The sequence below is a fragment of the Symphalangus syndactylus genome, chromosome 1 (assembly GCF_028878055.3).
Source record: "Symphalangus syndactylus isolate Jambi chromosome 1, NHGRI_mSymSyn1-v2.1_pri, whole genome shotgun sequence".
Lineage (NCBI taxonomy): Eukaryota > Metazoa > Chordata > Mammalia > Primates > Hylobatidae > Symphalangus > Symphalangus syndactylus.
In genome coordinates this window covers 85,379,815-85,451,903 of record NC_072423.2, presented here as the reverse complement: position 1 = coordinate 85,451,903, position 72,089 = coordinate 85,379,815, and the positions used below count along the sequence as shown (strand labels likewise).

Genomic DNA, 72,089 nt, shown 5'->3' with positions numbered 1-72,089 from the left:
TATTGAATAGGAAGTTCTTTCCACATTGCTTATTTTTGTTGGCCTTGCCAAAGAACAGATGGTTGTAAGTGAGCAGCTTTATTTCTGAGTTTTCTGTTCTGTTCCATTTATCTATGTGTCTGTGATTGTGTCAAAACAGTACCATGCTGTTTAGATTATTGTAGCCTTATAATTTGAACTCAGATAGTGTAATACCTTTATCTTTGTTTTTTAAAGACTGAATACTATTCCTGTGTGTGTGTGTGTGTGTGTGTGTGTGTGTGTACTACCTTTTCTTCATTCATGCATTGATGGACATTTAGATTGTTTTAATATTGTGGCTATTGTGAATAATATTGCAAAAATATGGGCATGAAGATGTCTCCTGGAGATCCTGATTTAAATTCCTTTGGATAATAACCAGAAGTAGAATTGCTTGATGATATGGTAATTCTAATTCTAACTTTTTGAGGAACCTCTATACTGTTTCCCATAATGGCTGTACCAAATTACATTCCCACCAACAGTATACAAGGGTTTCCTTTACTCCACATCCCTATAACACTTATCTTTTGTGTTTCAAGCATGAAGAAATATCTCATTGTAGTTTGACTTGCATTTCCCTGATAAGTAGTAGTGTTGAGCATGGTCCCATCTTCAAATATATTAAGGGTTCCTGGTGAGACCTACTGAGAAGGAATCCCTGACCCTTCTAGTCTTCATCAATGGTCATGAGAGGGATAACCTTTTCTTCTTTCTTTCATTCAGGACATTCTCTCTTAAGATACCTTGGCTTTTCACAATTGTAACATCCAGTTAGTCTTAGGAGTTTTCCCTGAGTTTCCCTTCTTTCTCTGTGTCAAAACCTTATCTACTTTGAGGGAGATCTTGATCTAACCCTTTTCTGACTACCTCTTCCACAGTGGAAACTATGATTTTGGCTTTTTGTTTCTGCTTCTCTTCTCTTCTTACAAAGACCTTCTCAGCTTCACTCAGTAATTCCTCAATCGGTTTCTCATTCAATTTGTCAGTTTTTTAGTAACTATTTTTATAATGTCAGGCCAGCTCTTAGTTACAAAGTTAACCTTCAGAAGGCTTTGCCCTACTAGGTCCTCTGGATCTAATCTGGAGTATTTTCTCATTTGATCTCTGAGCCTCTGTGGGAATTCAGAGGGAGTTACCTCTTTTTTGTGTTGAATCTTGAATGCTTTTGGAGACATTTGGTGTGCTAGAAGTGGACTCTTTGATCCCTTTAATTATAGTTCCCTGAGGTCCTGCATTTGGGCCCGTTCCCTGGAATCATTATTATACCATTTGGGATCGACATTTGAAAATTTTTGTTCATCTGGCAAAACTTCTTGCCTGAGAGGGTATTGCCTCTATTAAATGGTCATGCTTGGTGTAAAAGCCAGGTCCTAGGAATTGGTCCAGTTGGTCTGCTAAACTGAGGGGATGTGTCAGGAGTGGTTTCATTTCCTTCTTGAAATTCTTAACTTCAGTACTTGTAAGAGGAGCATTTACAAAGCCAATCTCTCACTGTCCCATGAGAACTTCCCTAAGAGGAAACATGCTAGATGCCTGTTGTGTGAAAGGAATAGGGAATTTCTCAATATTCCTCTTATGCTGTTCTAATTATTTTCTTAAATTTGGGTAAGGATTGAAAGGAGGAGTTGGTTTGGCTCCCCCGTGGTCTCCAGGTCTTTCTTCCTCTAACCCACCTGCTGCCCCTTGATCTTCCTGTCCCCTATATTGTGAGACATATGGAGGGGGCAAGCATGATAGGGGGTCCCAGGGCTTTTCACTGGGCAAGGGCTTTTTACTAGTTTTTTTTTCTTCTTCTTTGAGGGGGAATCTGGGGACTAATTCCTTGATACAACTAAGAGCATAAACTATCTCCTCTTGTGAGGATGGGGTTTTATCATTCACATGGAGAATTAAAGCTTGGCACACCCAATCCTCATCTGAGCCAAATTTAGGCCAAAACATTGAAGGCTTATTAATGAGGACTTTGAGCCAGAAAAGACAGGAATACTTTATCATCTTTTGCTTTTCCTTGTCCCTGGTTTGAGGGTTGTCCTCCAAACCTGCAGCATTCTCCCCAAAGGAGTATCCAGGAAAATGTCAGAGGGATTCTCTTTGGCTCCCTCTTTCCTTTGTCCCCTAGGTCTAGAATTTCTGTTTCCCATTTTTGATCAGTCTCTGTGTCTGAACTTTTCCTTGTGTACTGAACCCCCACTACTGGGGATATTTTGCACACTCTGAGAATCTCTTCATCCATCTCTGGCCATTTCCCTTGTGGGAGAACAAAACTCTGCACTCACTTTGTATCTAGGATACATCTCAGTTACACACACTTGACCTCCAACCACTAAGACAGTATATATAGTCAAATTTTTCTACCTTGGCTCATGAATGAGGTTGCCTGGTTGCTGCGGTGCCTGCTTTTCTCCCTGTGTCATCTCTGCTGCCTTCTGAATAACAGATTTGTCTTTATGTAAGCTTCATTCTTCACTACATTTTCTCCCCTAAATACATGACCTTTACTCACAGCCATATCTCAGGAATGCAAACTAAGACAAGTGCCACCATAGCTACAATGGAAGCTTGGAAATAAGGTATTTATTTATGTGGCTGCATTATCTTCCACATAAAATAATTGTCCTTTCAGGAAGAAATAAAGGAGAATGAATAGTGGGTAGACAACCAACTATATTTTATTACAACAATGGAATACACATATGGAATAATAAATAAATTCTTTGTCTTTCAGCTTGTGTAGGTATTCTCTTCCCTATGTTATTTCTGTCCAAAAATGCTCACTGTATGATGCCATATTTCTTCCATCAGAGTCTAGACTAATATTTTTTAAAAATAAAGTTAGCCAAAACAGACTTTAAACCAACAAAGATGAAAAGAGACAAAGAAGGCCATTACATAATGGTAAAGGGATCGATAATTCAACAAGAAGAGCTAACTAGGTGGGCAGTTCCAAGATGGCTGAATAGGAGCAGCTCCAGTCTACAGCTCCCAGCGTGAGCGATGCAGAAGATGGGTGATTTCTGCATTTCCAACTGAGGTACTGGCTTCATCTCACCACGGCTTGTTGGACAGTGGGCGCAGGACAGTGGGTGCAGTGCACGGAGCATGAGCCGAAGCAAGGCGAGACATCGCCTCACCCGGGAATTGCAAGGAGTCAGGGAATTCCCTTTCATAGCCAAGAGAAGCTGTGTCAGATGGCACCTGGAAAATCGGGTCACTCCCACCCTAATACTGTGCTTTTCCAATGGTCTTAGCAAATGGCACACCAGGAGATTATATCCCGCGCCTGGCTCGGAGGGTCCCAAGCCCACAGAGCCTTGCTCTTTGCTAGCACAGCAGTCTGAGATTGAACTGCAAGGTGGCAGCAAGGCTGGGGGAGGGGCACCCACCATTGCTGAGACTTGAGTAGGTAAACAAAGCGTCCAGGAAGCTTGAACTGGGTGGAGCCCACCACAGTTCAAGGTGGCCTGCCTGCCTCTGTAGAGTCCACCTCTAGGGGCAGGGCATAGCCAAATGAAAGACAGAAGAAACCTCTGCAGACTTAAATGTCTCTGTCTGACAGCTTTGAAGAGAGTAGTGGTTCTCCCAGCACACAGCTGGAGATCTGAAAATGGACAGACTATCCCCTCCAGTGGGTCCCTGACCCCTGAGTAGCCTAACTGGGAGGCATCCCTTACTAGGGGTGGACTGACACCTCACACGGCCGGGTACCCTTCTGAGATGAAACCTCCAGAGGAATGATCAGGCAGCAACATTTGCTGTTCAGCAATATTTACTGTTCTGCAGCCTCTGCTGCTGATACCCAGGCAAACAGGGTCTGGAGTGGACCTCCAGCAAACTCCAACAGACCTGCAGCTGAGGGTCCTGACTGTTAGAAGGAAAACTAACAAACAGAAAGGACATCCACACCAAAACCCCATCTGTACGTCACCATCATCAAAGACCAAAGTTAGATAAAACCACAAAGATGGGGAAAAAACAGAACAGAAAAATTGGAAATTCTAAAAATCAGAGTTCGTCTCCCCCTCCAAAGGAACGCAGCTCCTCACAAGCAATGGAACAAAGCTGGATGGAGAATGACTTTGAAGAGCTGAGAGAAGAAGGCTTCAGATGATCAAACTACTCCAAGCTGAAGGAGGAAGTTCGAACCCATCGCAAAGAAGTTAAAAACCTTGAAAAAAGATTAGACAAATGGCTAACTAGAATAACCAATACAGAGAAGTCCTTAGAGGACCTGATGGAGCTGAAAACCATGGCATGAGAACCACGCGATGAATGCACAAGCTGCAGTAGCTGATTCGATCAACTGGAAGAAAGGGTATCAGTGATGGAAGATCAAATGAATGAAATGAAGTGAGAAGAGAAGTTTAGAGAAAAAATAAAAAGAAATGAACAAAGCCTCCAAGAAATATGAGACTATGTGAAAAGACCAAATCTACGTCTGATTGGTGTACCTGAAAGTGATGAGGAGAATGGAACAAAGTTGGAAAACACTCTGCAAGATATTACCCAGGAGAACTTCCCCAATCTAGCAAGGCAAGCCAACATTCAAATTCAAGAAACACAGAGAACGCCACAAAGATACTCCTCGAGAAGAGCAACTCCAAGACACAAAATTATCAGATTCACCAAGGTTGAAATGAAGCAAAAAATTTTAAGGGCAGTCAGACAGAAAAGTCGGGTCACCCACAAGGGGAAGCCCACCAGACTAACAGCTGACCTCTCGGCAGAAACTCTACAAGCCAGAAGAGAGTGGGGGCCGATATTCAACATTCTTAAAGAAAAGAATTTTCAAGCCAGAATTTCATATCCAGCCAAACTAAACTTCATAAGAGAATGAGAAATAAAATACTTTACAGACAAGCAAATGCTGAGAGATTTTGTCACCACCTGGCCTGCCCTAAAAGAGCTCCTGAAGGAAGCACTAAACATGGAAAGGAACAACTGGTACCAGCCACTGCAAAAACATGCCAAATTGTAAAGACCATCGATGCTAGGAAGAAACTTCATCAACAAATGAGCAAAAAAACCAGCTAACATCATAATGATAGGATCAAATTCACACACAACAATATTAACCTTAAATGTAAATGGGCTAAATGCTCCAATTCAAAGACACAGACTGGCAAATTGGATAAAGAGTCAAGACCTATCTGTGTGTTGTATTCAGGAAACCTATCTCACGTGCAGAGACACACATAGGCTCAAAATAAAGGGATGGAGGAAGATCTAACAAGCAAATGGAAAACAAAAAAAGGCAGGGGCTGCAATCCTAGTCTCTGACAAAACGGACTTTAAATCAACAAAGATCAAAAGAGACAAAGAAGGCCATTACATAATGGTAAATAGATCAATTCAACAAGAAGAGCTAACAATCCTAAATATATATGCACCCAACACAGGAGCACCCAGACTCATATAGGAAGTCCTTAGAGGCCTACAAAGAGACTTAGACTCCCACACAATGAAAATGAGAGACTTTAACACCTCACTGTCAACATTAGACAGATCAACAAGAAAGAAAGTTAACAAGGATATCCAGGAATTGAATTCGGTTCAGCACCAAGCAGACCTAATAGACATCTACAGAACTCTCCACCCCAAATCAACAGAATATACATTTATTTCAGCACCACACCACACCTATTCCGAAACTGACCACATAGTTGGAAGTAAAGCACTCCTCAGCCAATGTAAAAGAACAGAAATTATAACAAACTGTCTCTCAGACCACAGTGCAATCAAACTAGAACTCAGGATTAAGAAACTCACTCAAAACCGCTCAACTACATGGAAACTGAACAACCTGCTCCTGAATGACTATTGGATACATAACAAAATGAAGACAGAAATAAAGATATTCTTTGAAACCAATGAGAACAAAGACACAACATACCAGAATCTCTGGGACACATATAAAGGAGTGTATAGAGGGAAATTTATAGCACTAAATGCCCACAATAGAAAGCAGGAAACATCTAAAATTGACACCCTAATATCACAATTAAAAGAACTAGAGAAGCAAGAGCAAACACATTCAAAAGCTAGCAGAAGGCAAGAAATAACTAAGATCAGAGCAGAACTGAAGGAAATAGAGACACAAAACACCCTTCAAAAAATCAATGAATCCAGGAGCTGGTTTTTTGAAAAGATCAACAAAATTGATAGACCACTAGCAAGACTAATAAAGAAGAAAAGAGAGAAGAATCAAATAGACACAATAAAAAATGATAAAGGGGCTATCACCACCGATCGCACAGAAATACAAACTACCATCAGAGAATACTACAAACACCTCTACGCAAATAAACTAGAAAATCAAATGGATAAATTCCTCAACACATACACCCTCCCAAGACTAAACCAGAAAGAAGCTGAATCTCTGAATAGACCAATAACAGGCTCTGAAATTGAGGAAATAATCAATAGCTTACCAATCAAAAAAAGTCCAGGACCAGACGGATTCACAGCTGAATTTTACCAGAGGTACAAGGAGGAGCTGGTACCATTCCTTCTGAAACTATTCCAATCAATAGAAAAAGAGGGAGTCCTCCCTAACTCATTTTATGAGGCCAGCATCTTCCTGATACCAAAGCCTGGCAGAAACACAACAAAAAAAGATAATTTTAGACCAATATCCGTGATGAACATTGATGCAAGAATCCTCAATAAAATACTGGAAAACTGAATCCAGCACTACATCAAAAAGCTTATCCACCATGATCAAGTAGGCTTCATGCCTGGGATGCAAGGCTGGTTCAAAATACGCAAAACAATAAATGTAATCCAGCATATAAACAGAACCAAAGACAAAAACCACATGATTATCTCAACAGATGCAGAAAAGGCCTTTGACAAAATTCAACAACCTTCATGCTAAAAATTCTCAATAAATTAGGTATTGATGGGACATATCTCAAAATAATAAGAGCTATTTATGACAAACCCACAGCCAATATAATACTGAATGGGCAAAAACTGGAAGCATTCCCTTTGAAAACTGGCACAAGACAGGGATGCCCTCTCTCACCACTCCTATTCAACATAGTGTTGGAAGTTCTGGCCAGAGTAATCAGGCAGGAGAAAGACATAGAGGAAAAGGGGAAGTCAAATTTTCCCTGTTTGCAGATGACATGATTGTATATTTAGAAAATCCCATCGTCTCAGCCCAAAATCTCCTTAAGCTGATAAGCAACTTCAGCAAAGTCTCAGGATACAAAATCAATGTGCAAAAATCACAAGCATTCTTATACACCAATAACAGACAAACAGAGAGCCAAATCGTGAGTGAACTCCCATTCACAATTGCTTCAAAGAGAATAAAATACCTAGGAATCCGACTTACAAGGAATGTGAAGAACCTCTTCAAGAAGAACTACAAACCACTCCTCAACAAAATAAAAGAGGACACAAACAAATGGAAGAACATTCCATGCTCATGGATAGGAAGAATCAATATCATGAAAATGGTCATACTGCCCAAGGTAATTTATAGATTCAATGCCATCCCCATCAAGCTACCAATGACTTTCTTACAGCATTGGAAAAAAACTACTTTAAAGTTCATATGGAACCATAAAAGAGCCCACATTGCCAAGGCAATCCTAAGCCAAAAGAACAAAGCTGGAGGCATCACGCTACCTGACTTCAAACTGTACTACAAGGCTGCAGTAACCAAAACAGCATGGTACTGGTACCAAAACAGAGATATAGACCAATGGAACAGAACAGAGCCCTCAGAAATAATGCCGCATATCTACAACCATCTGATCTTTGACAAACCTGACAAAAACAACGAATGGGGAAAGGATTCCCTATTTAATAAATGGTGCTGGGAAAACTGGCTAGCCATATGTAGAAAGCTGAAACTGGATCCCTTCCTTACACCTTATACAAAAATTAATTCAAGATGGATTAAAGACTTACATGTTAGACCTAAAACGATAAAAACCCTAGAAGAGGCTGGGCGCAGTGGCTCATGCTTGTAATCCCAGCACTTTGGGAGGCCGAGGCGGGCGGATGACGAGGTCAGGAGATCGAGACCATGGTGAAACCCCGTCTCTACTACAAATACAAAAAATTAGCCAGGCGTGGTGGCGGGCACCTGTAGTCCCAGCTACTCAGAGAGGCTGAGGCAGGAGAATGGTGTGAACCCGGGAGGCGGAGCTTGCAGTGAGCTGAGATTGTGCCACTGCACTCCAGCCTGGGCGACAGAGCGAGACTCCATCTCAAAAAAAAAAAAAAAAAAAACCCTAGAAGAAAACCTAGGCAATACCATTCAGAGCATAGGCGTGTGCAAAGACTTCATGTCTAAAACACCAAAAGCAATGGCAACAAAAGCCAAAATTGACAAATGGGATCTAATTAAACTAAAGAGCTTCTGCACAGCAAAAGAAACTACCATCAGAGTGAACAGGCAACCTATAGAATGGGAGATAATTTTTGCAATCTACTCATCTGACAAAGGGCTAATATCCAGAATCTACAAAGAACTCAAACAAATTTACAAGACAAAAACAACCCCATCAAAAAGTGGGCAAAGGATATGAACAGACACTTCTCAAAACAAGCCATTTATGCAGCCAACAGACACATGAAAAAATCCTCAGCTTCACTGGCCATCAGAGAAATGCAAATCAAAACTACAACAAGATACCATCTCACACCAGTTAGAATGGCCATCATTCAAAAGTCAGGAAACAACAGGTGCTGGAGAGGATGTGGAGAAATAGGAACACTTTTACACTGTTGATGGGACTGTAAACTAGTTCAACCATTATGGAAGTCGGAGTGGCGATTCCTCAGGGATCTAGAACTGGAGATACCATTTGACCCACCCATCTCATTACTGGTTATATACCCAAAGGATTATGAATCATGCTGCTATAGAGACACATGCACATGTATGTTTATTGTGACACTGTTCACAATGGCAAAGACTTGGAACCAACCCAAATGTCCAACAATGATAGACTGGATTGAGAAGGTGCGGCACATATGCACCATGGAATAGTATGCAGCCATAAAAAATGATGAGTTCATGTCCTTTGTGGGGACATGGATGAAACTGGAAACCATCATTCTCAGCAAACTATTGCAGGGACAGGAAGCCAAACACTGCATGTTCTCACTCGTAGGTGGGAATTGAACAATGGGAGCACATGGACACAGGAAGGGGAACATCACACACTGGGGACTGTTGTGGGGTGGGGGGAGGGGGGAGGGATAGCATTAGGAGATATACCTAATGCTAAATGATGAGTTAATGGGTGCATCAAACCGACATGGCACATGTATACATATGTAACAAACCTGCACGTTGTGCCCATGTACCCTAAAACTTAAAGTATAATTATAATAAAAAAATGATAAGGAGAATAGGTATCATATCTAATTGAACAGGGAAAGAAACTGAAGTTCCGAAGGGTAAGTGCCTCATATAAAGATGCACAACTTTTTAGAAAGAAGCAGCAAAAAAGAGACATGAACAGTTTTTATGCTAACACTGGCACTTTTTTGCTCTCTTTGATATCTTCAAAAAAGATCTTCTTTCTCTGTTGGTTACAGAGTCTGAATCCTCAGAACCTCAAAGTGACACAGGCTGACATCCAAGCCTGTTGTAGAGTTCTTTTTAATGATTTCCATTTTTTTACCATAAAGAGCAATGCTTTGATTTTGAGGGTGTTACTATAGAACTGTCCATAAACTTGATCTTTTGGTTGATTTATGACATTGCAGAGCTGAAGAATGGTCATTTACTAATTTAAAAGGAGTGAAGGAGCCTGAAGAAGAGAGATTCAAAGTGGGACAACTGTGATCCCAAAAATCAAGCCCTTGTCTGTGGGAGAAGGAAAGATGAGGGTGCTTCTTCAGTCTGTGATGAATGCTTTGATATTTTTTCTCCCGCTTCTTTTATTGAACTAAAACATGTTTGTCTCTTTTTCCTGCCCATTGACTGACTGTATTCCCATTTCCTTTAGGAACACTGAATTATTTAGTTCAGACTTCAGTGCCTGGCGATTGCACGTGCTCACTGAACATTGCTGAGGTTGAGTAATATGCTGACTCGGAGATAAATAAATGATATCAGTAGCTAACATTTACTTCTAGGACATCTAGGTATTATCTTAAGCACGATACATGAATTAACATATTTAATCTCTACAATGGAAAGTCTATTAGGCGTTAGTATTATTAGCTTCCTTTCTATTTTAGAAATGTGAAACTGAGGCACAGGAAGGTTAAGGAATTTGTCCCAGTTCACAGCACTAGAAGCAGCGATCCTGGATTTTGAATCCTGGAAATCTAGCTCTCTACAAGGAAACCACATGCTTAGGAATGGAGGGAGTTGGGCAGTGTGTTTTCTTTATTTGTTTTGTTTCATTTCAGCAGCTCCTCATACAGAGAAAAGAAAGTTTTGTTAATCTCACATCTCCAGATTATCTAGTGTAGCCATCAGAAAATAATAAGTTCTTGTGAAAACTTCAATAAATTACATGAAGAGAAGATGGCTCTTGGCAGCAGGAAAAACTTATATAATACCTCTGACCAGTTTCAGGCTGAGAAATAGGGGCACTGGGATTTTGAAGGTCAAACTCCTTTGGCCAAGGGATACTGCCTTGAGTATCTTAAGTAATTAAATACACATATTTGAGTCACAGTAATCCCTATTTTGCTGCCCTGTTGAGAGATGATGTGAAAATGGCCCAATTGTTTTAAATATGGTGAAAAGTCCTGGAGGCACAATGCTGACCCATGGAAGCCACTCCATATGGGTTTGGTGGATGGATTCATAAATGAATGAATGAATCATTCACCTTCAACCAACAAAAGATGCCTACTTTTCAAATAGCTCAGGGTGGGATTCACATCTCAGAATCTTATCCTTAAAAGAACTTTGGTTTAAACACTTTTTATAATCGTTGTAATCTTCAGCATTACATCTGAGGCAAGGAATTTACCAAATTTTCCACCAGAAAGCATTAAAATATTATGAGGGAGCCAGGGGAAGGGGGTGGGGAGTGGTTATGGAGAAGGGGTCGGTTCTCTGTGATGCTAGGACATTTGTTTTTGACTTTGGGAAAAAAATTGAACACAGCTAACATATCCCCATATTCTGACTGCATCCAATCTGAAAAGGAACATTTTAAAGTTGCCAAGCATACAGAGGGCTTTTGCTAGGAAAGCTCTCATTACCAATACTTTCTGAGTCTTCCAAACACTTTGCGCGCAAATACCTGAGACTAGGTAATTTACAATGAACAGAAATTTATTGGCTCACAGTTCTGGAGGCTGAAAAATCCAATATCAAAATGCCAGCATCTGGTGAGAGCCTTCTTACCATGTCATTACAGGGCAAAAGGCAATAGGATGACAGAGAGGGCTTGAGGGGACTGAACTTGCCTCTTTATAAAGACACCAATCCCACCCATGAGATGGAGCCCTCATAGCCTAATCACCTCTTAAAAGTCCCACCTCTAAATACTGTTACTATGGCAATTAAATTTCAACATGAATCTTGGAGGGGACAAACATTCAAACCGTATCATCATGATACAGCAAAATGACATTCTCTTAAATTTACTTGAAGTGCCAGGCAACTCCTCTGGACAAGCCCCTGACCTGCCCTCACCAAACTTCCAACCAGATTCTTGCCCTAAAACCTCACTTATACTGGAACTCTGGAGCTGCCTTGAATTTATGCCTAGGACCTACAAATACTCGGTGTGCATATGTTGGATTTATAAAATTCCCATTCAGAAATCATAGGCAGTACAGGGGATTTCTGTTAATACCACTGCACCTAAGTGAATTTAATGTAATGCTGAAATCTGTGCTCATTCTTCCCCTTTGCAGATGGGAAACTAAAGCCTAAATAAATAATTTGCCTGATCTTCCACAGCTAATAATGAGGAAGCCAAAATATGATCCAAACTTCAAAATCAGTTTCTTTCTTTGATTCCCTATTTTTATTAAAGAAACAGCCTTTTACATTATAAAAGTAACATACTAATTTGTAGAAAACTTAGAAAGCATCACAAAAAATAAAGAAAATAATATTGAACAATGTTTTAATGCAGAGAAATAATGCCAGTATTTTTGGCATCTTTCCTTCCAATTATATACCATCTAGTAAATACAATTTATGGACTAAATTTTTCTTTTTTATATGGCAAGCAGGAGTCCATGCCATTAAAAATTTCCTGTTTAGTATCTATATAATATTCAGTACATACATACTTTATACTTTATTTTAATATCTATGTAATATTGAGTATGTACACACTTTATTATATAGTAACAGTCTTTATTGCTAAATATTTAGATCATTTCTGATTTTAACAATTATAAATAATATTGAAATAAATCTCCTTCTCCATAAATCTTGAACTGAAAGACTGATAATTACCTTAGTACAGATTCCCAAATGTGAGAATATATCTTTTCTATTTTATGTAACCTCTTTCCTTAAAATTAAGACCCTTCCCCCCACCACTACCCTGAAATTATTTCTTCCACTTTGTTTATAAGCCACAGAGTTATTATTACATACGTCTACATCGAGGTATGGGAAGCAGAGTGAAAGAGCTGGAGATTCGGAATCAGAAAATCTAGATCAATGCACCAGTTCACTTCTCACTCACAAGGTGATTCTGGAATGTTACCTGAGAGATTTTCCGCACATGTTTTCTCAGCTGGAAAATGGGGCACTAATAGCACCTCCCTCAAAAGATTGAACTGAAGCTTAAATCAGATCAAACATGTGACAACGTCTTTGTAAACCATCATGTGGTCCTGCAAACATCAGTTGTGATGACCTTTACGTGTGCTAACAGATTTAAACAGCTTTCAAAGGGAAATCACAAGAGAGAAAACCAGTTTATGTTGATGTGCTTTTTTGGTAAAATGAAACCCAAACCTTTCTTTATTTTTTTTTTATTCGTAACGTTTTTGGGTACATAGTAGGTGTCTATATTTATGGGGTACATGAGATGTTTTCATACAGGCATGCAATACGAAATAAGCACATTATGGAGAATGGGGTATCCATCCTCGCAAGCATTTATCCTTTGAGTTACAAACAATCTAGCTATCCCCTTTAAGTTATTTTAAAATGTACAATTAAGTTATTATTGACTATAGTCACCCTGTTGTGCTATCAAATAGTAGGTCTTAATCATTGTTTCTATATTTTTGTACCTATTAACCATCCCACCTCACTCCCCCAAACCCCCACTACCCTTCCCACCCTCTGGTAACCAGCCTTCTACAATCTATGTCCGTAAGTTCAGTTGTTTTGGTTTTTAGATCCCACAAATAAGGGAGAACATGTGATGTTTTCCTTTCTGTTCCTGGCTTATTTAATTTATCGTGATCCAAACCTTTCTTTTAAAAAAGTTTAAAAGAATTGAAAGGCCCTCGGGATAAGTAACAGCTGTCCAAAGAACATTTCCCAAGTCCAAGTTGTGTCATCCTGGAGATTTTGAAAGCTTTTGCTCATATGTTGGATTAGCACATCTAAAAGTCTCTGATCACAGGCAAGTCCGAGAGCTAATGAACCCAGCACGCCTTGAGGTTGTGCAGGAGAATCACCAGGACCACAGCTTAGTCCCTCCTCTCTCAGGGAGGGCCACAACATGAGGCCAGAGTGTGATTGGCCTAGGGTCTTTACTAAGGAGCATTTAATGATGAAGGAGGATGCTTCCAAGAGCCTAGGCAGCAGAGAGAGGAGAGGTGAAGAGAGAAAGAAGGAAGGAAGGTGGCCTAGCCTTCATCAAGGCAGAAAAGATTCAGGACAGGCAAAGAAGTGAGAAGTTGGGAAGGTGCTCACTATCAGGTTTGTGAAAAGACAGTTAGGCTCAGAAGTTTTCGGTGTAGGTATCATACTGCAATGGAATGAAAAGGGAGAAAGGCAGTCATTTTATGGTTCAATCAGAGGTGAGGATTAGAAATCTCAAGCATTAACCCAGAAATCCTAGGGATTCAGCGACAATGAAATTTGAAGAAAAGTATGGGGACAATGGGAGCATTGTAGGAAGGAATCAGTCATACCCGGGTGAGAAGCATCAGCCAAAAGGAAAACCCATAGCAAATGGGGAAGCTGAGGTCGATGCAAAGCAGGAGGCAAATGGGAAATGCAGCGTGCCCAGGAAAAGCTTCAACATGTATACCTGGCAGGAGATCCAGAAGCATAATCAGAAGACCGACCAGTGGCTGATCAACAGTTGCAAGGTTTACAATGTCTCCAGCTGGGCCGACAGGCATCCAGGTGGGCGCCGGGTCCTCAACCACTGTGCTGGGGAAAATGCCACGGTAAGAAACTCCAAGCTTTCCCCACAACCCTCTCCGTCTTTCCCCCAGATGCTGGGTGGCTGAGATCTTGGCTCTCCTCCCAAAAGCATTCCACAATCACTCATCTCCTCCCAAACCAATTTTTCAGGACTCCTCTCTAGCAAAATTTTAGTAGTAAATTAAGCCTCAAAGTCTAGCTATGTGCTGCACCTGGTTTGGGATGAGTTCAGATGCTGCCAGTGAATACTATGTTGGCATATTCTGAGTTTTGTTTTATTCTTTGGTTTTGCTTCATTTTGAAGCTGAGTCACTGTCTTATAAGAAGAAAATGACAAATGTGAGAGTAAAATCTGGAAAAAAATAACATCTGAACCCAAATACAAATTTATAAGACTCTTACAAAGTTGACATTCAAAGATGTAAATAACATGTCACACAGCAAGCAAGTAATGGTGCCAAATTTTGAAATCAGGTCGGTTTGATCCTAAAGCACTAAATATCAGGATTGTAAAAAACAAAATAAAATTTCTACTTAATATTTGCTAAAAAGGTGTCTCAAAATCTTAAATGCCTTAAGGAATCTCTTTTAAAATATTCCCTCACCAGCAACGGAACAAAGCTGGATGGATGATGACTTTGACGAGTTGAGAGAAGAAGGCTTCAGACGATCAAACTACTCTGAGCTACGAGAGGAAATTCAAAACAATAGCAAAGAAGTTAAAAACTTTGAAAAAAAATTAGAAGAATGGATAACTAGAATAACCAATGGAGAGAAGGGCTTCAAGGAGCTGATGGAGCTGAAAGCCAAGTTTCGAGAACTACGCGAAGATTGCAGAAGCCTCAGTAGCAGATGCGATCAACTGGAAGAAAGGGTATCGCTGATGGAAGATGAAATGAATGAAATGAAGAGAGAAGGAAAGTTTAGAGAAAAAAGAATAAAAAGAAATGAACAAAGCCTCCAAGAAATTTGGGACTATGTGAAAAGACCAAACCTTCGTCTGATTGGTGTACCTGAAAATGATGGGGAGAATGGAACCAAGTTGGAAAACACTCTGCAAGATATTATCCAGGAGAACTTCCCCAATCTAGCAAGGCAGGCCAGCATTCAGATTCAGGAAATACAGAGAACGCCACAAAGATACACCTTGAGAAGGGCAACTCCAAGACACATAATTGTCAGATTCACCAAAGTTGAAATGAAGGAAAAAATGTTAAGGGCAGCCAGAGAGAAAGGTCGGGTTACCCACAAAGGGAAGCCCATCAGACTAACAGTTGATCTCTCAGCAGAAACTCTACAAGCCAGAAGAGAGTGGGGGCCGATATTCAACATTTTTAAGAAAAGAATTTTCAACCCAGAATTTCCTATCCCGCCAAACTAAGCTTCATAAGTGAAGGAGAAATAAAATACTTTACAGACAAGCAAACCCTGAGTGATTTTGTTACCACCAGGCCTGCCCTAAAAGAGCTCCTGAAGGAAGCACTAAACATGGAAAGGAACAACCGGTACCAGCCACTGCAAAAACATGCCAAACTGTAAAGACCATCGAGGCTAGGAAGAAACTATAGCAACTAACGAGCAAAATAACCAACTAACATCATAATGACAGGATCAGATTCACACATAACAATATTCACGTTAAATGTAAATGGGCTAAATGCTCCAATCAAAAGACACAGACTGGCAAACTGGATAAGGAGTCAGGACCCATCAGTGTGCTGTATTCAGGAAACCCATCTCACGTGCAGAGACACATATAGACTCAAAATAAAGGGATGGAGGAAGATCTATCAAGCAAATGGAAAACAAAAAAAGGCAGGGGTTGCAATCCTAGTCTCTGATAAAATAGACTTTAAACCAACAAAGATCAACAGAGACAAAGAAGGCCATTACATAATGGTAAAGGGATCAATTCAACAAGAAGAGCTAACTATCCTAAATATATATGCACCCAACACAGGAGCACCCAGATTCATAAAGCAAGTCCTCAGTGACCTACAAAGGGACTTAGACTCCCACACAATAATAATGGGAGATTTTAACACCCCACTGTCAGCATTAGACAGATCAATGAGACAGAAAGTTAACAAGGATATCCAGGAATTGAACTCAGCTCTACATATAGTGGACCTAATAGACATCTACAGAACTCTCCACCCCAAGTCAACAGAATATACATTTTTTTCGGCACCACACCACACCTATTCCAAAATTGACCACATAGTTGGAAGTAAAGCTCTCCTCAGCAAATGTAAAAGAACAGAAATTATAACAAACTGTCTCTCAGACCACAGTGCAATCAAACTAGACCTCAGGATTAAGAAACTCACTCAAAACCGCTCAACTACATGGAAACTGAACAACCTGCTCCTGAATGACTATTGGGTACATAATGAAATGAAGGCAGAAATAAAGATGTTCTTTGAAACCAACGAGAACAAAGACACAACATACCAGAATCTCTGGGACACGTTCAAAGCGGTGTGTAGAGGGAAATTTATAGCACTAAATGCCCACAAGAGAAAGCAGGAAAGATCCAAAATTGACACCCTAACATCACAATTAAAAGAACTAGAAAAGCAAGGGCAAACACATTCAAAAGCTAGCAGAAGGCTAGAAATAACTAAAATCAGAGCAGAACTGAAGGAAATAGAGACACAAAAAACCCTTCAAAAAATTAATGAATCCAGGAGCTGGTTTTTTGAAAAGATCAACAAAATTGATGGACCGCTAGCAAGACTAATAAAGAAGAAAAGAGAGAAGAATCAAATAGATGCAATAAAAAACGAAAAAGGGGATATCACCACCGATCCCACAGAAATACAATCTACCATCAGAGAATACTACAAACAACTCTATGCAAATAAACTAGAAAATCTAGAAGAAATGGATAAATTCCTCGACAAATACACCCTCCCAAGACTAAACCAGGAAGAAGTTGAATCTCTGAATAGACCAATAACAGGTTCTGAAATTGTGGCAATAATCAATAACTTACCAACCAAAAAGAGTCCAGGACCTGATGGATTCACAGCTGAATTCTACCAGAGGTACAAGGAGGAACTGGTACCATTCCTTCTGAAATTATTCCAATCGATAGAAAAAGAGGGAATCCTCCCTAACACATTTTATGAAGCCAGCATCGTCCTGATACCAAAACCTGGCAGAGACATAACCAAAAAAGAGAATTTCAGACCAATATCCTTGATGAACATTGATGCAAAAATCCTCAATAAAATACTGGCAAACAGAATCCAGCAGCACATCAAAAAGCTTATCCACCATGATCAAGTGGGCTTCATCCCTGGGATGCAAGGCTGGTTCAACATATGCAAATCAATAAATGTAATCCAGCATATAAACATAACCAAAGACAAAAACCACATGATTATCTCAATAGATGCAGAAAAGGCCTTTGACAAAATTCAACAACCCTTCATGCTAAAAACTCTCAATAAACTAGGTATTGATGGGACGTATCTCAAAATAATAAGAGCTATCTACAACAAACCCACAGCCAATATCATACTGAATGGGCAAAAACTGGAAGCATTCCCTTTGAAAACTGGCACAAGACAGGGATGCCCTCTCTCACCGCTCCTATTCAACATAGTGCTGGAAGTTCTGGCCAGAGCAATCAGGCAGGAGAAGGAAATAAAGGGTATTCAATTAGGAAAAGAGGAAGTCAAATTGTCCCTGTTTGCAGATGACATGATTGTATATCTAGAAAACCCCATTGTCTCAGCCCAAAATCTCCTTAAGCTGATTAGCAACTTCAGCAAAGTCTCAGGATACAAAATTAATGTACAAAAATCACAAGCATTCTTGTACACCAATAACAGACAAACAGAGAGCCAAATCATGAGTGAACTCCCATTCACAATTGCTTCAAAGAGAATAAAATACCTAGGAATCCAACTTACAAGGGTTGGAAGGACCTCTTCAAGGAGAACTACAAACCACTGCTCAATGAAATAAAAGAGGATACAAACAAATGGAAGAACATTCCATGCTCATGGGTTGGAAGAATCAATATCGTGAAAATGGCCATACTGCCCAAGGTAATTTATAGATTCAATGCCATCCCCATCAAGCTACCAATGACTTTCTTACAGCATTGGAAAAAACTACTTTAAAGTTCATATGGAACCAAAAAAGAGCCCGCATCGCCAAGTCAATCCTAAGCCAAAAGAACAAAGCTGGAGGCCTCACGCTACCTGACTTTAAACTATACTACAAGGCTACAGTAACCAAAACAGCATGGTACTGGTACCACAACAGAGACATAGATCAATGGAACAGAACAGAGCCCTCAGAAATGATGCCGCATAGCTACAACTATCTGATCTTTGACAAACCTGTCAAAAACAAGAAATGGGGAAAAGATTCCCTATTTAATAAATGGTGCTGGGAAAACTGGCTAGCCATATGTAGAAAGCTGAAACTGGATCCCTTCCTTACACCTTATACAAAAATTAATTCAAGATGGATTAAAGACTTACATGTTAGACCTAAAACCATTAAAATCCTACAAGAAAACCTAGGCAATACCATTCAGGACATAGGCGTGGGCAAGCACTTCATGTCTAAAACACCAAAAGCAATGGCAAGAAAAGCCAAAATCGACAAATGGGATCTCATTAAACTAAAGAGCTTCTGCACAGCAAAAGAAACTATCATCAGAGTGAACAGGCAGCCTACAGAATGGGAGAAAATTTTTGCAACCTACTCATCTGACAAAGGGCTAATATCCAGAATCTACAATGAACTCAAACAAATTTACAAGAAAAAAACAAACAACCCCATCAAAAAGTGGGCAGAGGACATGAACAGACACTTCTCAAAAGAAGACATTTATGCAGCCAAAAAACACATGAAGAAATGCTCCTCATCACTGGCCATCAGAGAAATGCAAATCAAAACCACAGTGAGATACCATCTCACACCAGTTAGAATGGCCATCATTAAAAAATCTGGAAACAACAGGTGCTGGAGAGGATGTGGAGAAATAGGGACACTTTTACACTGTTGGTGGGACTGTAAACTAGTTCAACCATTGTGGAAGTCAGTGTGGCGATTCCTCAGGGATCTAGAACTAGAAATACCATTTGACCCAGCCATCCCATTACTGGGTATACACCCAAAGGATTATAAATCATGCTGCTATAAAGACACATGCACATGTATGTTTATTGTGGCACTATTCACAATAGCAAAGAGTTGGAACCAACCCAAATGTCCAACAACGATAGACTGGATTAAGAAAATGTGGCACATATACACCATGGAATACTATGCAGCCATAAAAATTGATGAGTTCGTGTCCTTTGTAGGGACATGGATGAAACTGGAAAACATCATTCTCAGTAAACTATCGCAAGGACAAAAAACCAAACACCGCATGTTCTCACTCATAGGTGGGAATTGAACAATGAGAACTCATGGACACAGGAAGGGGAACATCACACTCCGGGGACTGTTGTGGGGTGTGGGGAGGGGGGAGGGACAGCATTAGGAGATACACCTAATGCTAAATGACGAGTTAATGGGTGCAGGAAATCAACATGGCACATGGATACATATGTAACAAACCTGCACATTGTGCACATGTACCCTAAAACCCTAAAGTATAAAAAAAAAATAAAAATTAAAAAACAAAACAAAACAAAACAAAAAAAAATATTCCATAAAGAAGTCAGTTTTCTCTCAAATTGGGACTTTTATTTCCCACACTGTACAGACGAAGAAACAGAATTAGAGGAACTAAACAACTAACTCAAGATCAAAAATTAATATATGACAGAATAGAAATTTAAATGCAGGCTTTTAAAAAGTACGTGGCTCCTGTTGGTTTTACAGTTTAGCATACAACTTCTTTAACTGGTTTTAAAGATCGGATTGAAAACATTATTTTGCTAAGTACCAGTCTATACATGGTGCTGTACTAATAATAACAAAATTCACAATTACCTGCAAGATTTCATCTTTTGATGCCATCTGCATCTCTTTTCCTCAGTTCATATTTTCCCCCCAATTTCTCATCCCTCTTCTCTGTCTAGGTTCTTGTTCTTCTACCATCTTCCTATCTTGTTTCTACAATCAGATGAATACCTTTCTGAGTATGCCCTGCTACAGCCCCACCACTTCTCTCAGATATACTTTTTAAACAAAGTTCAAACTTTCCTTGGAAAATAAGCATGAGCTTGTACACAGTGCCCAGAAATCAGAGAGCAGAGGGTAGAAGAAGAAAGAGGAAGAGCATTTATGTAAGAACAACAGAAGAAAAAAAAAACAAGAAGAAAATGTAAAGCATACTACAGATGCCTATCTATCCCACCCTCTCATTTCCACAACTCACAGAAAATACAGAGGCTTTGCTAACACAAGTCACAGAATTAGCTCAGAGGATGTGTTCGCAAAGACATGAACCTTCAACCACCTTAAAAATAACTGATAGCCTCACTCAGTTTGAGGCAGCCCAGATAGACGATAAAGTTTTGATTTGCTAATGATTTTTATCTCCTAGAAGTCAAGAAAAGACCCTGAGTTTGTGTCCAATTATAGCTAACAAGGAGGAACTGACTAATATAATAGAAACCATCAGAATCTTTTGGGAAAATACCCATGCCGCCTTAGGATTTACCTATGTCAAGGAAGAAAATCATAAGTTGGTCAGTAATGTATCTTAGACTTTAGGAAAATAGATAAAAAATGTCCAGAGAAAAGATTCTCCTAGAGAAAATGGCTTAAGAAGAAACGGAGAGTGCCAGAACAATCCACAGTACTCCATGACTCAGAGTACAGGGAGCCTGAGCTTTGGAATATGTTATGTGAACCTAGGAATGTTATTGGGATGTTCTGAGCCTCAGCTTCTTCATCTGCAAAATGAGGCTGACATTACCCATCTGAGTGATTTATGGCAAATAGAACCAACGCATGTAAAGTGTTTGTCGTTGGTGCCAGATACTTAGTAAAAGTTCATTCAATCATAGCTATTATCAGTCTTATCACCAGCATCTTTATCCTCAGAAATATAATTATTATTTCTTGTTTGTTCACCACTAGCTTAGAAATCCTGTTTATATTTGGTGTCGTCTGATTGGGAACAGAGGGCTATATAATGAAGCATCATGCTTTCCAATGAAGGAAGGAAGATCATAAAGTCAGAAGGCCTGAGATCAAATGCTTACCCTATAGCTTAAGAGATGTTTGCAGGTCTAGCCTCTGAGTGGCAAGTGTGAGGCAAAGTACTCTCACTGTGTGCCAGCCCCGGGCCCATGGCTGCACCTGCCCAGAGAAAGCACCCTTTTCTTATATACATAGTAACTCTTCTCTAGGTCTCCATCATCCTCATAAAAGGTGAATGATGGTATCTACATAATCTATCCCACAGGGTCATTAATTCATTCACTCATGCAGTCAGTTTTTCCAAAACTCTTGCTAGGGTTCCAGCCTTATGGGAATGAAACAGGTCTGCTTTGCATCTGGGCTCCACATTTACTAGGAATGTCCTGAGGCTCTTGGAGCCTCAGCTCCCTTATCTAGAAAATGAGGATAATACCTTCACCTTAGCATTACCGTAAAAATCAGCAGAGATCAAATGAAGTGCTCACTGTGGTGCTTGGTACAGATTAGATACTCAAAAAATAGCAGCTCTTGTATTTTATTATTACTTCACTCTTCTGAGATGGGCTTCCATTTTCTCCAAGGAACTTTACTAAGAAAAATAAATCTATAAAACAAAATTGGTATATAAGTTCCTATTATTGCACATATGAGTTATCTAGTATTTTCAAACTAATAATGGTTTAAAACTAATGTCACTATGCTAATAACTAGAGTTATGGCCACAGTCTTTTTATCTGTAAGAGCTCTCCCAGGAAAATCCAGAAACAACCTGTAAGTACAACAAGGAGGATTGATTCTATAGATTATAATTACAATACAATAAGCTATTTTGCAATCATTAAAATGAGGATTATAAAACATATTTTTCTTCTTAGAGAAGGGTCTCTCTCTGCTGCCTAGGATGGAGTGCAGTGGCATGATCATAACCCACTACAGCCTCCAACTCTTGGGCTCAAGTGATCCTTCAGCCTCAGCCTTCCAAATAGCTGAGACCACAGGTGTATGCCATCACAGCCAGATTTTTAGAATTTTTTGTAGAGATAGGGTATCACTATATTGCCCAGGCTGGTTTCCTAATACCTGGCCTCAAACCATCCTCCTGCCTCGGCCTCCCAAAGTGCTGAGATTACAGGTATGAACCACTGCACCTGGCCTACAAAACACTTTGATGATAGTAAATATATATGAATAAATAGCTGGCCACAAATTTTATATAAAACAACAGTATGTTCTGAGCTCCACGAAAAACATAATTGCAATCTTATGATGCATTCAGAGAGGCAGCATAATCAGAACAAAGAAAGCAAGTTTTATTATCTTGTGTGCTGTTTAGCACACTCCTTATTTCTGAACACAACACTCTAGTAGAGAGACTAAGAAACTGAAGTTCTTTCTCATGAGAGTCAGAGTCCAATATGATGAGAAAGAATGACAAAGCTTATAGGAAATATGGCAGGATCCGTTTCAACTATTTGGAGGACTGGTATGTGGAAGAAGGAAGAGTTGCGTGCAGCACCAAAAGAGGGCATTCTGAATGGTTTCAGATGAGCAGAGCCAGCAGAGGCAAGGCTGGGGCGGGGGAAAGGGAGGGTGTATAGAGAAATGGAGTACAAATATGATTCATGGCATGAATAAGCACCCCACCAGAATGGGCACCCCAGCCTGGACACTTCCTTTACTTAGCACAGTATTGGCTGAAACTACATGCTAACTAATGTTAGTGGTTATGACAGAGGAATTCACTGGCTATGAGAAAAGGAGAAGACAGATAGAAGATGAAGAGAGAGAAGAGATAGAGGAAGAGAAAAGAGAAAGAAGAGGGAGAGAATGGATCTTGTGTGCTGAGCTAAGGAGTTTGCATTTTATCCTTACTGCATTGCTGCCTCTCTTCCTACTATACATGAGAATGTGTCCCTAGCACAGCATCCCTCCCACCTTCATCCTCACAACACAATCACCTGGCATTTCTAAGCTGTTGGTAAAAGAAAAGCAATAATCAGTGATAATTACATCTTTCCTGCATCATCAAAACTTTTAAAATTATCTGATTCTCATGGAAATGATAGTTCTAGTTGTAAAATAGATGGAGGAGAGGAGAGAGAAAGAAGTTCAAGTGCTAAGAGATGAAAATGGGCCATGAGGAGACACTGCCTTTCTGGAAGGTGAGTCTGGCAGTTAAGTGAAGGATGAAATCCAGAAGAGCCTCCCAAAATGAGGGAGGACCAGGGTGGAGTCCAGGGAACATGTTGAAGGCCTAAGCAAGGTGTTGGCTACAGGAATGGAGAAGAGGAGATGGGTGGGAAGGAGTTTTAGAAGACATAATTTCTAATATTTGATGAGTGACTTGATAAACTAGCAGGATTGCAGAGTCTAAGCTGACTTATAGATATCTGGCTTGGGCAACTAAGTGCTGATATCTATCACAAGGAAGCCCAGGTTTGAAAGGAAGAGGGAGGGGAGGGGAGAGTTGAGTTCCTTTGGGCTGGAGCTCAGCTGAAAGCATTATAGAAAAAAGTCTCAATATAAGGAAGAGTTTTCAAGAAACAAAAGTGTTCAAACAATAGAATGAGTTGCACTGGGAAGATAACCCTCCGCTTATCCTTAGGGGTGAAGAGGAATCTGGTGACTTTCTGTGATCATTCCCACTCCAAAGCAGCTGTCTCCCAGGACAAGGGCAAAGATGCTTTCTCCACACAAATTGGCCTGTTCAGAACTCACTGTCCATCTGAAATTTGTAGAGACTTGTTCTAGCCATTGCCTTAGGGCAGGTGAAATCTGAGAAGGAAGCAGAAGAGGAATTACCCAAAGGTGTGGGAGCAGGAGTCTTCATCTGTGGCTGGATATAGAACAGTCTCGTGAGCTTTTTTTTTTTGCAGTGAGTACATCAAGGTCTATATTCTAGTTATCTTGTTTTATAACTGCATATACAACACTCTCCATGGACGGTTTCTAAATTTATGTTTGTTCCTTAGTAAATTTCTTTTGGGAAATTCCAACCCACCTCAAATGAACTAAGTAATAATCATATATAATCATGGCCACTTATTGATTTCTGACTCCAAAATCTAAGCTCTTAACCTCTAGGCTGGGTCTTCCATAGGTTTTAGAATGACTGAATAAATGAATGAATGAAGGAATTAATGAGCTCATAGAGAAGATTAGGTAGTATTATCTACATTTAGGAGAAATTAAGTAATTTCTGTGTGTGAAACAGCCTACTCCTCTGCTACCCCATACTATGCCTTAGTGTGAATTAGGAAAGGCACACTTTTTGGGTGATTGCAGCCCTATAGGCACAAGGTTAGGCAAATGGAGTGTCCACTGGAAGTCAGGCCACACTTGCCATCTTGGCCGAGTGCCTTTGTACAGGTCACAGCCTGTATACAGCATTTAAGTTGTAAAAACAGAATTTTGTGTCACGCCCTCTGACTTTATATACTTTTCTCTTCCACTAGCTTTTACAGGAAAGCGCATGACTCCATCTCCCACCAAATAACAGCAAAAAATTTAGCAGTTTATCCAAGGTATTTGTGAAAGCAAAGCACTAATCACATCTTCTCCATGCTGTTACTATTTTGGAAATAATCAATTATGAGATGAGCTATGGTATAAATTTATAAATAATTTAAGTAGTAAAGATGATGATTGAGAAGGAAGCCAAAAGGCTAACAGACAAAAATGTGAGATGCTGAAGTCACAAAAAGGTAAAAAAATAGAGATGCCGTGGATAGGAAGATACAGCAGCGCTTAATACCTGTATACTTTGAGTGCCACACTTTGATTATCCTAATATCTTGTTATAGAAATGCTATATCCATTCATTCATTCACCCTTTCCCTTATTTGTCAGATGTCTATTCATGACATGCTATACTTTAGGCACAGTGATCGACATTAGGTATACATTAACCAATAATAGTACATGGTCCCAGTCTTTAAAAAACTCACAAACCACTAAAAAAAGGGGTGAGTACACAGATTCATTATAGTATAAGTATAGTATAGTATAGTATAGTATAGTATAGTATAGTATAGTATAGTATAGTATAGTATAGTATAGTATAGTATAAATTTAAAAAGCTCTAGGAACAAAATGTCGTGTGAACACAGGAGCAATCGTGAATCATTTTCCTGAGTGATTGGGGGAAGCAGTGTTTGATCTGGGCCTTGAAGGGTGAGAGGAGCTTTTAAAGAGAGAAAATGAAGGAGGTAGTCAAGGCTGAGAGAGCAGTAAGTGTAAAGCCTCAGAACTACAGAAGGCCATGGAATGCATACTGAGTGGGGAGGCTCCAGTAGAGAAGATGATGCGTGAAGGGTATAGAGAAGGTGAGTCTAGGGAGGCAGCTTGGAGACAGAGGCAAACCGTTATACATGACTCAACCCTATGGTGGGGACACGCCATTACCATCTGCCAAGCAGATACATACTGATTTAGCATCATCCCCAATCTGTCATCACTCCTTTCTTGGGAGGACTTTAAGAAAACAAACTAAATGTGTTAAGGCTGGAATGGACCTTTAGGGCTTTAAGGCTTTAGAATTGCATAACCATGAATTCAAACCCTGGCTCTGCTATTGAGTGTGGCATTTGGGGCAAGATACGTCTCCCCTCTGAAACTTAGTGTCTTGATCTGTACAATGAAAGTGATAGACCCTTACAAAACTAAAATGGTGACTATGAGTTGGCCCATAGAATGCCTTGTATACAGGACACACTTCATAAACACTGACACTACCCCTTCTACTCTTCATTTTATCCCCTCTCCGTCTTTCAGCAGGAACACATTTGGCCCAAGAATGTTGGTAACAGGACTTGCATTATTGCAGTCTTTTCATGAAGAGAATTTCACAGCTTAGTATCTAGATTCTCTTCGAAAATTCTTTCAAATAGAATATTCTACCTAAACTCCTTTGTTGTACTGCCCCACTAATGCTGGAAAGAGTTCCACAGAGCAGGCCAGTGTCTACTATTCTGAAAATCTCTGCAGCATTCCCGGATGTGTTGGCACAGTTTTAACCTATGAACCTTCCTGGGGATTTGAAGAAACAATGAACCCAGAAGAATATTATTGTCAGCACACCGTTCCAGGACTCTAGATAGCTGCTCAGAGTACAATGAAATTGCAATAGATTACATTCTACACTTTGATCTTGATCCATCAGGATGTCTTCCATCCTAATCTGCTCTGAAACAACAAGCAGCACATGATTTTTCAGTACGGGTCACAATGAGATATTTTAATCACCCTTTTCATCACTGAATCACTCTTCCTGGTTAGGGGACCTAAGCTTTAGTATCATAAATGTGAAAAATTTAAACATCTTTGAAATTATTTAGTCCAGCATTTCCCAAGGGACTCAGGGGGAGTGTACAGAAGCAGAATGGACACTAGTTGCACTACCTGTACAAAAGAAGCAATGGAACCTCACTGCCTGGACTGGTTCTAACAGATAAAGGCCCATTTTACATCATTGCATCTGGAGACCCATAGGTGAAATGAGTCTAAAGAGTTGATTTCTATCCTTCTAATTAACCTTGTTCATTATAAAAATACCTTCTTACTTCTATAAGTAATTATGTTATAATATAGCATTATTACAATACTACAATAATAAGTAGGCTCATATGTAATTCTTGGATATATCTAAAGTTGATTTACTATTTGAAGATGTAGCACTCATTATATTCACTAATATAATTCAGAGCTCACTCCACGTTAGGCATTGAGGTAAAGGGAGGAAATCTCTGAATATCGAAGAGAAGGTAGGCAGTGGGTTCTTATCAGTGGAGGGATACACATAAGAAATATATCTGATGTGTATTTAAAACATAGTAAATGCCATTCGGCATTATTATTAATTTACTTAACCCTCATAATAACTTCATGAATTGAGCGGCTATTATCATCACCCCCATTTAGGAAAGAGAATATAGAAGTGTCACAGGCAATTCAAGAGATGTGCCTACAATTACTTAGCTAGTAAGTAGCAATGCCAGAATTTGCATGTAGGAAAGCTGGCTCCAGGGTCCATTTTCGTAATCAGTATAATGCAATATCACCACTGCAGAGTAATTTGTATGGCTTCCATATATACAGTTCACAACTTTGGTAATATTTCTTCATTTTTAATTACTCCCTTCCCCAAACCATAATAGCAACAAGTCTAGCATCTCTGTCTTGGAAAATCTTTCTTCTTTCCAAAAACAATTTAAATCCCTGAAAGAGAAGACTCTCTTTCTTCCGAACATAAGCAGGATATAGGAACCATCACTGCTTCTCATAGCCATATGGAATTGCTACTTAACATGCACCTGAGGTGGAAAAATATAGTTTGTCACCTCTATTCTGTTTCTGGCTGTCACCAAGTCTCTGCACAAGCCACCACTGCATTTTTTTAATAGAGAGTGAGGAGACTCCTTCAGTGACAAGCTTAGCCAAAGGTGTACTATTTTAGACCACCCAGGGCTCTAGGGCTGTGCTCTTATAATCTCTCATGCCTTTGCCTTAAGGAATCATCAACTTTAACCTGTCCTTCTCTAGAATTAACTAATTCAAGGGGCCTTATTCCCCTGGGTTTGGCCAAGAACCCAGAGAGAGCCCTCAATGGAAGATATAATTTGCATAGCCAATCTTGGTTGCTGCACTGTCTCAGATAGTGTGAGCAACTTTCACATTAAGACTGATGCTGGACTTTTATAAAGATTTATCCCAACCCATAAACTCAATTATTTCTTCTGGTGATAAATAAAACAGTGATCTCATCAATGCTCCAGGATCTCCTGACTGTGTTGGTCATACCTAGAGAAGCAGTACATGTAGTAGGTGTGTCTCCAGCCGGAAGTTTTCACAGAGGTGGTTTTCAGGGATAATTTTGATCAATCAACTTGAAACATCAACTTGGAGTTACAAGTAAATCCTCTGCAATGAGGTCTGTGCTGATTCCCAGACTGAGCACAGGACAAGATAAGGAAAGGAACTAATCTGTGGATAAGCATATCTCTTCAAAGCCTCTAACAGGTATCTCTGATTTACAGGATGTCTTCAGGGCCACGCATCCAGATCTTGACATTGTGCAGTTGTACCTGAAGCCACTGCTCGTTGGAGAACTTGCCCCAGGAGAGCCCGGCTAGGAAAGACACAAAAATGTGAGTGAGATGTCAGGATCCATGGGTGTAGAAGGATGGAGACGAGGCATATTTTAAAGCCAATTAACTGTTTTCTGTGAAGGGTGGGACCACAGTAGAGTCAATGGATGGAGTCCACGTATTTCAAAACAATGCCTTTTTCTTTAGATCATGAGAACTCTTAAATCTTTGTGAAGCAAAAGAATTAAATTCTTATCCCTTCATCAGACGGTAATTTCATGTCTCTAAGCACCTACCTCATGCCAGGGAACTTACGGATATAATTTCCTTTTCATTGACTGCTTGTAATTATGTTTTATATCTATGTCTATGTTCCCAGCCCAACTAAGTTGCATGAGAGGTGAGACTATGTCCACTTTTCTTATCCCTGATAAGAAGATCCTGAAGACCTCCTTTCACAGGATCAATATGTAGTAGGAACTCCAAAAACAGCTACTGATTGAAAGATGTCACCGTATCCTAACTACAGCCTTTTTACATTTGGGGAAATTATCATTCAGGGAAAATAAATTACTTTCTAAAAGTCCAACAGCTGATGTATCAATGAGCTGAGACTCCAAATCAATCACTTTTCTCTGGCTCCAATCCCTTAGGTATTCCCAAGGAAAAATGCCATTCTTTCTTTAATATTTTGGCTACAAGAATACTGTCTTCTAAAGGACAGAGTCTCCATAGGACTAAAAATTCACTGGGATGGTTTTACATAATGCTGCGAGGAATTTTACTTAATATTGAGCAATTCCATTTTTTGAAATTTATTTTTTTGTGACAGCTTACATTTGCCTGACTCTTGAAATAATTTTTATAACGTATGGATCCATAGACCCCTGTGAGGCAGAGAGAGCAAGGATTTTATTCTGTCTTTAAAAAATGAAGAAACAGACTCACAAAGGGAGCAGGAGTAATCTGAGGACACAGAACTGGTTACGGGCAAATCTGAGACTAATACTTAAGCTCAATCTTTAGGCCCATGTTCATCCCACAGCCCAGCTCTGTTCCGAAGAGTGGGTTGGTAGGGTGGACAGCCTGCACTCACACCCTAACCTTGCCATTTTCAAATTGTGTGAGTCTAGGCCAGTTCTCAAACCTCTTTTGGCTCAATTTCTCCCCCATAAGATACTGAAAACAATGGTACCAACCTTATGAGAGTCATTGGGAAAACAATCGAAAGAAGTAAAGTCATCATTTAAAGTGCTTAGAACAATGCCTGTAACACAGTAAATGCTCAATACATTTTACTTATTATCATAATCATGAACTGATGACGGTACTAGTAATTTTAAAACTTTCAGATATGTCCCCATCATTTGGGTCATGTGGCTCTAGGTTAAAAAGTGAAGGTGATGCAAAACTTTATTGTTTTTTCTGAATTTTTTCTGTAAGAAAAATAAAATCCCACTAACAACTGAGACCTATCAGATAATCATTATCTAAAAGAGTGTTGGTCTCTGCAGATAAAGGTCTACCATAATTTTTCTTTAATACATTTATGTGGATATTCAAGTTGCTGTATATAGAAAATTAGTATTTGAGCATAAAATTGGGTGTCAGGTATGGGTTTAAGTTCACCACCTGTCACTGACTTGTTGACGACTTCAAGCTAGTCACTCTTCTGGGTTTTGCTGACCTCCCTCAACTCTGCAATAAATGTTTTGCAAAGGATGACCAGGCTGGAGGCACCCTAGAGATAACAAATTAATATTAGATAATTATTAAAATAATCTGTGGCCACAAGAATTCTAAGATTGATGGGGGCTTGGGAGATGAGCCTATCCAGAACTTTTGCCAGGCAGTGGGTCCTTTAAAACTTGTATCTGTGAATTTTGAAATTTTTGGCTTCTAGAATTATTTTCATAGCTCTTTCTTTTTTTGTTTCTAACATTTCTCCTTTCTTACATCTGTACAACCCTGTTATAGTTCTCATAACCTGGTCACTTTCCCAGCTGTCCTAGGAAAGAGATACTTCTTTCCAACCTTGTGCGCTCCCCCGTATGATGTGGCAAGCTTGTAAACCAATGCTAATGTACATGAACAGTCACACATGCACATACACACAGGGCCCTTAAATGAGACCTCTCCAACCGAGTACACACACGCTAATAAGCCCTGCCTTGTTTTGGGGGATCCACTAAGCAGCTCTCAGAAAATTCATCCTGAGAGCTAATCTAAGTGAACTATGATCTCTGTCTTCCATGAAACAACCCTTTCTACACATTAAGCAACTTATGGCCTGGAAAGCACTTTGTAAACTATACCAGTAACTATGGTAACATGGATCCATATAGATGACCAAGTTCCCCCACATAGAACCAGAGGTCACTCAACACCTGAAATAATTCTGGTGGTTTAAATGGCGACTGTTAGGCATATGTATCTCTCCACTGCACTCTCCTCTCCTTCCCCCTCCCCTGAAAAAACCTAATTCTGAATTCCATAACAGCTTTAGGACAGTTTACAAGTCATTATTCACCTTTCACTTCTGCAGAAAACAAAAAAAAAATTTCATAAACTTTTTTTAAAGGTTTTATTTGCTGGTTCATTGTTTTGGGGTTTTAATTCTGGACAATTAAATGTATTAATAAAATTCTATTAATAAAAGAGATGTATACAAAATAAAATAAATTATTAATTATGTTCATCTCTATTCCCTTTCCCTGAAAGAGCTAATTTACTCTTTGAATATTTATTTCATAGTCCCAGTTGGTGAAAGATTTCCAAGACTTGTGGAGGATCGCAGAAGCTATGAACATGTTCCATGCCAACCTGGGGTTCTTCTTTCTTCACTTTGCCCAGATCTTAATTTTGGAAGTGCTGGCGTGGCTAATAGTATATTATTTTGGCAGTGGCTGGCCTGTTACTATATTCATTTCCTTTCTTCTCACAATTTCTCAGGTAAGCAGGTATACTAAGCCCAGGCAGCGTCCTCATAGAAAGGCTCAGAATTTCTTCTTCTCTCTTTAGATTGGTGTCAGCTGCTGCCTGACACTTCTTGGCAAGGTACTCATCAATGTCAGGCACTTACCAGCAAGTGACCAAGCTTCATTGGGATTTGGTTCTCTCCTCTCTAAAGTGAGGATAATAATGAATGTGGAATTATTCTGAGAAGGACTAATCAGGCAAATGTGTAAAATATAAAGCACAGTGTCTGGCCTATGGTAAATGTTTAATTAATGACAATTGCTGCTGTTTGCCCTGTTTTATCCCCACCATCTCAGTGATTGAAGTTCTGTCCTTTGCCATGCAACACACATATTTATCTTTTATTCTTTAATCAATCAACATTTATGAATGCATCAGACCATGAATTCTTCAAGGGCAGATGTGATATCCTATGTGAGAATAAGAACGTGTGAGTTCCTCCATAAATGATAAATAGTAACTGACACTTAGCCAGGCATTTGATAAATCTTTGTTGAATGAAGTATGAATCTCTGAATGTAGCCTTCTATGAGCGTGATACCATGTTGTCGATACAAAGGAAAAGTCAACATGCTCCCTGCTCCCAAGAAAGAAGTCATCTAGTGGAGGAAATAGTCCTTCACGAACAGCTAAACACACTGCCTGGCACAAATCAATGATATTAATCCCAAATTGAGGAACAAGTGCGTACTGTTGGAGCAGAAAGGAGCATTTAATTCTCATTAGAATGACTGGAAAAGGTTTCGTAGAGAATTAACTGCAATGTGTTTCCAGGTTCCAGAATTCTGGATGTTGATTCTTTTTCTTAAATCCTCTTGTTTTATTTCTTGAAAAGTGAATTTTGGAAACAAGAAAGGAAACAAATATTTGTTTGGTGCTTAGCATAAGCTGGGCACTTTACATATAGCTATGTAGCACAACAACTCCATGAGTCAGGTATTAGCGTCCCCTTCTATCAGATGAAGAACTGAAGGTGAGAGCTACCGAGTAACTTGCCCAGAGTTGTGAAGCTCGTTAGTGGTGAAGAACAGTTTAGAATTCAAATCTGTCTGACACCAAAGACCATGGTCTTTGCACTCTATACTGGAAACCTTTGAAAGTGACAATGAGAGCATTCCAGGCTGAGACAACAAAGGCATAAAAGTTGGAAAGAACAGGCAGGATATGTATGGGAAATAGAAACTAATTTTGGTTGGAGGTCGAACAAGATCACCCACTGTTCCCAAATAAGGTTATGAATCTACTATGGGACTCATTGATTGATTTCTTGTTAGGGTCCCAGTTTCTCTAACAGTAACCTCATCTCTCCTAGGCTCAGAGCTTATTTTTGCAGCATGACGTGGGGCACCTTTCCATATTTAAGAAGTCCAAGTGGAACCATGTGATGCATAAATTTGTGATGTGCCATCTCAAGGTATGGGACGTCAGGGAGCGTGAGGGGGATTCCTGAACATGAGTTCCTAAGGAGTGCTTCCCATGTTGGTGCATTGATATCAGTAAAAAATATTTATGATACCCCACAAATAAATGTAAGTGTACTAACAAGGTAGATAATATGTACTAATATATAATACAACAACACTATAAAATATGTGCTGAAATGAGAATTTTAAATTAAATTTTTTGTGAGGAATTATTTAGTTCTATTTAAGAAGCTCTTATATTTTGTATTACCCTGGTAGACTCTTTGGCTAAATCCCTGGCACCCCCCTGCCCTAAGGAACCACCTCACAGAAGAAAGTGCGTGCCTTGAAAAATGAAGATGTGCATTGTGAAATCATAAGTGGGAATATTCTTAGAAGGGATTTGAAGATTTATTGTTGGGAAGCTAGGGGAAACCAGCAAGCCTGATTAGTCCTAAGGGTGGGGGCAAGGAGGAGGCAGCTATGAAGAAATAAAGGAAAAGATGCAAAACAGATACTAGTGAACAGAAAGACTAGTCAGGAAAAGCCAGATGGCTCTGTTCAAGAGTGGAGGATTGCAAAATCCAGACTGCTGGAAAAAGCAGGTAGTGATATGACAGCTGGTCTTATCCCCCCTTACTTGGGCTCCAGGAAGCAGGTACATTGTCCTATGCACCACTGCAGTGCAGCTCCTAAGAGAGTGCCTGGTGCATGGGGGGGTCTTCAATAAGCTTTTGTTGAAGGAAAGAATGAAAGAAAGAAAGAAAGAAAGAAAGAAAGAAAGAAAGAAAGAAAGAAAGAAAGAAAGAAAGAGTGAATGAATGAACCAGTTAACAGTGCAGGACTTCCAAGCATGGCTTCCAGCCCTGGCTCTGGCAGTGCTCATTGTGAGATCTTTAGTAAATCACATTCTATCTCTGGCCGTCAGTGTTCCCATCAGTACTACTAGGAGTTAAACTAGATCTCTGCTTTTCTAGAACTTTCTAGGGTTTGGTGACTATGTACTCTGGCCTAGAAGGGAAGCAAATGTCTCTGAGCCTTCTACTAAACCAAATCCTTGCATTCAAACCGGGACCCCTTAGGAAAAGTGCCTATGGGCACTGACTCAGAGCCTATTAGTTCTTCCCTAACACAGTGATTTTATACATATATCTCGTTCTGGTTATCTGCTTTCCCAACCCATAGTGGCTTAGAAGTAGCCAACTAATAAAAGGGTGAAGACAATGCTGGAGTCAGCCCCACAGAGAGTAGTGAGCAATAACTACTTACAGCAAATGATAAGGAAGCGCAGATGGGGACTCACATTTTGTGGGCCTGACAAGTGCCAGGTTCGGAACTTGCCCCGTTAGGCTATTTTCTCAAGTAATTCTAATGACATGAGGACATAGCACTCCTAGTTTTCAGTTGAAATTCATGTTCAGAGGGGTTAAGTATTTAAGCCAATGGCCATAAACTGGTCAGTGGAGAATTCATAGCATAGCACTAAATAATGCAGGCACTAGAGCAGAGCTGCTCAATGCTGGCTATCATTTGGAGCCACCTAAAGAAGTTATTTTTTAAAGTCCTAATGCCTAAGCACCATCTCTAGATATTCTAAATTTGTCCCCAGTAGAGTCTAGACATCAGTGTTTTTGAAAGTTCCCCAGGTGATTCTAACCTGCAAAAATGAACCTGCCTTCTGTGAGAATTCAGGCACTCATGAGCTGAGTCACTTCGAACAAATTACTTAATGATTTTGAGCCTCAGTTTCTTCAACTGTAAAATGATGATAGATGATGGCTTCAACCTGATAAGGATGTTGTTAGGATTATACGCAATACTCATGTGTCATGCTCAGCAAAGTGTCTGGCATACAGGAAATGCTTAATAATTGTTAGTTGTTACTAATACTAGGAACAGTCTTTCCATAATCAAAATGAAGACTCAGAATCAATAAGAAAAAATATTTAATCATTGAAACGTTAAGAAGATGGAGATAAATCACATCAACACTGAGTTGCAAGGTACCTGGAATCACCTACTTTTATCTACCCTCTCTCCCATTGAGCAGTTTGAGCCTTAAGTCAATCAGATAACACAGAGTTGGATTTTGATTCATATTGGAGACGTGTCCTCCAAAATAGTTAGAATGAATAATAAGTTGTTATTTCATGTGATAGCTCACATTTAACCAGAAAATTCCTATGGGCATTCTATTCCAACCTCTCTTCACCAGTGTAAGATAGATGAGGCTGTTTATGGATTCACTCAGACATACTCAGCACAGAATAAAAGCAGAGGCGGTTTCTTCTGCTATTGTGAGTTTCAGGTAATAGACCATCCCATTTTTCCTCCTCTGTTCTGAGGAGTCAGAGGAAAGGTAAGACTCATCTGCCTGGGAGGTAGCTGGCCGTTGATTCAGTGCCAGTATGTGAAATATTTCAGATCAGCCCCACCCATGCTGGCACTTTAAAAAAAAAATCACTGCTTTCCCATTGATCCAGATTTGTACACAGCTATTTCTATGTAAGTTGTGTCTCCAGAAACAATTTTGCACTAGTCGAAATGAATATAACCTTGATGACTTGTGAACTGAGTAAGAAAATGGGAAGTGGCTCTAAAAGCAAATCAAGTGTACTCTGCGTTTTTTGCAGACAAAAACAGTGACTCATGAGCAAAATGAACATTGGCTTCAACTATGTGCAGGGGAGAAAACTACCTGTGGAAAGGGAAGGTGGGAGGGGAGGATGTGACAAAGAAAATTATAATATAAACAGCAACATCCCCGCCTTAGACATGCATCACAATTTTAAAATTTAAAATTTAACTTCATGTCAATTACCTCCTCCCACCACCTCCTGGAAAAGGCACCAATATGGAGATTCTTTAGAATTTTCTTTCACCAACTGTGCAAAAATGTATATGCTCTGGTCTTTCCAGTGTTTGAACAATAAAAGCGCACTTCCCAAAATAAACCATGAAATGTTTGCATACATTTTGGACTACTGTGCAATACTAAAATCAAAGTGGACTCCTTGTAGCATATTTTTCATATTCATCAGTATGCACATATAAAAAAAAACTAAGAATCAAGTCTCATTACAGGGATAGTGGGACAGAACATTTGAAATTAAGATCTTACTAGAAAATCTGGCCTATACTGATTCCATGATGACATCCTAAAACATTTTATTTTGGTAAGGAAAAGGACAGTGTCAAGTGTGTTATTTTCTGCAATCCTCTAAGAAGCCTCATCCATTTTACAGATGAGGAAATTGCCCAAGGTCACACACCTAAATAGATGGCCAAGCAGGGATTAAATTCAGGTTGGTTGCATTCCAAAGCCTGGGTTCATTCTTTTTTTTTTTTTTAATACTCTAAGTTCTAGGGTACATGTGCACAATGTGCAGGTTTGAAACATAGATATACATGTGCCATGATGGTTTGCTGCAACCCTCAACTCATCATTAGGTATTTCTCCTAATGCTATCCCTCCTCCCCCAACAGGCCCCAGTGTGTGATGTTCCCCGCCCTTTTTCTACCGCACTGAGAATACACCTAATGTGGAAATGAGGAATGACAGGGTTGCTCCTGCCTAGAATATGGCGAAGGGGCAGCCCATTTGGCATGCAGCTGATAATCCTCTTGCCTGTGGAGTACTTTCTTTCCCTTGTCTCTGGAAATAGTGGCTTCCAGAAAGAGGGGCCAAGGGAAGGCACTTATTTGGATCACACCCATAATTACTCTGACCGTTATTCTAAGCTTTACCTGTTAAGATCTGCTCCCCGTCATATCATAGACCCAAACCAGACTCCCACATTACTACTCACCACAGATAGTCATTGGCTGAAAGAGTACAGTCAGCTGGCGGAAGAAACCAAACATTGGTTCTCAGGGGACTTAACTGAAAAGGAGACTCTCTCCTTAGCACATTGCCCTTGTTCAGTTGTCTACTGCTCCCATTAGATTATATGTTTCCTAAGTGTGGAAACCCCATTTTATCATGTTTATCTTTATGTTCCAAATGCCTAGCTCAGTAAGTATCTGACACCTAGGACATAATTCCAAATAAATAATGAATGTGTGAAGAAATACACAATTGTAAGATTAAGTGGGTCATATGCAATTTAAAAAATCTTTTATCATTTTATTTTATTTTTATTTATAATCGACACATAGCAATTGTATGTATTTATGAGCTACACTGTGATGTTTCAATACATATGTACGTTGTGTAATGACCAAGTCAAGGTTATTAGGATATTCATCACTTTAAACATTTATCGTTTCTTTGTTGTAACATTCAATATCCTCTCTTCTAGCTATCTTGAAATATATAATACCTGATTGTTAGCCACAGTCACCCTACTGCAGTGGTCCTCAATCTTTCTGGCACCAGGGACTGGTTTCATGGAAGACAATTTTCCCATGGACCGGTGGGTGGGGGGTGGTTTCAGGATGATTCAAGCACATTACATTTATCGTGCATTTTATTTCTATTATTATTACATCGTAATAATGAAATAATTATACAATTTACCATAATGTAGAATCAGTGGGAGCCCTGAGCTTGTTTTCCTGCAACTACTGGATCCCATCTGGGGTGATGGGAGACAGTGACGGATCATCAGGCATTAGATTCTCAGAAGGAGCAAGTAACCTAGATCCCTCACATGTGCAGTTTACAATAGGATTTGTGCTCCTATGAGAATCTAATGCCACAGCTGATCTCACAGGAGGCAGAGCTCAGGCTGTAATGAGAATGATGGAGAGTAGCTGTAAATACAGATGAAGCTTCCCTTGCTCGCCTGCCACTCACCTTCTGCTATGCAGCCCAGTTCCTAACAGGCCACAGACTGGTACCGGTCCGTGGCCAGGGGGTTGGGGACCCTTGCCCTATGTGTAATAGAACGCCAAACTCATTTTTCCTGTCTAGCTGTAACTTTGTACCCATCATATGCAATTTGATGGAAGAAACACAGAGCACTGATGGGGCCCTTGAAGGGGGGACAGAAATTGTTAAGTATAGTTTGTGACATGTTGAGGCTTGAGTATCATGAAATATCCAAATATATATATATATATATACACATACATAAACATAAACATATATATATCACATATATTTCATATATATATGATATTTCATGATACTCAAGCTCAACGTGTCACAAACTACACTTAACAATTTCTGTCCCCCCTTTCTGGGTGGGGAGTAGAGAGAGAGAAAGATCTAAATATATATAAAAATATATATATAAATATATATATATTTGGAAAGTCCCCATTCAGGCATAAGATTCAGGATAGAGACTCAGGCTGGAGGGTTGCAAGAAGGTTAGGGAGTGTTAATTGGGGATGCGATGGGGGTTGCTAAGAAACAACTGCAAAGAAGACTATGGAAAGACAATGCTAATGCTTACAGGTTTTCAAATAAAGAGCCATCCCCTTCTACTATAGATATATGGTATCCAGACCAGCATTCTCCAACAGAAGGACAATGCACCATATTAAAATGACATATGCATTTTAAGTATTTCAATAGTCATATTTAAAAGATAAGTTTATTACTCCATATATATTCAAAACAGTATTATTTCAACATGTAATCAATGTAAAAATTATTGATGAAATATTTTACATTCCTTTTTTCATACTGAATCTTCAAAATCCAGTAGGTATTTTATACTTACAGCTTGTCTTTATTCGGTCACTTTTCAAGTGCTCAATAGCCACATGTGCTAATGGCTATTGCATTGGACAGAGCAGACTAGAACGCATGTAGACTGGTTGCTAAGCTATGTCAAATATGCAACAAAAACTACTACTGCTGCTCATTCTTCTGTAAATGATTAACATAAAGGAGGAAAAACTGAATATCCCAACATGCCAACATTTTACATACGTCATCTCATAACTCCCCAGACCACCCATGGAGGTAAATGTCCTTATGTTATTTACCGGAGATAGAACCGAGCCTCAAAGAGGTTGGGTGATTTGCCGAAACCACGCAGCAGTATTTATACATCCAGTATATGTAACTAGGTTGATGCGCCTCCAAATTCTTTGCTCTATTAAAATTTCAGACTTTCTATGATTAAAAAAAAATCATAAACAACCTAATCAGAGGCGACTCAAGATTGGCATCTGCTAAAATCTTTTTATTCTCGTTTATTTTTGTATGAGAGCGTTGAAGCCGGGACATGCAAGGATCTGAGCCAAGCCCCCCAGGGAGACCACTTCAGATCCATGATTCTTTGAAACACTCATTGAAGTAAGATACCTGGGGCCGCTTCTTTTTCCCCAGAACTAATTAAAGTCTCGGAGCTAAGTCTTCTTTATATGTAAAATAGAAAAAATACTCTCTGCCCCACCTACCCTTAGATTTTTTTTTAATGAAGATCAAATAACAGAAGGATGGGAAAACATTTCTTTTCAACCAGCTTTTACGATTTTCATTACCAAGACTTTTAGCCTAAAGTTGTGTTTCTGGATCAGAGAATTATTTCTTTGTAAGCTATGAGCGCCTCTGTCCGATGAGTCATGCTGTGGCTCAGCAGTGGAGGCAAGCTAGAGAAACTCAAATATCTTATTTTGACTTTGGGGATGCATGCAGAAAACTCTGACAGTGAAGGGTATTTCAGGAAACAATTATTTCAAGTAACGAGCCCTCTCTTCTCCTCAGGGCCTGTCAGCAAACTGGTGGAATTACCGGCACTTTCAACATCACGTAAAGCTGAACATCTACCCCAAAGACCCGGATATTGACACGGGTCCACTTTTTCTGCTTGGAGATTCACAACCTGTCAAGGTACACTTAGAAATCTTGAGCACCAAGGAAATGTTCCTGGAAGTGGTTCCTGGAAAGGCTTACAGCCTTGCCTTGGAAAGATCAAGCTGGAAATTCTGGCTTCACACACAATCTGAGAACATCTCTCCTTCCTTTAGGTTCAAAATACAGATTTGAAATAACTGAATCTGGCGCTGTAAGAATACAAGGGGATTTAGAGCTGTAACCATTAAGTCTATGACCCTAGAGATCATCCAGTCCAACCTCCCATGGCAGGAAATATGGAAATCCACGTTACTCTGTTTGAGCAATCCCAGTGACAGATGGGTCCCTGCCCAGTGCCTGCCATTTTCTCTGAGGCAATACAAGCCAAGGTTAGATCGTGGAACCAGATGACTGGAGTTGCAATGACTGTCTGAGGTTTAAACAGGGTGTGGAGAAACATTCACTGAGAGAATATAGGTCAATAGATTCAGTAAGCACTAAGTCACATACATTCACGTACCTAGTTATCTCAACTAATTCTAGCCCAGTTAGAAGAGACTATGCTGTTATATTTAGTTCATGTTCATTTTGGTGCATTTACACATGAACTACAGCCCAAATGCCATGGAAGAGATCTAGAGGTCTCACGTCTAATTTGAGCTTCTTAAACAACAGAAAAAGGAGGGGGAAAGTCATCTTCAGAATTTCTCAGTTAATTATTACTTTTTAAAACTCCAACTTAAAATCATCATGTAAAGGACAATGTCAATTACCAAGATTTTTAGGAGGGAGTCTTTCTTAAGCAAAGGAGATATAAGGATAACCAAAGAAAAGTGCCTTCCCTCAAATGAGGTACCTCAGAGTCAGGTACTTGGGAAGAGGTTGCTATCTCCTAGAAAAACTAGGAGTTTTATAAAAATAAAACGGTATAGCCTTCTCAGTTGTTGCCTGTCTGGTACATTAACCAAAAATTGTGCAACTTTTTGAAAGTAGCTTTTTTCATCTTTGGGAGACTCATCCTTTTCCCTAGCTGAAATAGAAAACAAGGGTCTCTTGCTTTGAAAAAATTCTTGGTGCTGTGATCACAAATCAGTTGTTTTGACAATGATTCCACAAACACATTGGACTTCCCTGATGTTTGTGGGTTTCTATGATCATCATTAGAATTCTGAAGTATTGATTTCTCCAATTGTCCCCTCATATCTCCCCTTCCCCCTAGAGAGCAAGGGAGTTTGTCTCAGGGAAGTTCATGAAGCAGCATGAGTTCAGACATGACTTCTACAGAGCTATTTTCAGCACACGTGCTACCTCTTCACAAACGATAGAGGCTACCTCTCCAAGTTCTGAAGCTGCTCCTGGGACAACCCTAAAACCTTAGAGTTCTATATAATGTAATTTCAAAGCCACTGCACAAGACATTATTTACAATTATTTATTTAAACTCTAAAATTCAGTAGTTTCACATCAAAAACATTTCTAATCAGCCCTGGGCTTTTCCCTTCTTCCTTCTTTACTGTCTGCCTTTCTAATACTTTATTCAAATGTTAAGTTTCTTCAGCAAGCATTTATATTCTTCTATGTCCTGTGCTTATATCTTGGAAGACAGAATCCTCCTTTGAGGTAATACTCAAAATCTGTCCATTATGGTTTGTCCACTCTCACGCACTTCCAACTAGTCCCTTTACCATGTTTCCTGTTCCTAAAACATTTAAAGGTTTAGGAATAACTGCAAATAGCTATTATTACTTTATTATTATGATATTTCTTGTAATTTTTGACAATAAGAGAAGGAAGGACCAACTATACAATCCAAATACAAGAAGAAATCTATACATAGGAGGAAAGATATCAAAGGAAAGGAGAAAGCAAGAGTGAAACACTGCCCAGAGTTGTAACTGAAGGGCAAAAATACAGAGTGAGTGTGAATTATCATTCATTCGTTAATTCCTTCAATAAACATTTATTGTCTGCCAGATACTAGAGATATAATCATTACTTCTATCCTCCTTTCAAAGCATTTGCTTTGTGCCCTGAATATATGCCAGATTAACTAAGAAGACTCCTAGAAAATGAATCAAATTTTCAGTAGCGAATGTGATATTATAATTATATTATTATATAGTAATTATATAATGTATAATAGATATTATATGTGCTATCATCGTGTGCTAAAATAATAAATGATAGTGTGATTTCCATGATGAGAACACAAAGAAGAAAGATGATACAGACAGGAGGGGCCACGACTCTATCTTCTATCATATTACCATTTAGTATCTTTTGGATGAATGAATTTAAAAGAAAATTCTTGACTGTGATGAATGAATCATACATCTGTTGGATGAATGAATGAATATGGAGCAGAATCCTAAATGCCATAGTTGAAGAAGCACAAGAAAAACTCAGAAATGTCCCATTTCAGTGACCATTCCACCTCACATAAAGAGAAAAAAATTCAAAATGATTCCCATAAGAACAAAAAAAAGATCACAATTCCTACACTCAAATGGAATATTCCATTTGTGCCAGAATTACACACATATAATTGAAGCAAAAAGATGCCACAATATTTCCTCCCATCCTGGTTCTAGTTCTTCTAGTTCCTCAGACTTGAAAGTCAAAGAACACTGATCAGATGACTCTTTCCATAAAGATTTTAGACATATGCACATGCATGTGCACACACACACATACACACACACATACACATGCATCCTCAAGTGTGATGACCAGAAGTATGGTCTCTTATTTTAGTTTTATTCTCTCTCTATTCAATACGGCAAGAAGAAAATCAAATACATCAACTATGAAAAGCAGAACCTGTACTTCTACATAGGTGAGTCTCCCAGAGCCATATTCCTTATATCCCATTTCCTTGAAGCAAGTACTTGTCAAGGGAGAAGGCACGACTGGAATGCTCTCACAGAGACCAGCCCATGTCCTTTTGCTACTGAGCAAAGCAGAATGCCTTATTTAGACTCACTGGGGTGGAAATCAGCAAAGAGAAATGGAAAAGTAAACAGTCTTTTTAAAGGGCACCTCATCATTCTGAGAGTTGGATGGGGAAGGAAGGAGATACCCAACGAGGGAGGGAAGGCAGGCTGCCAGTCAAGGGGCCTGCATCTAGGACTGTCATTCTGGAAAGACCAAACATCTATTAAGAGAAAAGAATAATGGTGTTTGGGTAGGAAGGAAGTAGAGATGGGGAAATAAATCTGAAGCATTTGCAGTGTGACACCAGAAATGGAGAGGCCGGGGAATAAAGGGCACCTGCAGTGCTCTTGTGTGGAAGAAAGCTGTCTGCTCTCATGACTTGCATACAGCTGTGGGAAGGCATGAGACGTATATCTGAGTGTGGGCATGTGGGTCAAGTTTGAAGGAAAATAAATGTAGCTGAGTAAATCTGATACCAGTAAAAGAACATCATAAGCAAAGAGCCTTTGCTCTTAACCAATATCAAACTCATAGCAGCTCACAAAAAAAAAGAAACTCCCAAATCTGCCCAACTAAAACATACATTTGGGGAATAAACCAAAATCAGGGAAGGAAGCAAACATTTCCTGTAGTCCAGTTGTTCTCAACCAGAGCAATTTTGTCTCCCAGGGGCAAGGTCTAAAGACATTTTTTTGGTTATAGCAACAGAGGAAGAGGGAACGTATTGGCAGTCAGTGGATAGAAGCCAGGGATGCTGCTAAACATTCCATGATGCAAAGGACAGCCCCTCATAAAAATAATCATCTCACCCAAATTGCCAGCAGTGCTGGGGTTGAGAAACACAGTTGCAGATGATCTGATTTGCCCATGTGTAGGCCACAAGTGGCCACCCCTATAATGCCAGAGGAGGACCGCAGGGGGCAAATTTTTTCAAGTGTAAGATTGACCATCACTGCTGGCTCCTCCACAGTTGGAATTCAGCCTCCGCCATCCTGCACTCTCACCTGCCCTGCTTCTCTTGCATAACCTAAAAGAGGAATGAGGATATTGGTACTCCATTTTTAAAAGGTAGCCGATTCCCAACCTAACTAGATGTGTGTTTGCATAAGAAACTGCTGTTGGACTTTCTTCTGTGAACTTTCCTGAGAAACGTGTTTACCTCCCCTGTCTGTAGTGGGGCAATATGCCCTTACCTTATGAGAAATGAGGGAATGGTGTGAATTCACTGCAAAATGCCCACCTTACAAACCACACTGCCACCACCAAGAGCTGTTTTATTGTGGCCTTTCCCGGCAAATGCTAGCTTAACATCTCGGGTGCAAATGAGTCATGCTCAAACTGCCAAAAAGAAACAAAACCAGACATTTGTTAAAGGCAGCAAGACAAACAAGGTCGTTTTGCACTAGGGGAGAGAGACTTCACCATAAACTGAGCTTAATTCTCCTGACGCAAAAGTGAGAGAGAGGCTTTTAAATGCTGGAGCATACTAAAGGAAAAGTACTGAAAGACACTGGGAGAGGGGGTAGGGGGTGAAGGAGTTGGTTGATAAGATTTGTCCAGGCTGTCTGTGTCTGCTAACTGGTACTTATCAAAGTTTGGTTCCTATCCTCCCAAATAGACTGACAGATAAGAGACCCATCCTTCTTGATGGCCACATTTCAAAGGGATTGTTACCAGGCCCTTGAGAAAGACATTTCTGGAGTGCAGAAGCTACATCTCAAAGGAAGACACAAAGGATTTACAATTGTCAGTGTCCTAAAGTAAATGCTCTAAGAAAAAGGGGTGTCAGGTGCCTATATTCAGTTACTGGCCAGAATAAACAGTAAATTATTTTGGCAGCATTGAGCTTTCTCAGGTAAAACTTCAAGGATGCTGGGGTTATCCCAGAGAGATGGCCTTGAGCTTTGAGAAACTATGCTAGTGTTTGTTCAAGTTTCTTAGTTTGGAGAGTGGAAGAAATCATTTGTGCTGAGAGTCTGCAATTCTTGTAGGCCAAGGTTGAGGCCTAGTCAAGAAGAGGGCTCAGAGGATCCTAACTAAAGTTTGACCAGGGAGACAGCCTTTGTCAAAAGCCAGAGGATCTCCTTAAGGATCCTCTGTGCCTGGGAAGCTTCAGTGATGCTGGGGGAGAGGCAGGTAAATAACTCTGACCAGGAAATGAGTATACCTTCTTTATCTCTGACATCTCGACATACTTTAATGGGGCTAAATCCCAAAGATCCAGGGAGACTGAAGGACTCCAAGTACTTTGAAAAAACTTGAAAGCTGATAGCAGAAGCTCTTCAGGGATGCTTTCATCAAAAATGACTCAAATCTCCCAAGCTTTCCTTGAGCCTGGAGCTACTGACCAAATTCCTAGCCTTGAAATGCGCAGTGCAGTCCAGGACGAGGCTGTGGATCTCCACCTTGCATCTTTCCTTGGGGCCAGCATTCCAGGAATGCTGCATTAAGAAGATAGACTCCTGCTGACTTGCACTGGGGTCACATTTTTTAATTATACATTTACTGGATTTATTAAATAAATGTATTAAGTACATTATAAAAATACAACACAGTAATTACAAAACAGATGCTGGATCATCCTAATGCCAAAAACTGGCAGAGACACAACAAAAAAAGAAAATTTTAGACCAATATCCCTGATGAACATCAGTGAGAAAATCCTTAGTAAAATACTGGCAAACCAAATCCAACAGCACATCAAAAAGCTTATCCACCAAGATCAAGTTGGGATTCAAGGCTGGTTCAACATATGCAAATAAATAAATGTAATCCATCACATAAACAGAAGCAATGACAAAAACCACATGATTGTCTCAATAGATGCAGAAAAGGCCTTCGATAAAATTCAACACCCCTTTATGCTAAAAACTCTCAATAATCTAGGTATTGATGGAAAGTATCTCAAAATAATAAGAGATATTTATGACAAACCCACAGCCAATATAAATTTGAATGGGCAAAAGCTGGAAGCATTCCCGCTGAAAATTGGCACAAGACAACCTCTCTCACCACTCCTATTTAACACAGTATTGAAAGTTTCTGGCTAGGGCAATCAAGCAAGAGAAAGAATTCAGATTGGAAGAGAGGAAGTCAAAGTGTCTCTGTTTGCAGAAGACATGATTGTATATTTAGAAAACCCCATCATCTCAGCCCAAAATCTCCTTAAGCTGATAAGCAACTTCAGCAAAGTCTCAGGATACAAAATCAACATACGAAAATCACAAGCATTCCTATACACCAATAATGGACAAACAGAAAGCGAAATCATGAGTGAACTCCCATTCACAATTGCTACAAAGGTAATAAAATACCTAGGAATACAACTTACAAGGAACATGAAGGATCATTTCAAGGAGAACTAAAAAGCACTGCTCAAGGAAATGAAGACACAAACAAATGTAAAAATATACCATGCTCATGAATAGGAAGAATCAATATCATGAAAATGGCCATAGTGCCCAAAGTAATTTATAGATTCAATGCTATCCTCATCAAGCTACCATTGACTTTCTTCACAGAATTAGAAAAAACTACTTTAAATTTCATGTGGAACCCAAAAAAAAGCCCATATAGCCAAGACAATCCTAAGCAAAAAGAACAACAAGGCATCACGCTACCTGACTTCAAACTATACTACAAGTATACCAAACTATACTACAGTTACCAAAACAGCATGGTACTGGTATGAAAACAGACATATAGACCAATGGAACAGAACAGAGGCCTCAGAACTAATGCCACACATCTACAACCTTCTGATACTTGACAAACCTGACAAAAACAAGCAATGGGGAAGGGATTCCCTATTTAATAAATGGTGTTGGGAAAACTGGCTAGCCATATGCAGAAAACTGAAACTGGACCCCTTCCTTACATCTTATACAAACATTAACTCAAGATGGATTAAAGACTTAAATGTAAGACCTCAAACCATAAAAACCCTAGAAGAAAACCTAGGCAATACAATTCAGGACATAGGCATGGGCAAAGACTTCATGACTAAAACACCAAAAGCTATGGCAACAAAAGCCAAAATAGACAAATGGGATCTAATTAAACTAAAGAGCTTCTGCACAGTAAAAGAAACTATCATCAGAGTGAAGAGGCAACCTACAGAATGGGAGAAAAATTTTGTAATCTATCCATCTGACGAGGTGCTAATATCCAGAATCTACAAGGAACTTAAACAAATTTACAAGAAAAAAAACAAACAACCCCATCAAAAAGTGGGCAAATGATATGAACAGACACTTCTCAAAAGAAGACATTTATGCGGCCAACAAACATATGAAAAAAAAGCTCATCATCACTGGTCATTAGAGAAATGCAAATCAAAACCATAATATGGTGCCATCTCATACCAGTTAGAATGACAATCATTAAAAAGGCAGGAAACAACAGATGCTGGAGAGGATGTGGAGAAATAGAAATGCTTTTATACTGTTGGTGGGTGTAAATTAGTTCAATCATTGTGGAAGACAGTGTGGTGATTCCTCAAGGATCTAGAACCAGAAATACCATTTGACCCAGCAATCCCATTACTGGGTATATACCCAAAGGATTGGAAATCATTCTACTATAAAGACACATGCACACATATGTTTATTGCAGTACTATTCACAATAGCAAAGACTTGGAACCAACCCAAATGCCCATTAATGTTAGACTGGATAAAGAAAATGTGTCACATATATACTGTGGATACTATGCAGCCATAAAAAAGGATGTCTTTTGCAGGGACATGGATGAAGCTGGAAACCATCATTCTCAGCAAACTAACTCAGGAACAGAAAACCAAACACTGCATGTTCTCACTCATAAGTGGGAGTTGAACAATGAGAACACATGGACACAGGAAGGAGAACATCACACACCGGGGGCTGTTAGTGGGTTGGGGGTTAGGGGAGGGATAACATTAGGAGAACAACCTAACGTAGATGATGGGTTGATGGGTGTAGCAAATCACCATGGCATGTGTATACCTATGTAACAAACCTTCACGTTCTGCACATATATCCCAGAACTTAAAGTATAATTAAAAAAAAAGATGCTGGAAAATATTTAGAGAAATGGGAAGATGGTCATGATATGTTTTCTTTTTAAAGGTAGTGTACAAAACAGTACTACATGTAGCATAATACCAATTTTTAGAACATATATACACCATGGAATACTATGCAGCCATAAAAAATGATGAGTTCATGTCCTTTGTAGGGACATGGATGAAACTGGAAAACATCATTCTCAGTAAACTATCACAAGGACAAAAAACCAAACACCGCATGTTCTCACTCATAGGTGGGAATCGAACAATGAGAACTCATGGTCACAGGAAGGGGAACATCGCACTCCGGGGACTGTTGTGGGGTCGGGGGAGGAGGGAGTGACAGCATTAGGAGATATACCTAATGCTAAATGATGAGTTAATGGGTGCAGCAAACCAACATGGCACATGGATACATATGTAACAAACCTGCACAATGTGCACATGCACCCTAAAACCTAAAGTATAAGAATAAAATAAAAAAAAATCTGTATTCAAAATGTTTATGGTACTATCTGGGTAGTAAGATTACCGGTGATTTTCCTTTTTTTACTTTTATTTTAGTTTCAATGGTTCATGTGCAGATTTGTTATACAGATAAATTGTGTGTCTCGGGAGGCATCACCACTCACAATAGCTAAGACATGGAATCAGCCTAAATGCATATCAATGGTAGACTGCTTAGAAAAAATGTGGTACATATACACCATGGAATGCTACAGATCCATTCAAAAGAATAAGATAATGTCCTTTGAAGCAACATGGATGGTGATGGAGGCCATTATCCTAGGTGAACTAACGCAGGAACAGAAAACCAAACACTGCATGTTCTCACTTCTAAGTGGGAGCTAAACACTAAATACACATGAACACATTGTGTTTATTTATTCAGCATCATTTTTTGTTCTATTTCAGTTGGGCTCCCACTCCTCATGCCAGTATATCTCAACCTGAAATCCATGCAAGCGATGTACCTTCAAAGATATTGGGGGGTGAGTAATGTGGCTCATTCTCCGAAACTAGACCAAGTAGAAGAGGGAAAATGAAAATGCTGTGTCCTCTTCAGATGGAGCGTCCTTGAATAACAGGGCATAAGATTTAGCCAGAACATGAAAGGACCCCAGGCCAATGAAGAGGAAATGAAATCATGTTCAGAGTGTATAACTTTCAAGTGCTTTTCTCTGCAGGACATCGCCTGGGTTAGCAGCTTTTACATCCGATATTTCATCACATTTGGCCCTTACTATGGAATCTTCGGGACCGTGTTGCTCATATATTTGGTCAAGTAAGAATACTATTTTATTCCAGTAATCCAGATGATCCTCGTACCTTCCCTATCAGAGCTATTTGTCATTAGCTTTAAGAGAGATTAGATTATGACATCATGCCCCATTTCTTGCAGCTGAGGTGTTTTTAAGCAAATGTGAAAAAAAAAAGTTGAAATAGTTGAATAAGACTAGCTCTTTGCAAAAAAAATTTGCCCAATCTCCATTTTTTACCCACTTTCTGGATTCTTCATTGAAGCATTTCAGTTGAACCCTAAGTCCTTAAAACTGTAATCTAGGTAGACATAGTAATCCCTACTAAAGAATGACAGGGAAGGATTTTTTTTTAAGTTATTTTATGACTAGAGGTTTTCCCAAAGCAAAATGACTTCCAACGCATTTTTGCTTGAATAGTCCTCTCCAATTTTCCAATGTAATCCTCCCTCATTCTGTTGCCATGTTATTCTAAGTCCTAAATAATTATAAGAATAATTATAGCTACTATGCATCAGACACTTTGTTAAAGGATTTACATGCATTATCTTATTTGATGTAATCCTCACACAACTCTGCAGTGTAGATAGTATCATGGCCATTTTTCTGCTAAAGGAACTGAAGTTTAAGGAGATTAAATCATATGCCCAAGGGCATGTAAGAGCAAGTAAGAGCCAAGGCCAATGCCAAAACAGAACTTGAATCCAGCTCTTATCTGAGGACAAAGCCCAGGCTGTCAATCAGTTTAACTATGCCCTTAAATTTCCCTAGTGGTTTTGATCTTTGCACTAGAGCTACAGAAAACTTTAGAGGCTCTGCTCCTATACATTTGGCAGTCATGTGGCTGAATGCTTAGTGTGTCATCTCTTGATATAAAGATCTTTCAAAGAAGACAAAGAAAGATCACCATTTTACTGGAACCTTTGAGTCTCTTTCATTTCCTCCAATGCTCAACCAGCTCTACCAGGGGTTATGCAAGCCCAGTGCTTGCTATTGAAACACCCCAAACAGTCATCACTTCCTCCTTTTATTCCTCCAAAAGGTTTCTTGAAAGTCCTTGGATAGCATATGTTACCCAGATGAGCCATGTACCAATGAGAATGAGCACAGAGGAGAACCGGGACTGGCTCAGCACTCAGGTAATGATGGAGTTCCTGGGGGAGAATCTTTCAAACCACACTGACTTAGAACCAGGTCCCTCCCTTGAAACATGGGGATTTTGGGGATTATAATTCAAGATGCGATTTGAGCAGGAACACAGGCAAACTGTATCAATGGACGATTTGATGGGAAGAGGGCTAGGAAATGGGTGCTAGTTGACTGGTTGGGGAAGACATTACAGGGGTGTGGAAAATGTTCCCAGTCCACCTTCGGGTGGGGCCACAGGACCCATCAAGTCATGAGTCACGCATGGGTCCAAGTGGGAACAGTCTGAAAAACATCTCAAAAAATTAACCTTAGGTTCTATAATAGTGATGTTATCCACAAGCACAATTGGGAAGGTCACAAATCCTGTCACCTCTGGCTGCATGACTCCTGAGCAGTAAAGAATTATAGAAACTATGCCTCTATCTTAGCAGAGTTCAGGCCCCTCTCACAATTCTAACATTGTGGCCTTTTATTAGTTATACAAAAGCAGTTTAGTTTTGGGAATGGCTACTGTCATCCTTTCTTTAAGGTTAAACTACAAAATAAGTTCCTCCCAAAGGTAGCTTAGCCTACACCCAGGAATTACAAAGGACAGTTTGGAGATCAGAAGCAAGATGTAGTGAATTATGTCAGATTTATCTTACTGTCATAATTTTGCAAAGGTGGTTTCAAATATTTTCTTTGTTTGACACTTGGGCTCATTTATAACTAATATAAGCATTTTCTTTGCAGGTCTTGGCCATCTGTAATATTGAACAGTCCTTTTTCAATGACTGGTTCACTGGGCACCTGAACTTCCAAATCGAGCACCAGTAACAAGAATAGTCCTTAGTAGGGCAAGTGCAGTCACTTATAACATCCCCAAATATAATCCAGATCAGGCCCTAGGCTCAAGGTCTCAGAGGGGAAAAAATGAACCAGCATTTTCTACAGGCTGCTATCTTTCTATTAGCAATGATGGGGAAGGAGGGAAGGAAGGAGAGAGAGAGAGAGAGAGGGAGAGAGAAAGAGAAAGAAAAAAAGAAAAAGAGAGAGAGAAAGAAGAAAGAAAGAAAGAAGAAAAAGAAAAAAGAAAGAAAGAAAGAAAGAAAGGGAGAGAAATAAAGATTGATTGTGAGTAACTGGAGTGAAATCTTGGAAAAGTGCCACTGATTCCATTTTCTGTTACCTGAAGGCTTGAGAAGTGGGTAACCAAGTTGTGTTGAAATTTAATTTAAATATCTATCTCTTTAGATCTGAAGTTACAAAATAATCAATGATAAAACCCATTCCCTGACGCAATATTCAAATGGTATTGGCAATGAGTCAGTTAGGTGGCCATAAAACAAAGAGAAAATGTTAACACTTGGAGAGTCAATCTCCAGAATATTCAAGGGAGAGACTGTCCACATCCTCTTTACCTAAGCCATATCTAGGATAGGCAGAGAAGGAAAGAGCTCTTACACCTGCTCATATAATTTTCTCATCCTTTCCTTCATGTTATTCCTTAAAAACCTCAGCAAAACAAAAAAGGACTATTATTCACATTTTATCAAAGAGGAAGTTAAAACCCAAGAAAGTTACCTGGGTGATTAGTGGAAAACCTTAGATAAAAACCTGTATCTCCTCGCTCCTTATTCCTATCCCAGGACTTTTTCCTGTATGCCGTGACTAGAACTTATTGAATATTCATCTCTTCATGGGATAGGAGTTAGATGGTGTTTGGGAACCTCCGCCTAGTCTCTTTGCTAAAACACAACAAGAGTCACCTTTATTCCAGTTCCCAACAAGTTCCTGATCTTCGTCTGAGACCACCTCAGCCTGGACCTTATTGTCCATATCGTTATCAGCATTTTGGGCAAAGTCATTCAACAAGTCTCTAGGAAGTTCCAAATTTTCCCACATTTTCCTGTCTTATTCTGAGCCATCCAAACTGTTCCAACCTCTGCCTGTTACCCAGTTCCAAAGTCGTTTCCACATTTTGAGGTATCTTTTCAGCAACATCCCACTTCTGGTTCCAATTTATTGTATTAGTCTGTTTTCACACTGCTGATAAAGTGATACCCAAGACTGGGAAGAAAATGGGGTTTAACTGGACTTACAGTTCCCAATGGCAGGGGAGGCCTCAGAATCATGGTGAGAGGCAAAAGGCACTTCTTACATGGCAGTGGCAAGAGAAAATGAGGAAGAAGCAAAAGCAGAAACCCCCTGATAAACCCATCATATCTCGTGAGACTTATTCACTATCATGAGAATAGCACAGGAAAGACTGGCCCCCATGACTCAATTGCCTTCCTTTGGGTCCCTCCGACAACACGTGGGAATCTGGGAGATACAATTCAAGTTGAGATTTGGGTGGGGGCACAGCCAAACCATATCAGATGGATAGAGAGAAAGAGAGAGACAAAGACAGAGACAGAGATGGAGGACAGGGGTATCTTCAAGTCCCCTAGGTAATTCAATGTGATAGACAATCCATACCTTCATCTGAACTGGCCAAATATAAACATATTCGATGAAGATAACGTTTATTCTGTTAGCATTTCCCAAACGTTCACCACCCACTTGGCTTGCAGAGTTGTTAAGAGACAAGGGTATTTTGGAAGGAGTTTTTGAACTTCCCAGAACAGCAGTATTGTGCAAGGTCAAGGTTGGGTCTGCGTTGCTGATATAGTTTTATTTGGTAATAGAAGGAAGAAAACTCAGGGTTTTTCTTTAGGTCTAAATTTTATATCTCTTGTATGTTTCTCCAGTCTGTTCCCCACAATGCCACGCCATAATTATCACAAAGTGGCGCCTCTGGTGAGGTCACTGTGTGCCAAGCACGGATTGCAGTATGTGAATAAACCCATGTTGAGGGCATTTGGAGATATTGTCAGGTAATAACATAATTTCTCTTGGCTCACAGCTCTCATTTGTATTTACTGCCACTCCCCAGACTATTCAGTGGCTTGTGAATCATTCATATAACAACCATTTATTAAGGGTCACCTGTGTGCTCAGCGTGGCTACATGGCACCATAGGGAACCGTATCAACAACAACAAAATAATAATAATACTGACCTTTTACCTATAGGTACAGCTTAGTGAAAATGCTTTACTGTCCTACTAAATTTCAAATTTTTTAAAACCAAGGTTGTATATTATTTGCCTTTTTATCCCCCACAGAGCTTCCTATAAATGTTAGAATTTAAGTATTGGGAGACACTGTCAGATCATCCGGTCCAGTGTTGCAAATTTAGATGCCTGCAGGGTCCAGTGGGGTATAAATGTGCAGCTTAGGCTGGGGTGATTAATTAAGAGTAGTGAGGCATGCAGAAATTGAAAATCCATACTCATCCTTAGGCATTCATATACAATTTCCTAAAGAATGTTGTGCTGGTTAAATTAACAACCAGTAACCTGGGTTTAATAACTTTCTCTTTAGTTTAGGGTTGAAAAAAAACAACCTTAAATGAGGCCAACGAGGCCAGGCCTGATCTGATCTGATCCCTGACCAGTGTCCCAGCTCCAGACTCTCCACCACACTCCTCCTCTTTCTCTGTCTTCCAGATAATTTCCTGCAGAAGTTAGTGCAATTGGCCTACCTTAAGTTGCTGTGAAACTCCCTTCCCTAGTTGTCTTATCCTTTTGCCAGTTTTTCTTCTGCCTGGAATGTTCCTCCAAACCTCCACCTCCCCTGACATCATCTTGTCAATTGCCATTCTTTCTCCAAGGCTCAACTCAAATGCCTTTTCCTCATGTCTATCTCCTCTGACCCCCAAAACTAAATTAGTCACATGCTCTTGCAGCACCTGCTTCTCTTCATTTGTGAAGTTTATCACAATTGTATTCAAATAACATATTGGGTAATAAATTATTTAATATGTGTCTCCCAAGCTAGACCAGGAATTTCATGTGGACAGGACTCACATCTACCCTACTCATTGCTGTCCCACCAGAGCCTAGAAAAATGTCCTCCATATTATAAAATAGGGTTGACAGGTAAATATAGGATGGGTGGATTTACAGGTATACAGGCTCAGAAAAGAATAAAATGAAAGAAAATCTCAATGTTCTCCATAAAGGAAAGATGAATTCACCTGCTAAAAACAATTTAGTCAACAAAATTGGTCAGCAGAGGATGACATTTATCAGATATAGCTGGAAATGACAACATTGTTCTGAACCAGGCAGAGGAGCAAATTCCATGTAGGAGCTTTCTTAACATTACAGTCTCACCTCTTGATGATCTTGTTTATTCCTTTCACAGAGCCTTGAAGAAATCTGCAGCCCTCTGGGCAGATGCTTACTATGAAACATGATGCCGAATGTCAGCCTTGACACACATGTAATTGCATCTCTGATGAGGGTTGGTGCATGTGCAGGAGCTCTTCTCTGCCTAACTGGGAATTAGTTATCACCATTGGTATACCTGACTGTGCTGTTGTAGGAATATGAATCAACCCCTTCTCTGAAAGTCTTCTCTGCAAATAAGAACCTAGGAAACACAAGATGACATTGACCAGGGTGACAAAAGAGGAAATGGAGCCCAACATTTTTGTTTTTCCATTAGTACCTTAAATTCAGTCCTCCCAATAGACCTTAGTCAGATCATCTCAGTCAAGGGCCAGAAGTACAAGAACCAGGCAAATTTTTATGGATGAAGTGGACACAGGGAGAAGTCAGCCAAAAGACAGCCATCTAACAGGGTACTTTGGAAATTAGTGCAATTGCTCTTAGAAAAGAATCATATGTTTAAGAATTTCCTGTTGAAGCACAAACGCTTTTTACTTATTTCTTTTCAGATGTGTGAACTTCTTTTTCTTTAAAAACTGAGTATAATTAACAATAAAATTTCTTCAAATATTTCAATATTGACTTCAGATCTTCATTACTGTAACTGCACCTGTGTCGTTAATGCATATATACATTTTCTTTCCAAGTGGAAAAAATAAAATATCTATGAAAGATCTTAAAAGAACTTCCTACATTTAGTCCTAATAGCAACAGATCAAGCAGGTTAATGTTCTGTATTTAAAGATGTGTTGTGTTTCACTAAGGAATAGACTATATTTTAAGTATAAGATTTTGTTGCCTACTCCCTACCCACCATGCAGTACATTGTAACTGAGTTACCCTGATGAAAGAAAGAGTTTTGTTTTCTCTGATGGAAACCCCAGGCATTGACAAGGCTGTTTTCAAGTTTGACACCAAAGTAAGCATGTCTTAGAACAAGAGGGCTTTCTCTCTCGCAAGAGAGAGTCTTAGTGCTAGAAGGATAAGTGGATACTCTTAGTAACATACTGATCTCTAGTGTCTATACTTTTATTCAAGGTTACCTTAGCTGCAGAAAGCACAATAGTGCAAGCTTGCTTCCCCAGCTCCAAGCAAATCGGCGCTACTGGATTATCTGTTGCCTGAAATTCTACCAGTATACATTCATTCCCTTACTTCAAGCTCTGCAAAATACTCTTTTAGCTTTGTTTGTTTCTCAATTAAACCCCTACTGGAAAATAACACATTAAATTACTCATAGCTCCTGGGGACTTAGCCACACATGTCAAAGTTAAGAAAACAAAAACTGGTTGTCTGGGAGGAAGAGGCATTATTAAAATGATAATGGCTAGTATCAAATAGGAAAGTTGGGGAGGAGATGAAAAGAATAAAAAGATATTTTGATTTCAAGACTCTTGATAGGCAGGCAAGTGCCCATATCCTCCTGCTGGTGGATTCTAGATGACTTCTCCTGCCTCAATTCAGGGTTACAAGTGGGAGTAGGCTCAATGGTTCGCTTTTTCTTTCTCCCCTGGTCCAAACCAGAGACTCTCAAGCACTGCTCGTTCTCCTAATTACTTAGAAATAGCAATCCGACTCTCCTTAGGCACATTTACTATCTCAAACGTGTTCCCCACTCAGTGTTAAAAAATAGCCCACTTTGTAAATCTCCAAACAGACTTGGTTACCGTGTAATTTGAAGAAAGCTGGGAGATTTAGACAGATTATATAAGGAAACATGAAATCAATTCAAAAAAGGTGCTTGGGCCAGGCTCACATCTGTAATCTCAACACTTGGGAGGCCAAGGCAGGAGGATCTCTTGAGCCCAGGAGTTCAATACCAGCCTGGGCAACATAGAGATTTTTTGAGCAACTAGAGTTTTGTTTTTTTTAGAGATTCTGTCTCTAAAATAAAAAATAAATAAATAAATAAAATTCATAATTCAAAAAGGGTGCTAGACCATCCGATTCTGGGCTCTTCTTTGCTGGGAGGTTTTTGATTACTGCTTCACTCTCCTTAATCATTATTGACCTGTTCAGATTTTCTTTCTTCATAATTCAGTCTTGGTAGGTTGTATGTTTCTAGGAATTTATCCATATATTCTAGGTTACTCAACTCGTTTGTGCATAGTTGTTCACAGTAGGCTCTTATGATCCTTTGTATTTCTATGGTTTACAAAAATGTGCAAACTAAACAATGTGTTGTTTAAGGATTCATAAATATGTAGTAACGTGATAAACAGAAGCAAGAGAATAGTAAACACAAAAATGAGGATATAGTGGGGGAAAGGTGCTAGGTAAGAATAAAAATGTATAAGTGAGGTAAATTTTAATTTGCTTAGCAGGTTGTTAAGAAAATCATCATTTTTCTGTACTCACTATCTCAACCGATGTCTCTCTCTCACCCTGTGGTGACTGGCATTTGCACTTCGTGAGGCATTAGCCATATTTTTATTGCTTGTTCAATATACTTTCCAGAGGAGGAGAACCAAAGCCTACTGCTTTCACAGCTTTGAATACCACTGAACACTGAGTTAAATTCAGATAACTGATCCTGCAGGTCATTTTATTTCTAACCTTCAGGCTACAGGGCTCTGTTTTATGGGCATAGGAATGAAAATGGCTTCATCAACCAGGCTCATGTCTCTTTAAACTAACTCCTGGCAGTTATGTTATAGCCCTATCTGAAACTCTTCAATGGATTCCCATGACTCTTGGAATAAAGTCCAAACCCCAAGACTGCCCCAGGGCCGCTACCCTACCTTGTACTACTCTGGCTCTTGCTATCTCTGTTTCAGCCCACTGCTTCTCTTCAAGTCTTCACACTCTTTTCTGCCACAGGCTCTTTGCTGCTGATCCCAATGGCTGAGCCATTTTGTCAACTCCCTGCCCTCACTCCATCTCACCTGGTCAGTCTGCCACTCACTTTCAGATCTCAGCACTATTATCACATCTCAGCATAGCTTTACCCACTATCCCAGAGTGCTTCCTCACTGAGTCAAGGCTTCCTGTGATATACTCTGTAGCAATTACCATGGGTATAATTTTACATTAATTTATGTGGTGTGTTAATTTGTGTGTCTCCCTCTCTAGCCTGCAATATCCATGAAGCAAGGATTTGTTGACATGTTAGAGACACTCAGTAAAGATGTGCTAAATGGAAGAAGAAATGAATGGATGGATGGATGCTAATTCTAAGGGGCTACAACAAAAAAAGTCCTCCTTGGCCTCTCTCATGGAAATCCATCCTTTTGTTTAACAACTCACCAAAAGAAACTTCTCCTCCTCCTTCATTTTTAATGTCTGTACCTTAAGCTTATACTGTATACCTAGAAAACCATTTAAAGTTCTCTTATTGCAAGAATTTTCTGATTCCAAAAATACGTTTATGTAATTTCTTCCAATTAAATTGTATTAAATATATGAGAATAATTCCATATTCTAATTTTGAATTTTTTTAATTTTACAATGGTGAAAACACTTATTATGGGCATAGCATGGTGGATCACACCTGCAATCCCAGCACTTTGGGAAGCCGAGGTGGGCGGATCACGACGTCAGGAGATCGAGACTATCCTGGCTAACATGGTGAAACCCTGTCTCTACTAAAAATACAAAAAAAAAAAAAAATTAGCTGGGCGTGTTGGCAGGCGCCTGTAGTCCCAGCTACTTGGGAGGCTGAGGCAGGAGAATGGCGTGAACTCGGTAGGCGGAGCTTGCAGTGAGCCAAGATTGTACCACTGCACTCCAGCCTGGGAGACAGAGCAAGACTCCGTCTCAAAAAAAAAAAAAACAAAAAACACTTATTATGACATCTATCCTATTAACATTTTTAGGTGTACAATACAGTGTTGTTTTCTATAAGCACAATACTGTGAAGTCTATCTCTAGAACTTATTTATCTTGCATAACTGAAATTTTATACCTGTTGATTGGCACTTCCCATTTTCCCCTTCCTCCAATCCCTGGCAACCACCATTCTATTTTTTGTTTCTACGAGTTTGACTATTTTAGATACCTCATGCAAATAGAATCCTACAGTATTTGTTCTTCTGTGACTGGTTTATTTCACTTAGCATCATGTCTTTAAGGTTAATTTATGTTGTTGCTATTACAGGATTTCCTCTTTCTTAAGCCTGAATAATATTCCATTGTATGTATACACCACATCTTTAATTCATTTAGCCATTGATGGACATTTAGATTCTTTCCTCGTTGTGGCTATTGTCAATGATGTTGCAATGAACATCAGAATGCTTGCTAATGTATCTTTGAGATTCTGATTTTAATTTTTTTGATAAATACCCAGAAGTAGGATTGCTAGATAAAATTCTTTACTTATAAGGATCTACTATCAGTAAGTACTGATATATGCCCTTTATGGGCATTATTGCATTTAATCCTCAAAACATGCCCATTGGGCATAGGTGCTATAATTAACCTCATTTTTTAGATATAAAACCCGAGGCTTGGGGAGGCCAAGCAATTTGCCTGATGTTGCAGGTAGAAATTGGTGGAGTGGAGTTTCAGATCCAGGAATATCTAACTCCACAGTCAATGCTCTTTAATTCCCATGCCAGGAAATCTAAAGTAAAAGGAAGTGGCATAAATTCCAGCCAGGGAAAATTCATCTTCTTTACAGCTATCTTCATATGGCTTTCCTTGATCCTATTTTCTCCAAAGCTTTACTCTTCTTGGCAGAATTAGGTAGGGAGAATTTGCCGGCATTTTTAGTTGGACATCAAGTAAGAGTGCCTGGATTAGAAGTCAGAAATCTAGACTCTAATTTCAGTTTATTAACTTAGTATCCTACAGTGAATCTGGGCATGTCACTTCCACACTTCATACCTCAATCCCCACATTTGTATAGGTGTGATACATAATATTTCCTGGCCTATGTGCATCATAGGATGATTGTGACAATTACATGAAGTAAGACAAATGGAATGGTTTTATAAGCTGGCAACCCCCATTCACATTCTAGTTAGTGATATTCTTGTAATGAGGGTTCTTCCCATCCTAGATCCACAAAAAGCATGAAAGGCCACAGAGTCACTGAGACCTACAGGATGGAAAGACACTGAATCATTTTAACAATGACAGGGTACCTTTCCCCAGAGGCTTATGAGAGTCGTATGAGTCACAAGTGAAAAAATGATTTCTCCTGTTGCAACAAGTAACATCCATGAGTCATCTTCCACCTCTGACTGTAATTAATCCCCTGGTACCAGCCTGCAGATCTCAGAGGCTGTGGGGCAGATAGTAGGAAGCCAAGATTCTAGTTATCCAAACTTCTGATTAACCATGTGACTGCAAAATTCTTATTGTTGGAAATCTTACCAATGGCATATAATATAATATTTGTTGCCTAGTCAGTGTAAATAAAGGACGGTTTTTTCTGCTTTCTTGCTAGTCAGAGACACTTCTGGTACAATCCTAAAAGTGCAGAATGCATAGGAAATTAAACTTGAGCTCTGTTGAAAGTGGGGATATACTCATATTTTCTTTCCCAGAACTGTTTATGAAAGTTTGAAAATACAGCAATGTTGAAATAATTTTATAGTGAATATCTATATTGCCATCACTTGATTTCAACATTACTATTTCAGTAAATTTCCTCCATCCCATGTCTATTCATCTACCCACCTCTCAATATATCCATTAATCCATTTTATTTTTATGCACTTCAAGTAAATTTCCTGAGGGTACTTTTAAAACTAAACGTCAAATATTTCAGACAACAAATTATCTTTTTCCTCTTCAATAAAGAATTGGTACAAATTCAGAAAACTAACAGGGAAATTCTAGACTGAAACTTGACACTTGACCAACTGGACCTCATAGACATCTACAGAATACTCCACCCAACAACCACAGAATCACGCAATATATCTTTATAACAAACCTGTACATGTACCCCAGAATCTAAAATAAAAGTTGAAAAACAAATTGGCAAAAATTGTGTAGCAGCCGCATCTCTAAGAAAACATAATGTAGTTATCATTTCTGAAAAATCAATTATTAACTCCCCACAGAATAGACCTTCTCATATATAGAGAGATATCACTATAGATATATATAGATATCTATATATATTCTCATATATATCTACTTATCTCTCATATCAGAGACATATCTAGAGAGAAATATCTATGTACCTATCTAGACAGATATATAAATAGAAAAATAGATGTCTATATATAAAAATACATGTAGATATACAGATAGAGATATATATGAGATATATATATATCTTCATGATCCTTCATATATATCTTTATTATTCTCTTTCATTTGCAACATTAATTGAGCACTTACCATTTATCAGGCATTGACCTAGGTGATGTGAATGAAGAGTCAGAAGCCCTACCTCTAGGAGTTTATATTCCAATGCAGAAGGCAGTCAATAAACAAGTAAATGTAAGAAATAACAAGATGATTACATTTAAAGAAAATAAATAGGATGAGGTGAGAGAGAATGATAAGCAGAGGACTAGATTAGTTCAGGGGGTCAGGCAGAAGGGAATCTGAGAATACTGAAGGAGCCTGCCGTGACATCCTGAGAAGCAGAATCATCAAAGGCAAGTGCAAAGGCCCTGAGGCAGGAGCAAATTTCTGTTCAGACAGCAGAGTAGGAGGCCTATGTGACTGTAGAACTGTTTGCAAGGTGGTTTCCTCACTATCACTTAAATTTCATTCCTCCGTAAGTATGGTTGGCCTTGGCTTTTTGACAGCATTCAAAATAATTTCCTATTACTTATACAAGCATAGTTTTCTCTGGACACTTATCCCAGATTTAAATTACCAGGTTAATATTCCCTTTATACGCTTTTGTGCCCTGTGCACCTCACTGATACAAATGATCTCTGCCTGTGCCACTCACTAGACTGAAAACTCCATGAGAGCAGTGACTCTGTATGCTGTTATTCACCATTTTATCCCTAGCAATGTATCCCTAGTGATCAAATCCTTAGCATTTTATCCTAACAATGGACTGGGGTCCATTGTTTGGCATAGAGACATAGAGTGGATGTTCAATAAATATTTTAGTAATGATTAGTTTGTTAGTTAATTAGAGCAATGATAGATAAGTCTAGAAAGTTAAATTGAGCTCATGTTGGGAAAAAAAAATCTAAAATTCTAGCTGAAAAGTTTGTGCTTGGTTTAGTAGACCAGATGGATCCATAGAGAAGAACGCAAAGAAACCTGACATGAGATCCTGATGGGCAAGATCATGAGGGGCAAGTGCAAAGGCCTGTGAGCCAGGGAGTAGTTTAATTGGAATTCAGCTCTGGAAAAACCTAACTTAAAACCACATAAAGGAAAGATTGGAAGAGTGAATAGCGTGGAGGTGGAGAGATCAATGAGGTTCCTATTGTGAAACCTGGGTGAGAGATAATGAGTTTGGCTGATGGTAAAAATATGCAATGTAAGGGAATACACAGAGACACATTGCGGATACTGGATCCATAGACTATGGTAAGTAATTAAACATTCAGGGGAATCCAAAGACACACCAAAGTTTGGATTGTAGGTGGCAGCAAAGTAGAGGATGAAGAAAAGTTGAATGTGAAGCAAAAGCTAAGGGTTGCTTTTAAGCACCTTGAGTTTATGGTATGAAAAGAAAACCTAAATGAAGATGTCCAGCAGACAATTGGAGAAAATGTCCTTCTGGATCTTAAAAGGAAAATAAGGACAAAAGCTTCCAACTTGAGTATACTCCCCAGAGAGTTCACTAAGGAAAATAGAGAAAGAGACTTGATTTGACAGAGAATCTTAAAGCTGTTTTCACTGCAGAAGAGAGATAAGAAAGCGGGACCAGTAGTGATAAAAAAGGATTAACCGAGACCTAGCAGGAAACATAAGACAGTGTATGATGCAGAAGGTGGGAGAGGAGAAAGTCTAGAGGTATGGCTAATAAACAAAGACACATCCTGAGAGAAGGCATTATAGATGCAAGCCCATTTAATTTCATGTTTGACCAACTTTGTTCAGTTTGAAAACATTGAGTTGGGTTCTTACCAAGAAGGAACTAAACATCCAGGCTGATGAATGTATAGTGGATGTGTTGCTACTGTATCCTAAAAGGATTATTTTGCTAATGTTTGAAAGCTTCTCATCATTTTAAAACACACTGAGAGAGATCTTAATTTGCACACTGCAAAAAGCAAATTTTCTGAAATAGCACAAACATAAAATTGTAAACTTTGTATGAAACATTAAGGGTAAATGGAACAGGATCCTCTTCTCCCTAATGACCACCTGGAAACAATGGCTGGCCCAGGCCCCTCTTGACTAAACTGATAGAGGAGGGGATCAATATTTCAGCAAATTAGGATCTCCCAGGATGTGGGTTGGAAAGTTCTGGTCTATACCACTGAAACGGCACATGTCCAGATTTTCCTGCTAATCCTACAGGCACAGATAATATTCGGCCAGTTAACCTGCATCAGTTGTTAAAATACTGGGATACTACCATGTCAGCCAGTAAATAGCCACTACCCTAAATCCTACAGTTCCTGCCAACCTAATCCTTTTGCCAAGAGGCCCTGACCCTCATCCCAGCCTGCGACCAAATGGGGGTGGGCGGTAGTTGAAAAGCATATTTACAAATAAAGAAATAGCTTATTTACAAAGTAAGAAAAAAGCTTATTCACAGAAGACAAATATGCTGTCCAAAACAAAATTCAAACTCTAGGCTTCAAATGAGTTGAGTCTGAGTACCTCAACATGGCCTATTTTAAACCTCCCAATTAAGAAAAACAGTCAAAGCCATGATATATCACAACATAGTGACAAAAACAATACATATGAGGCCCTTTAAATTCTGTCCAAATTATTGCAAAAATCTGAATGTCCAAATTATTGCAAAAATATGAATGTAAGATAAATAAATGCATTGCCTTAAAAAGCCTCTTACGACTCAGGCTATTTTTTTCTACCCTATATTCCCATATTTGTTACATTTTATGGCACTTAAAAAAACACTTATTTCTATCATTAGCTACCCTCTTTATACTGCATCTAACTCTTTCTTGCCTAGGAAAAAGGGAACTTTTGCAATTATTTTCTATCTTTGATAAAGATAATCTAGAAATAGGTGGACCTAAAAGCCTAGCCAGTGATTATTTATTTACAAAAGGCATACCATTCATTTTGTTCAGGTGAATAACTTTAAATTACAGAAACTCAATGGGAATTCAAAGGGAGGTCATGAAACCTTTAAGTCAAGAAGAGAAATTGTTTGCAGAAAAGCTTTAGTACACAGGTTGTACATCTCATCCTAATGGTGTGAATGCAATAAAGGAAACAATTTGTGGTCATTTTTATAACCTACCACACCATAGTAGATTTCTACTCAGAGTAATTTGTTTTCAACTGACATCCAGATCAGGATATAACTCATTCTACCATAGCTGTGTAAATGAAAAACACTCAAATGAAACCTCTGTTAAGAGAAGGATGACTTTTCTGCTCATTATTTTATTCCCAGCATCTGTTAATTGTCAGGAATTTATTAGGTGGTAATTAAAATAGCTGTTTAATTAGTAAACAAGGTCTGCACATGGAAAATTCGAATGTATCTACTAATGACAAAACTTACTAGCTACATTTTATTACAGCAAACTGGTTAGCAGTCCATGTTTTATAAAGACTTCCTAGGTCCAGTAATTGTATCCAAAACATTACAACAGAAGCTCAAATCTCCAATCAAAACTTGAAGTCAATGATCAGCAAAGATGGCTAACTTTATTTATTTTATTTTATTTTATTTATTGTATTTTATTTTTTGAGATGGAGCCTCGCCCTGTCACCCAGGTGGGAGTGCAATGGCGCGAACTCGGCTCACTGCAACCTCTGCCTCATGGGTTCAAGCGATTCTTCAGCCTCAGCCTCCCAAGTAGCTGAGATTACAGGCAGGCACCACCCCAACTGGCTAATTTTTGTATTTTCAGTAGAGACAGGGTTTCACCATGTTGGCCAGGCTGGTCTTGAACTCCTGACCTCAGGAGATCCGCCCATCTTGTCCTCCCAAAATACTGGGATTACAGGCGTGAGCCACCGTGCACAGCCTCGGCTAACTTTATTTTTTTCTTTTATTATACTTTAAGTTCTAGGGTACATGTACACAACATGCAGGTTTGTTACATATGTAGACATGCGCCATGTTGGTGTGCTGCACCCATTAACTCATCATTTACATTAGGTTTATCTCCTAATGCTTTCCCTCCCCCCTCCTCCCACTCCATGACAGGCCCCAGTATGTGATATTCCCCTTCATGTGTCCAAGTGTTCTCATTGTTCAGTTCCCACCTATGAGTGAGAACATGCGGTGTTTGGTTTTTTGTCCTTGCAATAGTTTGCTGAGAATGATGGTTTCCTGATTCATCCATGTCCCTACAAAGGACATGAACTCATCATTTTTTTATGGCTGCATAGTATTCCATGGTGTATATGTGCCACATTTTCTTAACACAGTCTACCATTGTTGGACATTTGGGTTGGTTCCAAGTCTTTGCTATTGTGAATAGTGCTGCAATAAACATATGTGTGCATGTGCCTTTATAGCAGCATGATTTATAATCCTTTGAGTATATACCCAGTAATGGGATGGCTGGGTCAAATGGTATTTCTAGTTCTATAACCCTGAGAAATCGCCACACTGTCTTCCACAATGGTTGAACTAGATTACAATCCCACCAACAGTGTAAAAGTGTTCCTATTTCTCCACATCCTCTCCAGAACCTGTTGTTTCCTGACTTTTTAATGATGGCCATTCTAACTGGTGTGAGATGGCATCTCGTTGTGGTTTTGATTTGCATTTCTCTGATGGCCAGCGAAGCTGAGCATTTTTTCATGTGTCTGTTGGCTGCATAAATGTCTTCTTTTGAGAAGTGTCTGTTCATGTCCTTTGCCCACTTTTTGGTGGGGTTGTTTGTTTTTTTCTTGTAAATTTGTTTGAGTTCTTTGTAGATTCTGGATATTAGCCCTTTGTCAGATGAGTAGATTGCAAACATTATCTCCCATTTTGTAGGTTGCCTGCTCACTCTGATGGGAGTTTCTTTTGCTGTGCAGAAGCTCTTTAGTTTAATTAGATCCCATTTGTCAATTTTGGCTTTTGTTGCCATTGCTTTTGGTGTTTTAGACATGAAGTCTTTGCACATGCCTATGTCCTGAATGGTATTGCCTAGGTTTTCTTCTAGGGTTTTTATGGTTTTAGGCCTAACATGTAAGTCTTTAATCCATCTTGAATTAATTTTTGTATAAGGTGTAAGGAAGGGATCCAGTTTCAGCTTTCTACATATGGCTAGCTTGTTTTCCCAGCACCATTTATTAAATAGGGAATTGTTTCCCAATTTCTTGTTTTTCTCAGGTTTGTCAAAGATCATATGGTTGTAGATATGTGGCATTACTTCTGAGGTCTCTGTTCTGTTCCATTGGTCTATATCTTTGTTTTGGTACCCGTACCATGCTGTTCTGGTTACTGTAGCTTTGTAGTATAGTTTGAAGTCAGTTTGTAGTATAGTTTGAAGCGTGATGCCTCCAGCTTTGTTCTTTTGGCTTAGGATTGCCTTGGCAATGCGGGCTCTTTTTTGGTTCCATATGAACTTTAAAGTAGTTATTTCCAATGCTGTAAGAAAGTCATTGGTAGCTTGATGGGGATGGCATTGAATCTATAAATTACCTTGGGCAGTATAACCATTTTCATCATATTGATTCTTCCTATCCATGAGCATGGAATGTTCTTCCATTTGTTTGTGTCCTCTTTTATTTTGTTGAGCAGTGGTTTGTAGTTCTTCTTGAAGAGGTTCTTCACATCCCTTGTAAGTTGCATTCATAGGTATTTTATTCTCTTTGAAGCAATTGTGAATGGGAGTTCACTCACGATTTGGCTCTCTGTTTGTCTGTTATTGGTGTATAGGAATGCTTGTGATTTTTGCACATTGATTTTGTATCCTGAGACTTTGCTGAAGTTGCTTATCAGCTTAAGGAGATTTTGGGCTGAGACGATGGGATTTTCTAAATATACAATCATGTCATCTGCAAACAGGACAATTTGACTTCCTCTTTTCCTAATTTAATACACTTTATGTCTTTCTCCTGCCTGATTGCCCTGGCCAGAACTTCCAACACTATGTTGAATAGGAGTGGTGAGAGAGAGCATCCCTGTCTTGTGCCAGTTTTCAAAGGGAATGCTTCCAGTTTTTGTCCATTCAGTATGATATTGGCTGTGGGTTTGTCATAAATAGCTCTTATTATTTTGAGATATGTTCCATCAATACCTAATTTATTGAGAATTTTTAGCATGAAGGTTGTTGAATTTTGTCAAAGGCCTTTTCTGCATCTATTGAGATAATCATGTCGTTTTTGTCTTTGGTTCTGTTTATATGCTGGATTAAGTTTATTGTTTTGCATATTTGGAATCAGGCTTGCATCCCGGGCATGAAGCCCACTTGATCATGGTGGATAAGCTTTTTGATGTAGTGCTGGATTCAATTTTCCAGTATTTTATTGAGGATTCTTGCATCAATGTTCAACAGGGATATTGGTCTAAAATTATCTTTTTTTGTTGTGTTTCTGCCAGGGTTTGGTATCAGGAAGATGCTGGCCTCATAAAATGAGTTAGGGAGGACTCCCTCTTTTTCTATTGATTGGAATAGTTTCAGAAGGAATGGTATCAGATTTTCCTTCTACCTGTGCTAAAATTCAGCTGTGAATCCGTCTGGTCCTGGACTTTTTTGATTGGTAAGCTATTAATTATTGCTTCAATTTCAGAGCCTGTTATTGGTCTATTCAGAGATTCAAAGTCTTCCTGGTTTAGTCTTGGGAGAGTGTATGGGTCCAGGAATTTATCCATTTCTTCTAGATTTTCTAGTTTATTTGCATAGAAGTGTTTGTTGTATTCTCTGATGGTAGTTTGTATTTCTGTGCGATCGGTGGTGATATCCCCTTTATCATTTTTTATTGCCTCTATTTGATTCTTCTCTCTTTTCTTCTTTATTAGTCTTGCTAGTGGTCTATGAATTTTGTTGATCTTTTCAAAAAACCAGCTCCTGGATTCATTGATTTTTTGAAGGGTATTTTTTGTCTCTATTTCCTTCAGTTGTGCTCTGATCTTAGTTATTTCTTGCCTTCTGCTAGCTTTTGAATGTGTTTGCTCTTGCTTCTCTAGTTCTTTTAATTGTGATGTTAGGGTGTCAATTTTAGATCTTTCCTGCTTTCTCTTGTGGGCATTTAGTGCTATAAATTTCCCTCTACACACTGCTTTGAACGTGTCCCACAGATTCTGGTGTGTTGTGTCTTTGTTCTCATTGGTTTCAAAGAATATCTTTATTTCTACCTTCATTTCGTTATGCACCCAGTAGTAATTCCAGAGCAGGTTGTACAGTTTCCATGTAGTTGAGCGGTTTTGAGTGAGTTTCTTAATCCTGAGTTCTAGTTTGATTGCACTGTGGTCTGAGAGACAGTTTGTTATAATTTCTGTTCTTTTACATTTGCTGAGGAGTGCTTTACTTCCAACTATGTGGTCAATTTTGGAATAAGTGCAATGTGGTACTGAGAAGAATGTACATTCTGTTGACTTGGAGTGGAGAGTTCTGTAGATGTCTATTAGGTTTACTTGGTGCAGAGCTGAGTTCAGTTCCTGGATATCCTTGTTAACTTTCTGTCTCGTTGATCTGTTTAATGTTGACAGTGGGGTGTTAAACTCTCCCATTATTATTGTGTGGGAGTCTAAGTCTCTTTGTAGGTCACTCAGGACTTGCTTTATGAATCTGGGTTCTCTTGTATTGGGTGCATATATATTTAGGACAGTTAGTTCTTCTTTTTGAATTGATCCCTTTACTATTATTTAATGGTCTTCTTTGTCTCTTTTGATCTTTGTTGGTTTAAAGTCTGTTTGATCAGAGATGAGGATTGCAACCCCTGCCTTTCTTTGTTTTCCATTTACTCGGTAGATCTCCCTCCATCTTTTTATTTTGAGCCTATGTGTGTCTCTGCATGTGAGATGGTTTTCCTGAATGCAGCACACTGATGGGTCTTGACTCTTTATCCAATTTGCCAGTCTGTGTCTTTTAATGCAGCATTTAGACCATTTACATTCAAGGTTAGTATTGTTATATGTGAATTGAATCCTGTCATTATGATGTTAGCTGGTTATTTTGCTTGTTAGTTGATGCAGTTTCTTCCTAGCCTTGATGGTCTTTACAATTTGGCATGTTTTTGCAGTGGCTGATACCGGTTGTTCCTTTCCATGTTTAATGCTTCCTTCAGGAGCTCTTTTAGGGCAGGCCTGGTGGTGACAAAATCTCTCAGCATTTGCTTGTCTGTAAAAGATTTTATTTCTCCTTCACTTATGAAGCTTAGTTTGGCTGGATATGAAATTCTGGGTTGAAAATTCTTTTCTTTAAGAATGTTGAATATTGGCCCCCACTCTCTCCTGGCTTGTAGAGTTTCTGCTGAGAGATCAGCTGTTAGTCTGATGGGCTTCCCTTTATGGGAAACCCGACCTTTCTCTCTGGCTGCACTTAATATTTTTTCCTTCATTCCAACTTTGGTGAATCTGACAATTCTTTGTCGTGGAGTTGCTCTTCTCGAGGACTATCTTTGTGGCATTCTCTGTATTTCCTGAATTTGAATGTTGGCCTGCCTTGCTGGATTGGGGAAGTTCTCCTGGATAATATCCTGCAGAGTGTTTTCCAACTTGATTCCATTCTCCTCGTCACTTTCAGTTACACCAATTAGATGTAGATTTGGTCTTTTCACATAGTGCCATATTTCTTGTAGGATTTGTTCATTTCTTTTTATTCTTTTTTCTCTACACTTCTCTTCATGCTTCATTTCATTCTTTTCATCTTCAATTGCTGATACCCTTTCTTCCAGCTGATCACATCGGTTACTGAGGTGTGCATTCTTCATGTAGTTCTTGTGCCGCGGTTTTCAGCTCCATCAGGTCCTTTAAGGAATTCTCTGCATTGATTATTCTAGTTATTCATTTGTCTAATTTTTTTTCAAAGTTTTTAACTTCTTTGCCATTGGTTTGAACTTCCTTCTTTAGCTCGGAGTAGTTTGATCTTCTGAAGACTTCCTCTCTCAACTTGTCAAAGTCATTCTCCATCCAGCTTTGTTCCACTGATTTGATCAACTGGAAGAAAAGGTATCAGTGATGGAAGATGAAATGAATGAAATGAAGCAAGAAGAGAAGTTTGAGAAAAAAGAATAAAAAGAAATGAACAAAGCCTACAAGAAATATGGGACTATATGAAAAAACCAAATCTACATCTGATTGGTGTACTTGAAAGTGATGGGGAGAATGGAACCAAGTTGGAAAACACTCTGCAGGATATTATCCAGTAGAACTTCCCCAATCTAGCAAGGCAGGCCAACATTCAAATTCAGGAAACACAGAGAACACCACAAATATAGTCCTTGAGAAGAGCAACTCCAAGACACATAATTGTCAGATTCACCAAAGTTGAAATGAGGAAAAAATATTAAGGGCAGCCAGAGAGAGGTTGGGTTGCCCACAAAGGGAAGCCCATCACACTAACAGCTGATCTCTCAGCAGAAACTCTACAAGCCAGAAGAGAGTGGGGGCCAATATTCAACATTCTTAAAGAAAAGAATTTTCAACCCAGAATTTCATATCCAGCCAAACTAAGCTTCATAAGTGAAGGAGAAATAAAATCCTTTATAGACAAGCAAATGCAGAGAGATTTTGTCACCACCAGGCCTGCCCTAAAAGAGCTCCTGAAGGAAGCACTAAACATGGAAAGGAACAACTGGTATTAGCCACTACAAAAACATGCTAAATTGTAAAGACCATCAAGGCTAGAGAGAAACTGCATCAACTAATGAGCAAAATAACCAGCTAATGTCATAATGACAGGATCAAATTCACATATAACATTATTAACCTTAAATGTAAATGGGCTAAATTCTCCAATTAAAAGACACAGACTGGCAAATTGGATAAGGAGTCAAGACCCATCAGTGTGCTGTATTCAGGAAACCCATCTCACGTGCAGAGACACATATAGGCTCACAATAAAGGGATGGAGGAAGATCTACCAAGAAAATGGAAAACAAAAAAAGGTAGAGGTTGCAATCCTAGTCTCTGATAAAACAGACTTTATCCAACAAAGATCAAAAGTGACAGAGAGGGCCATTACATAATAGTAAAGGGATCAATTCAACAAGAAGAACTAACTATCATAAATATATATGCACCCAATACAGGAGCACCCAGATTCATAAAGCAAGTCCTTAGTGACCTACAAAGAGACTTAGACTCCCACACAATAATAATGGGAGAGTTTAACACCCCACTGTCAACATGAGACAGATCAACGAGACAGAAAGTTAATAAGGATATCCAGGAATTTAACTCAGCTCTGCACAAAGTGGACCTAATAGACATCTACAGAACTCTCCATTCCAAGTCAACAGGATGTACATTCTTCTCAGTACCACATTGCACTTATTCCAAAATTGACACATAGTTGGAAGTAAAGCACTCCTCAGCAAATGTAAAAGAACAGAAATTATAACAAACTGTCTCTCAGACCACAGTGCAATCAAACTAGAACTCAGGATTAAGAAACTCACTCAAAACCACTCAACTACATGGAAACTGAACAACCTGCTCATGAATGACTACTGTGTATATAACGAAGTGAAGACAGAAATAAAGATGTTCTTTGAAACCAAGGAGAACAAAGACACAACATACCAGAATCTCTGGGACACATTCAAAGCAGTGTGTAGAAGGAAATTTATAGCACTAAATGCCCACAAGAGAAAGCAGGAAAGATCTAAAATTGACATCCTAACATCACAATTAAAAGAACTAGAGGGGGGTGGAGCCAAGATGGCCAAATAGGAACAGCTCTGGTCTACAGCTCCCGGCATGAGCGACGCAGAAGACGAGTGATTTCTGCATTTCTGTTTGAGGTACCGGGTTCATCTCACTAGGGAGTGCCTAACAGTGGGTGCAGGACAGTTGGTGCAGTGCACTGTGCGTGAGCTGAAGCAGAGCGAGCCATTGCCTCACTCGGGAAGCACAAGGGGTCATGGAGTTCCCTTTCCTAGTCAAAGAAAGGGCTAACAGATGGCACCTGGAAAATCGGGTCAGTCCCACACTAATACTGCCCTTTTCCAACAGGCTTGGAAAACGGCACACAAGCAGATTGTGTCCCACACCTGGCTCAGAGGGTCCTATGCCCACGGAGTCTGGCTGATTGCTAGCACAGCAGTCTGAGATCAAACTGCAAGGTGGCAGCAAGGCTGGGGGAGGGGCGCCCGCCATTGCCCAGGCTTGCTTAGGTAAACAAAGCAGCCAGGAAGCTGGAACTGGGTGGAGCCCACCACAGCTCAAGGAGGCCTGCCTGCCTCTGTAGGCTCCACCTCTCGGGGCAGGGCACAGACAAACAAAAATTCAGCAGGAACCTCTGCAGACTTAAATGTCCCTGTCTGACAGCTTTGAAGAGAGGAGTGGTTCTTCCAGCACGCAGCTGGAGATCTGAGAATGGACAGACTGCCTCCTAAAGTGGGTCCCTGACCCCCCAGATGCCTAAATGGGAGGCACCCCCAAGTAGGGACAGACTGACACCTCACTCGGCCAGGTACTCCTCTGAGACAAAACTTCCAGAGGAACTATCAGACAGCTGAATTTGCGGTCTCATGAAAATCCACTGTAGCCACCGCTGCTGACACCCAGCCAAACAGGGTCTGGAGTGGACCTCTAGCAAACTCCAACAGACCTGCAGCTGAGGGTCCTGTCTGGTAGAAGGAAAACTAACAAACA

At 39.4% G+C, this 72,089-nt stretch overlaps 1 protein-coding gene across 1 annotated transcript; it reads left to right on the top strand.

Annotated features, from left to right (window-relative positions):
• The first annotated feature begins 14,010 nt into the window (after window positions 1-14,010).
• Window positions 14,011-54,330, top strand: LOC129488605 (putative fatty acid desaturase 2-like protein FADS2B). Its single transcript, XM_055291038.2, is given in 12 exon segments — window positions 14,011-14,331; window positions 28,471-28,581; window positions 31,276-31,473; window positions 32,813-32,914; window positions 39,568-39,693; window positions 42,412-42,493; window positions 48,554-48,630; window positions 48,826-48,923; window positions 49,940-50,036; window positions 50,779-50,858; window positions 52,779-52,904; window positions 54,279-54,330. Coding segments are annotated over 12 exon segments (1,470 nt in total).
• Window positions 54,331-72,089: the final 17,759 nt, after the last annotated feature.